This window comes from Garra rufa, chromosome 14 (genome assembly GCF_049309525.1).
Source record: "Garra rufa chromosome 14, GarRuf1.0, whole genome shotgun sequence".
Classification (NCBI taxonomy): Eukaryota; Metazoa; Chordata; class Actinopteri; order Cypriniformes; family Cyprinidae; genus Garra; species Garra rufa.
Window position 1 is genome coordinate 32,155,588 of NC_133374.1, and position 60,665 is coordinate 32,216,252.

At 35.4% G+C, this 60,665-nt stretch overlaps 2 protein-coding genes across 4 annotated transcripts in view; both read right to left on the reverse strand.

The window, feature by feature from the left end:
* rhoub (ras homolog family member Ub) overlaps positions 1-19,602 on the reverse strand; it is a 24,828-nt gene extending 5,226 nt beyond the window's left edge. The window contains exons 1-3 of one of the 2 annotated variants that reach the window (XM_073817262.1): positions 19,201-19,602; positions 15,771-15,829; positions 8,146-12,473 (exon numbers count right to left, since the gene is read on the reverse strand). In XM_073817262.1, coding sequence (XP_073673363.1) covers positions 12,018-12,473; positions 15,771-15,829; positions 19,201-19,399 — 714 coding nt within the window. In that variant the 5' untranslated portion in view covers positions 19,400-19,602 and the 3' untranslated portion in view covers positions 8,146-12,017. Of the gene's footprint in view, positions 1-8,145; positions 12,474-15,770; positions 15,830-19,200 lie in introns of those variants that run through there. The other variant, XM_073817263.1, reaches the window with a different exon arrangement.
* Positions 19,603-27,776: 8,174 nt separating this feature from the next.
* rtn2a (reticulon 2a) lies at positions 27,777-55,035 on the reverse strand. Of its 2 annotated transcripts, XM_073818163.1 has the most exons (10): positions 54,890-55,035; positions 50,740-50,793; positions 47,906-48,394; positions 45,932-46,117; positions 36,038-36,245; positions 34,096-34,234; positions 31,434-31,503; positions 31,014-31,060; positions 28,572-28,630; positions 27,777-28,401 (listed from the first exon to the last, which is right to left on the reverse strand). In XM_073818163.1, exons 1-10 carry the CDS (start codon positions 54,918-54,920, stop codon positions 28,326-28,328), a joined length of 1,359 nt encoding a protein of 452 aa, XP_073674264.1. In that variant the 5' UTR covers positions 54,921-55,035; the 3' UTR covers positions 27,777-28,325. The 2 variants fall into 2 exon arrangements, with proteins under 2 accessions (XP_073674264.1, XP_073674265.1); XM_073818164.1 differs by lacking the exons at positions 45,932-46,117; positions 47,906-48,394; positions 50,740-50,793; positions 54,890-55,035 and adding an exon at positions 40,500-40,615.
* Between the last annotated feature and the right edge of the window lie 5,630 nt (positions 55,036-60,665).

Below are 60,665 nucleotides of genomic sequence, written 5' to 3' on the forward strand. Positions count from 1 at the left end.
CTGTGCAGTAGTCTTACCCCTCAAAACATCAAGTCATTAGCTCATCGTATAAATCATTACCTAAATGCAAAATTTTTGATCTAGTTGTCCTAAACTGACAATCATATATTCTACACATTTCTATTAGACTTTTTGTAAATTTACCTTGAATTATTCAAGTGAATCTTGACTTTCACTAATGAAGATAATATAGATCAACCAATGATAAAGCAGTTCTCTGAAAAAGCTCAAAGGTACATTTCATGAACCTTCAATTGGAAAGCATATATAGACAGAGGACAACGCAGGAGTTACAAATTCTGACAGTGGACTTTCTTATTTTCATTTTCACCTTTGTGCTCATATTTCTTTCTTTTTTTTTTCTTTTTTTCTGTTTCACAATGACGTTGTGTGCTTTTATTTTTTTATTTTTTGTCAGACCACTAGTACAAGTGTAACTGTGAATCCTATCCAGTCTTTTTCAATCAATATCCCACATACAGTAATGTGTAATTTTGAAGAGGAAGAGTAGGAGGTGAAAGAGGAAGAGGAGGAGGAGAAGGAGGACGATGACGACAACAACATGGAAGAGACAGAGGAAGAGCAAGGGCAAGAAGACAAGCAGTCTCATATATTTTAGTTGATGAGTGCCAGGGTTGGATCAGGCATGCAAGAGGATTTGACCCCTGCTGCCTGGCCAGGGCTAATTTAGCCTGTAATGCTGAAGAGGTTCTTTGGCCTGTCCCAGACCAAAGACAGGATGCTGGGCAGAATAATTATTTTGTTGTTTTTTGCTGTTTTGTAGCCTACTGTACTCTACAGTACATTAAATTAAGGAATAAAACACTTGCAAAGGAATAGATTTGTTGTGTTCATCATGTGAAAAGTTTTTTATTTGTATTGTTTTTGTAGTATTGTTTTGAATTTATCTCATCAGTGTGTAAAACTGTGTTGTAGTGTGTTTGTTTTTGAGGATTTGTGTGTCATGTCTGAAAGCAAAGTTTGGTTTTTCAGCAAGATTGAATTGTTTTGAGTGGAGAGCTTCATTTTGACCTCAATATAGGAAGTTTGGGGAAATGAGTTAGGAGTTGTGGATTTGTGTTTAGAGTTTCGCAAATAAGAGGCATAATTTCAAGAAATGTGTTTAAGCAATTGAGAAAAACTGTAATAAGCTTTCCATTGATGTATGGTTTGTTAGGATAGGACAATATTTGGCTGAGATACAACTATTTGAAAATCTGGAATCAGAGGGTGCAAAAAAGCTAAATATTGAGAAAATCGCCTTTAAAGTTGTCCAAGCAGTGCATATTACTAATCAAATATTTAAATATACAAAATATCTTCATTGAAAATTATCTTTACCTCATATTCTAATGATTTTTTTGGCATAAAAGAAAAAACAGATAATTTTGCCCCATACAATGTATTGTTGGCTATTGCTACAAACATACCCCTGCTACTTATGACTAGTTTTGTGGTCCAGGGTTACATATAATATAATATAATATAATATAATATAATATAATATAATATAATATAATATAATATAATATAATATAATATAATATAATATAATATAATATAATGCATAAAACACTGAAGTAACAGCAATGCTCTGGAAACCACCCACAACACCCTAGCATTGTTTTGTTTTGTTTCTTCATAAACAAAAAGGTAATGTTTATATATAGTACAGAGTATATCTTTATAATACAAAATGATTCTTTGAAAAAAAAAAAAAAAAAACTTGCAGAAACGTCATTGAGGTTTCTTCGCTGTGGCGTTGACCATTTGACTATATGCAAGTTAAACGTGTCACTCCCTCAGGCCGTGTCGACAAAAGACAGGAAAACACAGCCTCGTGTGAGACACAAACACATTGTGCCTGCATGTGTGAGTCTGTGTGCCAAAGACTGATGGGTTTTTATGGCCTCTTGTGTATGGCAGGAAGTCAAAAGCTCCTGCCAATGAATCTATGGAGCAGTTTATCAGGGATTATCAAACAGTCATATCAACATTAAGTCACTGCAGAAATGCTCAAGTCTGGCTCAGTTCCAAAAAGCTTCTTCCCAGCAAACACATTTACGTTGTGGCGACGTCTGTGCAACGTTCCATCTACGTGCTTGCAACGTTGTAACAACGTGGAAATGTAAGACGCGAAAAGGCTGTGGCAACGTTGTTGGGCGACATTCATCGGGGAAAATGCGATAGAGTATTACGTATGTAAATATATCAAAGTCATTTAGTTTAAGTATATTAAATCACAAATAAAGCAAAGGCATCTGAGAACCTATTAAACAAAGGTAAAACAACGAAACAGCGGTCACCGGCCGATGAGGCGGACTTTGGACGGAAGAACACGGCGGACAGGTGATCGTAGTCATGCAAGGCGGTAGGGAGAAAACAGTCCAAGAAAGATCAACAAATCCAGATGGCAGAGTCAAATGCAGAATCCAGTAGGCAGGCACAAGTCAACACCAAACACCAGGAATGATACCTGAATACTGAAAGAAATATAGTTCGCATTACACCAAACTCGACCTGAAACTAACACTCGTATGTGAATTATCAGCTATTCTGTTCATCCATTTACAGAAAAAAAATCTCTCATTGGACACGAAAATTAAAGGATTTGTTAGGATATTTACATATTTATCTGAGAGATATCAAAAAGCAATACTCACGTCCTGGCTTGAAGAATAATAACGGCCCAACTGTCTGTTCAAATTTAAAAAGCGCTTCGGAGCAGGGACGAGTAAATGTCGTACAGTGGTTGTCCAGACAGCCTAAGCACAACTTTCAGAGAATGCCCTGAACCGTGGTAGAATGGCAACATTGTGACAACGTAGTAACAACCTGAGGACACAACGTAGAACCAACAACCTTTTAGCCATGTTGTTACAACGTTGCTAAAAGGTTGGCTACGTTGTGGCAACGTTCTGTGTTTGTTGGGTTAAGTGTGATGACAAGTTTAAATAAAAAGATGTTTTACATTTTCTGGGGAAAGTTTGAGGCTGTTACCAGCACACTTTACTTTTGGGATGGTACTCTGCAGGTGATGAGCAGTGCCTGGTTTCCTTCAAACACGATGCTTGGAATTGAGGTTCATCAGACCAGAGAATCTTGTTTCTCACTGTCTGAGGGTCCTTTAGGTGCTTTTTTGCAAATTCCAAGTGTGTTTTTGTTTGTCTTCACTGAGGAGAGGATTGTGTCTTACCACACCACCATAAAGCCCAGATCGGCGAAGTGTTTGTCCTTCTGTCTGTAAGTTTCTCCCATCTGCATATATGATCATGGAGCTCAACTAGAGTGACCATCAGGTTCTTGGTCGCCACTCTAGCCAAGGTCCTTCTCCATCATTTGCTCAGTTTGGCCAGGAGGCCAGCTCAAGGAAGAGTCCTGGTTGTTTCAAAATTAAGGTTAACAGAGACTAAATGCTTCTGTGGACCTTTAATGCAGCAGAATTGCATCAAGATGCGTGGCTTGATGCAAGCTCTGATATGCATTTTCAGCCGTTTTATTAAAAATATAAAGAAGGTGTGTGCCTTTCCAAATCATACCCATTCGATTGAATTTGCCACAGGTTAACTTCACTCAAAGTGTAGTAACCTTTACAAGTGATATAAATGCTCCTGAGCTAAATTCCAACTGTCCTAGATAAGGGTATGAATACTTATGCAATGGAATCATTTAAGTTTTATATTTGTAATAAATTTGCAAATATGTTAGAAACCAGTTTTTTGCTTTGCCATTATGGTGTATGGAGTGTAGATTGATGTGGAAAAAAAATAATAATTTAAAGCAGTTTAACATAACAAATTGCGAACAAAAATGAACAGGCATGAATACTTTCGCAAGGCACTGTACTGTATATATTTAAATTTTGCACATTTCATCTGGTTACAGAACACAAAAATCAACATTTATTGGGATAAAATGTGCACAGTATGGACATATTTGACCACTGTTTGACTGTTGACACTGTTTTCTAAGAATGCTTTGAACTTTTAAAACCATTTAAAACCTTTGGAGACTCAACATTTTGGTCACCATTTACTTTCATTTATTGAAACCAGCAGTTAGATAAGCTTAAGAAAGTTACACAGGTTTGGACCGACATCAAAGTGGGTAAATGACGACCGAAATGTATTATAATTTTTTCCATTGATTTAGCGTTTTTGTTCTAAACCCCTAAACCTAAATATGAGTGATTCTAATAATAATGCTTGCCTTTGCAAACACCACTAATTATGGCAGGAAATGATTTGGCCTTTAGAAACCAACGCTGTGGTATTTAGAAACCATCACTATGTGTGTAATGAGATTTAATTTATCTTAAGCAATGTGCCCTCAAGCCTCCAGACGTACATTAAAAGCAGATTTGTGTCAGTGCTTCAAATGAGACCACACCGCTGTTGGATTTAATCCTATCAGGCTTCCCGCTAAAGGGGCCCGACGTATTGCTTAACACACACTTTACAAAGGACTTCAGGCTGTGCAAAATTACACGCACCTTCCAGAAGAAATCACATCAATAGGCAGAAAGGACTTGATGTGCTGTTAATCTCATGTCATCTCTGGAATCGTATTATTGTCATTATGACCACAGTGACAGAATCCAACCACGACGTCAAGTCACCATAACTCATTATCAAAGTCCATTTCAGGATATGTCAAAGTTCAGGCTTTCAAATACCTAAATGTTCCGAGAATTACATAAGATGTGTGAAACGGGTTCAAAACCCAAATACGATTGGCCAAGCATGCACTGGTCACACCAAGATCACAAGATCACAGCTTGTGTGATTGTTCATTTTAAGACTCTTGCGAAAATGATTTCATCCACAACATGACCTTTTTCACTCAGTGATGATTATGAAATACATTGTTTCTTTCCGACCGCACTCAATATAGACAGTCCCTCAGGGACGTTTATTGAAAATCCTAGTTTCTTTTAGCATGTCTAGAGCGTACTAACTGTGATTTCTTCTTTCGACTACAAGACCGTCTGAGCAGTACCATATCAAATTGGCTATCGCTGTAAAAGTACACATTATGGTTTGAGAGTAACTGTTGTTTATTCCTGAGTGACACAGACTGTGTTCACTGAAACTGTTGTCTGCGCAGTTGGCTTTTCTGAGAGACAAAAAAAAGCCTCCTAATGACGGGTTACTGAGACTGGTGCAGACATAATTATAATCAGAATTTTATCTGGTTGGACTCAACCAGAAAAAGGCTGCAAGTTTCCTTTTAGCATCTTCACATTCTCATGTGGCCCAGTGACCTGCTCTAATAAAGTCTTTTAGCTCAAATAATTCTGTTATGAATTGAGATGCTAACTCTAAAATGATCAATACTCAACCTACTCATTTTAATAATAAAATCCCTGGTGAAAAAAAAACAAACAGTAGAAATGATTACAGAAATTCTAATGGTTTCCACAAATACCATTACAAACCATCAACTTTTAACCAATAAATCCATTCGAAAAATGGTTTTCTGTAGTGTGTTGGGACATTCCATTAGGACTTAGTGGTTTTAACAAGCCACCAATAAAGGTTTCCATTAAAGTTTACAGTTTTCATTAAAAAAGTCCCATTATAACCAATAAAACCACACATTTTGTGATGGTCTATTGTTTTTTTCAGTAGGAATTTTCAACGTAGCACTGAAACCCTATTGTAACTGTTAAATGGTCACGGATCAGTGGTCTCCACGTAAAACTGATTGTGCAGACCAAACCGCAAGTCATAGAGACTTAAAACTTGGAGGGACAGTAGTACTCACATCACCGACAATGTGACCAAGACTCGTCCCAAGCGGCCCCTAACCAAACCAGTGCAGAAAGATTCTTAGAATATCAATAATTATTTTTAAAAAAGCTAGACTTTCGACTCACAGTCGCAAAGGGACGCCAAAACGTTAGAAAGGGGCAGGGTCAGTTTTAGTAAAATGTCTATAACTCCTGAACGGAAAGAGATATCTTTGCCAAACTCAAAACACTTATGTAAGAGCTCAATCTGAGGTCACAGGAAGTTGCGAAGCTTGGTCATTTGGTGACGCTATTAAAGGAAAAAAACATAAAAATGGATACAACAGTGCAACTATTTGTCCTTGCAACATAACAATTGGTGTGCACGGTCTTGGTCCAAAGTCCCACAGGTGTCTATAAGGACATCTGGGTATCTCAAAAAAACCATGGCCACCTTTGTTCGACAAAGTTTCGGAACGAAACTCGGTGGGCCTATTCGACTCACGTCCCTAATAGTCTGAGTAAATTTTAAATGAAATCAGCCACTAGGGGGGCAATATTGCATTTTTCAAGGGTGTAAATGATTGTATGCCACGGTTTTTCCCACATACACACAATATTTGTATTATACGATAGAACTCCTCATTCTGGACATCTTTGCCTCTTGAACCTCTGCTGTCAATCAAACCGTTTGTGATTAAGAAGAAATATTTAAGATGTCAAAAACCTACTTTTGCAAACTAGTCCTAGGTTTTTTGCTCAATCTGAAAAAAAGCACTGAAGTACAATTCTCTGTACTCTCTAAGTCAATAATTATCAAAAAAATCTTGAAATATACCTCTTGGGAGGCTATAACGGGGTCATTTAGGTCTGTCCAAATTGACCTAAAATCCTATAAAGCCTAAAGGAAAACTCAAAACTTCACAAAACCTGGTGAGCAGGTGATTCTAAACAAGCATGCAAAGTTTTAAAGGAGTAGTTCACTTTCAGTACAAAAATGTACAGATAATGTACTCACCCCCTTGTCATCCAAGATGTTCATGTCTTTCTTTCTTCAGTCGATAAGAAATTATGTTTCTTGAGGAAAACATTTCAGGATTTCTCTCCATATAGTGGACTTCAATGGTTCCCCTCAAGTTTGAACTTCCAAAATGCAGTTTAAATGCAACTTCAAAGGGCTCTAAATGATCCCAGCCGAGGAAAAAGGGTCTTATCTAGCAAACCGATCGGTCATTTTCAAAACAAACTCACTACTTATGTATTTACTAACCTCAAACGCTTGTCTTCTCTATGTCTGCATGAACTCTGTTCTTTTCGGCAGAAGTACCGACCCAGTGTTTACAAAGTGAACATGTAAAGAAGATCAAACGCTCAAAAAAAAAAAGGTAAAATGAATGACGCTTCTTAGGTTGAAGAAGAAAACGAGATGGGAGTTTTTCGACATACCCTAACTGTATCCCTGGGATCGTTTAGTGCCATTTGAAACTGCATTTAAATTGCATTTGGGAAGTTTAAACTTGGGGGCACCATTGTAGTGCACTACAGTATATGGAGATAATTCCTGAGATATTTTTTCAAGAAACATAATTTCTTTAGGACTGAAGAAAGAAAGACATGAACTTCTTGGATCGCAAAGCGCTGAGTAAATTATCTGTAAATTTTTGTTCTGAAGTAAACTAATCCTTTAAGGAGATCGGACCACAGCTGGCTCTATAACAGTCATAACCATTAAAAACAATATTTCTATGGTAAATTACCTGGATTTGCCAAAAATGCTTTTTTAAATAATTGATTTAGGTGGTTACAAGCTTGCTAAATAATGTCTTTTTCATATGTGCTTGAATGCCTTAAAGCACTTGAACCCCAGTAATCACTGCTTGCAGCTATATTTCATTTTAAATTTTCTTTTAATAGTGCAAATTACATTACATTTACTTTACAGTATGTATTTGGCGTGTAATTTGGTTATGAGATTTAGCATGAGAGTTACTACTCTGAAAACATCTACTAATAATTGAAATGCTAAAATGTTCCTTCTCAGGTCAACAAAATTAATTTCTCAACTTTACAGTTAAAATGGTTTCCTGTAGTGTGTGCTGGACATACTCCATTAGGATTTGGTGCAACCATTAGGATTTCTATCTGCCACCAATAGAAGATGACCAATTACCAGTAGAGACCAACAGACACCATTACAGTTTCCATTAAAACCAGTACAATTCCCATTATAACCAGTAAAACCATTACAAATTCTGTGATGGTTTCTATTGTTTTTTTTTTTTTTTTCAGGAGTTAGAGTTGTGACTCAATATGGTTATAAATGGTGCTGTTGCAGGTGATTTTATTGAACGTTAACTGTAAAGCAAGTAGCTACAGGCTACACATAAAACACACCTGAAAGAAACACAGTCAGGTTTTAGTTATGTCACATTTATTTTCCATGGAAAACATGGATAGCAGTCAGCAACCAAAACACTCATACACACGGTACCATGAACAGGAGTGTTTATAGAGTAAGATCAATTTAAATGCAATCATAAAATGCACAAATCTAAAAGTAGATTACCCTGATAGTGTTATCGTGGCGACAATAAAGTACATAAAGAACAGAGGCCACTTCCTGATGTGTGGCTGTACGGAGCGCAACAGTGACCAACCGCTCTGTAAGGCCATGGTTTAAGAAGTATCTTCCCAAAGCATTTTCCTACTTGAAGTGTAATTTTTTATTTTTTTTTTTAAATAAAATACTACAAGAAAAAATAAAAATGATTGAACTGCTGATTTGACTATTTAAAACTGATCACCAAAAAGTAATACAAAGTTGCTGTTTCACTGTGAATTGACAGTTTAAATATTGAAATATTGATTACGTTTGATTGAGAAATAGAGAGAAAAATGAATGGGATTTTTACTTCTTGAACCCTATTGTTGCGCTCTGTCGTTTGTGGTGGATCTCTGACTGAATGACTCTGATTGGGCTTCTGAATAATGAGAAGCAAATTCAACATCTCATTGGCTGATCATCTCCATCACTGCTGGTTAAACAGGAGGACACATAGCCAAAGAACTTTGTACAAGCGTTTTTACAACATGGCACGTCAGTGTTGATCAAATCAAATATAAGGAGACTGCAACAGGGATTAGCAAGAGATCACAAGTGCAATGCACTGTATGACATACAAAGTTAAAGCGTTAGGGATAACAGGTCCAACCTTTCTGTGACTAACAGTACAAGAGTTCACTAAACACCATCGATTTCATTTTTCAAAGGCAAGATTGTGATAACCAGGACAGAAGTGTAACATTTACTCTTAATTTTGACCATAAGGTTGACTATAGTACAGACTGAACACTTCAGCAAGATGGGATATAGGACCACTTAGAGTGAGACCTGCTATAAAACGGCCTTTGTGACCTCAGACATGAAGGTTAAACAAACAAAAAGGGGCTTAATCACCAGTGTTAGCATACTAGCATCATTAACATATAGTCACAATGTTCGTACATGCATTAATTAGGTAGAAGACCTAGAGAAAATAAATAGAAACCGTGGCACTGTATTTGGTTATTATAAAAAAAGCAATAGATGATTTTTTTTAAACCATAAACAGAGGGTTTTGGCTGCGGAAGAGGTCAACAGTGATGTTCACTATCCAGTTAAACCGTTTCAAATGTTCATACTGTACAATCAGGGTTGTTCACCACTTTGTGATAAAGAGTCTCAACAGCTATGTTTCCACTCAAAGTTGTGAATTAGACTGGAATATTGCGTAATAAAGTGCGATTCCATTCCATGTGTTCCAGAGAACAAAATAGCCACTTCTTGGGAAACTGGCACAAAGTATCAGTAATAAAATGATAAAAACATGCCATAACTGGAGAAGCCAGTGACTCTTTTTTTCCTACATAATAGGATAATATAACATCTTGCACCTCAGAGAAGGGAGCACAATCATGTGAGTTTCTGGGGGTAATTAAATATCAAATCTTGCTACATGATCTCATGATGAAAACGTACCTGTGGGAACTTTTTTGCAAGACGAAATACAAAATACGTACCAATAAGTACATATCACTGCAGTTTCCAACAGAAATGAACACTAGAGGCGGTAAAACGGTGAGCGCTTGTAATCGTTCTTGTACACGGTTATGATTACAACTCCATAGGTTTCGCTTTCCGGACGTAACAAGCTTGCTCGGTAGCACAGCTGGCATGGAAATTAACTAGGGATGCGGAGTCCTTGGGTAAGAATCCCATGAAAAAAATGACTCATTATGAAAGAGCTGAAAGCAGGGTTTCTACAGATACTGTAAAATGAAATTTAAGCACTGCTTTTTTGATTTTCAAGGACTTCACTTATGTCTTCTGTTTCAAATTCTAAAAAAGAGAAATAGATGCACAGTATTCCTACTGAAGTATTACAAAGTATACTACACTTTTACTAAAACCACAGTTTTAGAATTATACTTTTAAAAACAGTTATAAAAAAAAAATCTTCGCGCTATGAAGATCTAATCTAAAGCACCAAAGTCAAATGATTCACGATCCACTCTCTGAAGTCTCGATCTGAATAATGATTCGCGAACCATCTTTTTATTTCGCAAATCGCGAATCATTTGACTTAGATTGAAATTTTGCGTAACGCGAATCATTTGATTTAAAACGGGACTTCAAATCGCGTTACATTTTAATCTTAATCATTCAATTCGTGAAATGATTCCTGTTCCGATCTGAAACGAATAATTAGCGATCCGTGATCCGATTAGTGGTTTAACTGATTCAGAGTTTCAAAAAGCTTGGTTTTAAAATCTTTACAAGTGATGTTGAAATTCGAAAATGAATGGCTCTTTTAATTTGATCTGGTGTTTGCTAGTGAATCACTTGAAATGAATGATTGAAGTCCTGAGTTTGAATCAGTCGGAGCGGTTCCAGCATAAACGACTCAATTGATTCGATTCATCTGTTCCTCTTTTAGCTGACATCAACTGAAATAAGCAAAAACGGTATGTATTTTGAACTGCGTGAATTTTACGTGAAAAGATATGTACTTATTGACTAAATTAAACACTTGTTTCAATAATTCAAGCACTTTTCAATATTGCTATTTTCAAGGGTTTTCCAGGCCTTACATTTCAAAAAGTTGAATTCAAGTACTTTAAGCGCCTTGTACGAACCCTGTGAAAGATGAGAGATCGAAAAACAAGCTAAAACGGCATGCTTGCAATTGCATATCTATGTCACATTTACTTTTGTTCATACTATAGTGTAGGTTTAGGTGTAGTGCAGATGTTTTTTTTAAAACATCACGGAGCATTTGAGTTTCAAGTCAGAACTGCAGTGGCGCGCACCAAACCAACGTCACATAAAATGTACCATATGTACGTTGATCTGACTAACTGTACATTTCACATCAAATATGTCACAAAATGTACATGGTGCTACGTATTTCGCGTCTTGTGAAAAAGTTCCAACGGGTATGTTTTTGTCATGAGATCTGGTTGAAATTTTGACAGACTTCTACGGTGCTGTGAGTATTTAAGACATACTGCTGCTGCACAAATTGCATAAAATAACCTGTCGCAGATCTAAACAGGTGGAGCTGGGGAAGGTGGAGGGTTTCAGAGGAATTCTGAAAAAGCGCTTTGCAAAATGCCCAAGTTATGCTACCGGCCATTTAAACGTAAGGCTGCAAGCTCATTGGTTGCGTACGCAACGTGAACCAATCAGCTTGTGCCAAGTCGTATAACTCTGTCAATTACGTTAAAGACCCGTCAGCCTGCGCCATCTAGAGTTTCATGGCGGATCTAGGCATTTTAGATGATTTGCAATGAAATTGGTCCGCTGGCTATTCCAGATTTCCAGTCACATGATCTGTTGAGGCACTTGTTAGTTGCGCAACCAGAAATTTATTCGCAACGCATTTCCATTGTAGTCTGTGCATATTTTCTCACTTTATAAGACTTTCTGCACAACTTTTATTCCATTTCCATCTAGTGTTTATGCACTATCCTAAAATTTGCATGAAAATACGTGAATGGAAACATAGCTGATAAGGTCCTCTACACCTACTCGAAGGTCCCAGATTGAAAATCTTTTAGCGACGGCCCTGCATACAGTAAACTTTGGTTACTGGGAAGGTAGCTGCACCTGCTGCAACAATTCACATTGTCCTTTTAGTAGCAACACTGTCTATTCTTGTTTTGTTATCAACTGACCGTCATCCACTTGAGGAGCGTGACGCTAAACAAAGTCAATCACGTTGTTCTTGCCTCAGAAGATTGGTTGCTACTGTATGCAGATATATTTCTTCCACCACGACTTTGAGAGCATTTTCATTTTATCAGCAGTACTGTGGACCTTTCGTTCTCGCCTGGCTCTTCGGTCGGAGTGTCGGAGCCCGACGGAGATGGCGGCGTCAAACACCTCCTTAAGGTTTTTCTGTGTGAGAGAGGAGCATTCTATGTAAGCTACCGCTCCTATTTTGTCCGCCAGGGCACGGGCGTCCTCTTCCAGGACGGGTCGTTCTCGACGCCGTGCTAGGTCGATGAGGACCTTGACGTCTTGCCGTAGGTCGCACTGGGTGCCCACCAGCAGCACGGGTGTGAGGGGACAACGGCGTCGGATTTCCGGCACCCATTTTTCACCGATGTTCTGGAAGGATGCGGGGCTGACGACGCTGAAGCACAGGAGGAGGACGTCAGTCCGCGTGTAGCAGAAGTGACGCAACTTATCGAATTCATCCTGAGGCAGAGAGAGAAAGAGAAAAGTGCATCATTACTGAAGGTTTCGTAACACATGAAGCCTTGTCAAAAATCATTTGCGGGATTCCAAATTGTTATTTGAAATAATAAAACCCTTTAACTAGCTCTCGGGGTGTTTTATAATTCCCTGAAGCAATTAAGTGAAATTATAGGTTGGCGCTTGCAAAGAACATTGCATGTGGAACACGCAGTGCACGCTTTAATCTTTCAGACTCGGCCAAAGTTTTCAACTCTGGCACACCCTGTCCCATTTACGCTGCACAAATGAATTGAAAGTATAAATCTGTTGAGCTTTTGGAAAGCTGGGCCTCTCACAACTTTGAGAACACCAATTAAGCTTGACAGATAAGAAAGCCAAGTTTTCAATGTCTGTGCTACATCTACTTTTCGTTATGAAACGCAAAGAAAAATAGTATTAACAAGTATTTTAAAAATGGAATTCTAAAAATTCTATAGCATTACATAACATTTTATTGAAAAATGAATAGGTCATAAAAGCGGCATACATACAAATATATAAATAAATAAAAAACTGTAAAATGTCAAAAATAGTTTTTAAAACAAGTATAAATATTCTGCAAAAAATTGTGTTATAAAAATTTTATAGCTTTATAGGACATTTTATTTCAAAATTAATAGGTCATAAAAGCTACATACATACTAATAAAAATTGTAAATTGTCAAAAATAACCATTTTATATATAATATCCATTTTTATATATAATAACCATTATATATATATATATATATATAAATCAAACATAATTATTCCAAATTGTAATTAAAAAAAGTATAAAAACATATTTTTAAATGATATTATAAAAATTGTATTATAAAAATTATATAGCAAAAATTTTAAAATAATAAAAGTGCTCTGTCTGTCTCTCTCTCTCTCTCTCTCTCTCTCTCTCTCTCTCTCTCTATCTCATATATATATATACAGTACAGACCAAAAGTTTGGACACACCAAACTTTTGGTCTGAACTGTAGATATGAAATCAACTGAAAAAACTTGTGAAAAAATATCTTTCAGGTGGTCAAATAGCAAATAGCAAATAGTGGAGCTCTGCAGCCACCTACTGGTAAAAGTTACTTGTAGTTGTTTTTTTTTACTTTTAAAACTGGATTTTCCAAAAGATGGGCAAAAATCTTACACTAAACCATGTGAAATTATCCATGTTATCCCCATGAATTAAAGTTAGAAATGTGGGTCTTTTATAAAGTGAATTTTACATAAAAAGCAGTTTTTGTATAAAAACCCATTTAAAAAATATTTATTAATTTATATATATTAAAAAAATATCACTAACCCACTGAACACTGCACAAATGTAGAGTAAAAACTTTAATAAACAGAAAAATATACAGTACAGACCAAAAGTTTGAACACACCTTCTCATTCATTTGAATGAGAAGGTGTGTCCAAACTTTTGGTCTGTACTGTATATATATATATATAAAGTATGTAAACTATAAAAAAAAAGTATTTTAAAAACGAGTTAACTTAAAAAAAATTGTATTATAAAAATATATATAGCATTATATAACATTTTATTTAAAAATGAATAGGTCATAAAAGCTACATAAAAATTACATAGTCAAAATATCAAAAGTAATTCATTCTTAATTTTTGTAAAATGTGCTCTCTCTCTCTCTCTCTCTCTCTCTCTCTCTCTCTCTCTCTATATATATATATATATATATATATATATATATATATATATATATATAAAAGTATTAAAGTATTTTAAAAATGTTAGAACAAAATTGTATTACAAAAATTCTATAGCATTACATAACATTTTATTGAAAAATTAATAGGTCATAAAAGATACATACTAATTAACAAAAATAGTAAAATGTCAAATATTATAAAAAGTATTATAAAATTATATTGCAAAAATTTCACAAATAATTAAATAATAATAAATAATTATTAAAAGTGTAAATTATTAAAATTATTTAAAAAACGAAAAGACTACCAATAAAACAATTTAACATGAATTTTTTGAATGAATGTTAAATAAAAAAATGCAACAGCATTATATACTCATGCTTGATACTGTATAATTTCAGTTTTAACAGTAATATGCTTGAGGCATCAATTACAGTAATCTATAAATTACTGTTAAATAGTCACTGCAGTAGCTAACTGTATGATTTCACAAGATATTATGTAAGATTTTATTATTATCATTAATATAATTATTTCTGCCTGGTATTGGCTCTATGTATGCATGTATGTGTGTGAGTATATTTATACACAGCTTAATCTGGCAATTTTATACAGTATATACAGTCATATCACCCACCCCAACAATTATCACTTAATCATGTCATAAAAAAATCACTTAATGGCACATAGTCGATGACTTACTGGCGCACAGATGTCGCCTGATGGACTTTATCAATATCAAACAATGACTGTTTTCTTTTGTTGACATGGACACCTGCACAACATAATGGAAATGCATCCAAATAGACTGAAAGTAATAGACTTTTGTCATACTAGTCTTTGTTTCTGCACTTTTGTTCTTTCTCTTTGAAATCTGTATGAAAGCCTGCCGTTTTATAACTGGAAAACGGACTTCTTATCTTCCCGTGTTTGCCTGAGCTTGCCTCCGCATGGTTGTGTAAAGGGATTTATAGGTTATGCACTAAGAGGGCAGAGCCATTTATTTGTTAACTCATGTAATGCATGACAAAGGAGTGTCAGTTTCTGAGGTTCAAAGCCTTAAACAAAGGCCTTCAACTAAACAATATAATATTCCAGTGTGGAAATCAGAATGAATGTACAGCCAGAGGCCTTTTCAAATCATTTTCAGTGATATGTGAAGGTAGTTACACAACTGCAGAGTGAAAACAATCAGCGCTGAAAAAGGTTTGGCATCAGAAACATCACTTGGAGGCAAAACTGGTTACACGGTACCCATGTCCAAGCCTGCATGGCTCAGAAAGCGAGAGGGAGATCCAATAACTAAAGTGCCAATAGCTTGAGGATTGTTCTTTTCGCTCTCTTTATGATTTCCTCACAGTGTGGCGTCTCCGCAGAGCTCTTCTAATTGCTACGATTTTGTTGTGCAATCAGTCTGTCTTCCAATTTCCAAATCCTCGTTCCAGAGAGTGACAGAAATGCCAGCTCCAAACAAAAAGATCTAATCTGATCTACTGTTCTTCTTTGGGGTTGATTCGAAATGCATAAAAATCAACGTTATGCAATGAGCATTGAATAGTTGAGCTATGAGACTGGGCTAGAGGTGGTGCAGTGGGGTTTTTACCTGTCCTGCGGTGTCACAAAGCTGCAGTCTCACTGGTTGTCCATCCACTTGTACGACCGCTGAAAAAAAAAAAAAAAAGAGGGAAAGGATGAGTCATTTTACTGCCAACACACACACCTGTTTCCATTTAGTCACCTGACACTGTGAACAACTTCATTGGACTTTACAGACTTAAATTACCAATTTAAGCCTTTATAAAGAGGTTTTAAGATTTTTAAAAGTTTTTTTTTTAAGAGTTTATTTTAATATTTGATTACAGAGCTAAGATATCCACTTTCCCTTATATGTATATGTAAATGGATAATAAACTTTCTCCAAATAAATGAAGTAAACACACACATACACATGAATGAATGAATTCATTCACACATACACATACACATATACATACATATAAACTCTTATACAATCCCTTTATCCAACTGTCAACAAAATTTTATATATATATATATATATATATATATAAAATAATAAAATTCAAAAAAGTCTGTTATAAAATAAATAGTCTTGTAATTACAGTAATAATCAATAACAGCAACAACATTATTCTTATTTTCAAACATATTGTTTTGTAAAAAAATCTTTACTTTTATTTTTCTTATTATTTTTTACTTTCAGTGTGTAATTAAACATATTGGTGTGCAATGAATTGCCAACAAAGTATCTAATAATAATAATAATAATAATAATAATAATAATAATAATAATAATAAAACGTAATTAAAATAACTATATTATTATTATAATTATTATTATAATTATTAATATAATTATTAATAATAATAATGTAAATAATAATAATAATAATAATGTAAATAATAATAATAATAATAATAATAATAATAATAACTATTATACAAATAACCATCATTATTATTACTATTATTATCATTTTTATTTATTATTATTTTATAACCATATAAACATTGTTTTTTTTTTTCAAATAACAGTCTGAAATGAAATATTACAATAACAAAGGCTCTTTAATAATAATAATAATCATAATAATAACAATGATAACAAATATAAAAAATATTAATGATAATAATAATAATTTTTTATATTATTGTAATAAAATAAAAATATTTTATTATCATCATTAATGAATGTAAATTATTATTATTATTATTATTATTAAAAAGTAAATAAAAACTATTATATAAATGACCATTATTATTATTATTATTATTATTATTATTATTAAAAAGTAAATAAAAACTATTATATAAATGACCATTATTATTATTATTATTATTATTATTACATTTTCAAACAACAGTCTGTAATGTAATAATCTTACTATACCAACGGCTCTTTAAGAATAATAATAATAATAATAATAATAATAATAATAATAATAATAATAATAATAACAACAAATACTTATGATCCTTATTTTATAATAATAAATTATAATAATATATTTTTTATATTAGTGTAATAAAATAATCCTAGTATCTTTTATTATTATCATTAATAATAAATGTAAATTATTATTATTATTATTATTATTATTATTATTGTTAATAAAAGTCAATAATAATAATAATAATAATAATAACTACTATTATACAAACTTTATTATTATTATTTTATAACCATATATTATTTTATAACCATTATTATTATTTTCATTCCAAATAACAGTCTGTTATGTAATATTACAAAAACATATTCATTTTAACAATAATACCAATGATAACAACTATTCTTATTATCATGATTTTATAATAATGATATTATATTTTATTTTTATATTTTTGTTATAAAAATATAAATTCGTATTATTACTAATAAAAGTAAATAAAAATGGTTATATAAACAACCATTATTATTATTACTATTATTATTATTATATTTTTAAATAACATTCTGTAATGTAATAATATTACAATAGCAAAGGCCCTTTAATAATAATAACAATAACAAATATTTGTATTCATATAATATCTTTATTTTATAATAATAATATTGTTATAATTAATATATTATTATCACTAATAATGAACAGATTAAAAAAACTAACTAATAATAAAGGTTAATAATAATAATAATAATAAAATCATCATCATTATTATTAGTAGGAGTATTATTTAATACACTCCTATGAACATATTATAGATCAACAGCCCAGATATAATTTGGATTAGTGCAGCTCATTAACACCTCAGCATTTCACGCTTGGCATGTTTGAAGTATTGTGCATGCTGTTAAACCCTATGAGAAAGTTTGTTCCAACACGCCACAGTAAAGTGATCTCATGAAACACAGTAACACTGAGGCCCTGGTGATGGTTTGTCACTTCAAAGTGCTCTGCTCGCCAAGCGTCCATTGTGTAATTGTCTCCAAATCCCCGTCATATGATCTGCCTTTAATTCAGCCCCTTCCCCCCCTCAAAGTGGCACCTGTTGAATTGCGTAACTGCTCTCAAATCAGTGCCGACATTTCTGATCTGCGTCCAGAAGAGAGTGAGTGTGACATCACCACAGGCTTCAGCACACAATATCTGCTTACAGATTCAAACAAGTGGACCCAACGGATTTTAGGGGCCAGACTTTCAGGTCAGCCATTCTTACACAAGGGCTTTCTAATTACAAAGACATGCTTGTGGGAGCTGACCACTGACTGGCTCTTGTTTGAGGTCCATTGAGAAATTATGAAACCCTTCTTTGATTGAAAATTGTTATAGTACTACAAAATGAGATTAAGCCCTGCTTTAGATTCCATTAAAAATGCATTAGGCCTGTACTAAAAATGCACGGCCCAAGTTTGCACAATTGCATCTCTACATTTTGTCAACACAAAACCAAACCACTAATCAAATTCTGTCTTGAATTTCATTCTCAAACATTTATTGTGTCCATGTTTATGCCTTTTATGAGGTATCAAGCTTTATTTGAGTTTATCTGTGGTTTTTAGAGTCAGAAAATGTTCACATTAAAGTTAAAACGCCTGACATATTAGTGATGAACTGCATTTGTGGTTTCTCTGCTAGAACACCTGTGTGAACTTGTGGAGAACTGACCTTACATATCCACCCTGGTGAAAAAAAAAACCAGCTAAAACCAGCCTAGGCTGGTTGGCTGGTTTTAGCTGGTCAACCAGCCTGGTTTAAGCTGGTTATAGCTGGTCAGCAGGCTGGTTTTAGAGGGGTTTTGGCCACAGTCTTAGCTGGTCAGGCTGGGAAACCACCAGTAAAACCAGCCTGGGAGACCAGCTAAAACCAGCTACTTCCATCTTAAACCAGCTAAGACCAAGCCAACCAGCCTAGGCTGGTTTTAGCTGTGTTTTTTTTTTTTTTTTCAGCAGGGCACTGAAATCACTTTAAAATTAAGCTAAAAGCTTTAAAGTCCACAAGTTTATGCAAAAAAGGTAAAAGTTGTTTCTGTGAAAATCTCGCTAACGCACCATTACGAATTCCAAGACTCACCTGAGAAGTCGTCAAACGCTGTCGGGACGTATTTAGTTGGATATCCATTGGTTGTGTAGCTGACAATGAGGCTGGTTTTCCCCACAGCTCCGTCCCCGAGAAACACGCACTTCAGCAGGCGCCCCTGGCAGTCCGAAGGCCGGGGGGATCTGGGTTTGTGTGGCGGCACCGGAGGCGCCATCAGGTTACTGTAATCCATAACGCGCTGCTCGACCGGACCGCAGGTGGATCGCACACTCCTGATGGAGTGACCCAGGAAAAAACCATCAATAAGAGCACTCTATAAACGACTGAGCACTACGAGCACTGCGTGAATGCGTTTGATCCGGTGCAGTGCGCGCAAACCGTCTTACGTTTCGTAAGTTCCAGACACAAGTTCTCCACGAAATACTACAGACTGGCAGAATCTACAACCGCTGGGTGAGGAGTGAGAGAGGCAGCTTTTATAGTCAGCCTTCATTTGACTAGCTCCTCCTTCCTCACATGGCTGCTTCAGCATATTCATGAGGCTTGCCCTACTAGAAACAAGTGTGTGTGTGTGTGTGTGTGTGTGTGTGTGTGTGTGTGTGTGTGTGTGTGTGTGTGTGTGTGTGTGTGTGTGTGTGTGTGTGTATGTGTGTACCTGGTATTCATCACGTTATGGGGACCAAATGTCCCCACAAGGATAGGAATACCAGTAGATTTTGACCTTGTGGGGACATTTCTCAGGTCCCCATGAGGAAACAGGCTTATAAATCATGCACAATGAGTTTTTTTGAGGAAGTAAAGTGTGCACAATCTCCTGTGAGGGCTAGGTTTAGGTGTAGGGTAGGTGTAGGGCGATAGAAAGTACGGTTTGTACAGTATAAAAACCATTACGCCTATGGAATGTCCCCATAAAACATGTAAACCCAACATGTGTGTGTGTGTGTGTGTGTGTGTGTGTGTGTGTGTGTGTGTGTGTGTGTGTGTGTGTGTGTTAAAAACATAAATATGCTATTGGTTCTTCATCTTCAGTCTTCTTCAGTTTTAATATTTGTATGACATCCTTCATTTTGCTATAATGTCATACATTTTTAATATACAGTATGTCTTATTTATTTCGTAGCAGTTAAACTTTGATGAAAGGTGATATTTTATTTTCGTTAAGTGGATATTTTCTTTTTATTTTCACAAAAAATATTTGAGATCAAACATTCTGCACCTGTTCTACTACTTGAAGCAATTTGGAAGCATAGCTCAATTAAAAAGTAATTTGAAATATTAATCTAAGAGAAAAGTTTGCAATTTAGGGGCTTATTAAGACTGATCTATATAATGTTCTCTATTAGTGCTCATTAAGCACATTTATGTTTATGAATGTTAAATGTGGCTAACAAAAAAAAAAACTAAAACACAATGTCGTTAAGAAAACTGTACAATTCATATTAATAGCACGCTATTTAATATAATTTGTATTAAACTGTAGTAGCAAAGTTTAGTAGCATCTGATCCCATTCACCTTCTCCTTTTGGCGACTAGGTAATAAACTGAGCTGTTCTGCCATCTGGTGGTCAATATTTACAACTGAGCTATTTCATATTTATTTGGAGAAATTGATGTACAATATGTATACATATTTTCAAAAGAAGTGATGCCAGTAAATGACAAGCATTATCATTAAGTACTTTTTCACTTGAGTCTATGAGTCTATATTTATATGTTAGTAAAGCAAAGCATATATTACATACACTACCAGCCAAAAGTTTTTGAACAGTAACATGTTTAATGTTTTATTAAAGAAGTCTCTTTTGCTCACCAAGCCTGCATTTATTTGATCTATAAGGTACAGCAAAAACAGTAAGATTTAGAAATATTTTTTACTATTTAAAATAACTGTTTTCTATTTGAATATATTTTAAAATGTAAGTTATTCCTGTGATTTCAAAGCTGAATTTTAGCATCATTACTCCAGTCACATGATCCTTCAGAAATCATTCTAGTATTCTGATTTGCTCCTTAAAAACATTTATTATTATTATTATGTTGAAAACAGCTGAGTATGATTTATCTCAGGTGTAATGAATAGAAAGTTCAGAATAACAGCATTTATCTGAAATAGAAATCTTTTGTAACATTATAAATGTCTTGATCATCTCTTTTGATCAATTTAAAGCATCCTTGCTATGTGAAGGTATTTATTTCTGTCTCCAAGTTTTTGTATGTTTTCATTTTAGATAATTTCTGATCTTTGGATCTTTCTATTCATCAAAGAATCGTGAAAAGATTTACTCACCTGTTTTCAATATTGATAATAATAATAATGATGATAATATGATTTCTGAAGGATCATGTGACACTAAAGACTGGAGTAACGCTGAAATTTATGATGCTTCAAATTTAGCTTAGATAACAGGAATAAATTGCATTTTAAAATATATTCAAATAGAACACAGGCTTTTTAAATAGTAAAAAAGTATTTTTTACCGTTTTTGCAGTACTTTGGATTAAATAAATGCAGGCTTGGTGAGCAGAAGAGACTTCTTTAAGAACATAAAAATCTTACTTTAAAAAAACGTTGACTGGTAGTGTATATATGTAATATAAGATAGCTAATGAGTCACCATTTGTAATGTCGAATGTATCATGGAAATTGATTATTTGTCCAGTTAAGGTTTCATATCTACTGTAATTGGTCTCATCACTTTAAACTCTCAGGTGATAAGGACCAAAAAAGATTTTATGGTCAGACGAAAGGCAGGGGTCAGAGGAAAGTTGCACTTAAAGACAGCACATTTCTGGGTAAAGTACAGCAGTCAGCTATGACCTCATCTGAACAAACTCCAGAAGTGATTACAATACTCTAATCTGATTCTAACTTGTTCAGTTAAGCGATGTAGTGAATTTGAATTAAACTGACTGTATGGGACCAGAGCTACATTCATTCAAAGGACATAGTTTGTATTAAATTGTATGAGAAGGAAGGATACTGTGTAAGTAAATACAAAACTAATAATATGTTTTTCACATTTCACATTTGTCTATAACGCAATGTTGAAGGCTGTAGGTAATGATGACAGTATGTTTCCCTGCAGCAAGCTTGAAACATCGTAGTCTACCAGTATTTTATATTCTGAGTTGTGTTGCGATAAAAATAGAAACAGCTAGCGCCATTAGCTCACAGGAGTGCAGCTATTTTAGATCATCAAAATAATGCTGCCCCCCATATTCCAAAATATTTATAAAATTTATAAAAAAAATTTATAACGTAAATGTTTCATGGGTTTTCTACTACATAATTTACCTTATGCAGTGCCTTGTATTCATACCCATTTTTTCACTTTTTGTTGCGTTGCTGCCTTATTTTAAACTGCTTTAACTACTTTTTCCCCACATCCATCTACACTCCATACCATACACCATGATGACAAAGCAAAAACAGAATCGTCACATACGGTGAAAAAAATAAAGAATAAATTAAGCCAGATTTTTCGTATTTTTTGTTCATTAGTAAAAAGAGAGCTTATGCTTTAATATTTGTGCGTGGGCGGCCCTGAAAAGCCACTTTTCAACTCAGCCTGTCTTTACTGTCTGTCCCATCATGCAGAATAAATGTCTGATTTACCGCTCTGCAAATTAGCCACAATAACGTTTCTTCATAGTGGTTGGCTTTATTTCCTGCAAATACATCTCATATAGCTAAAGTGCAACACTGCACTTCTCGGATCGGCGGCGCCGGCGCGATCCCTTACATCGTGATAACCGAGGAAAGAAATATAAATGTCTGCTTTAATGTATGTACTTCCACAATAACAACGTTATTAAAACGTTACAAATTGCTTTTGTAAGGGGTGCGCTGTCGCACCTTATGTCTTTAGGCAGCTTGAAAGGTCTACTTCAATAAAACAATCAAAAACATAATTGTTTTTATTTAATTTGTATAAATCCAACAAGAGGTAGTGTACAGTCTTTCCGAGTTCATTATCTGTAGCCTACCATTGTGTTTACACCCAGACCCAGCGCAGCCTATTCCCACAGTATAACCCAGAAGAACAACCCGATGCGCGGCATGATTCAGCTAAAGATATAATTTAATAATGTATAAGAAATAGTATATCATTTATATATAATCAGACTAAGTATCAAGGCCGCCCACGCATGTTATTTAAGCAATAAGGTACGAGAGGCCGTGCTGTATCATGAATAAATCACGGCTGAAGGGCGTTGGTAGGCAACCCCTTCAGCCGTGATTTATTCATGATACAGCACGGCCTCAAGTACCTTATTGCTTTTATAAAACAGTTACCACACAATAAAAATATTAAAATCAAAAATATATATTAATTTATATATATTAAGTTGTACGTTTTCATAAAGTAAAATCGTTAACTGCCTTCTGCTGTAAAAAGTAGTCCCTGACTGCTGCAGCTGTGTTTACGTTGCTAAGGGTGGTTGCTAAGGGGGTTCAATGATACACAAAACCGTTGAGTGAAGCGGTCATAGCAGTGCCGTATCATGAATACGACACAGCTGCTGACCAATCAGAATTGAGGAATGGAACTAACCGTTTTATAATTCTGAATAATCGACTCTGGGCTTGGAATATTTATTTGGATGACTTAAATTTGATTTAGCAGCAAATCGAAATACAAGCAGAAACTAATAAAGAGATTTTATAATAAAAAAATAGGCCTAATAATAATAAGAATAATAGCTTATTATTATGATTTCGTTTTGTTTGAGAAACGGAAAAACGAAAATTAATCTTATTATTAACCTTAGATTTTTTTTTTTTTTTTTTTGTGTGTGTTTTTTGTATTTTTTTGTTCATGAAAAGAGTGCTTATGCTTTAATATTTGTGCGTGAGTGGCCCTGAAAAGCAACTTTTCAACTTTTCAATATTTGTTGCAAGTCTCATATATAAACACATGCACTAATCGGGTCGGCGGCGCCAGCGCGATCCCTTACTTTTTGATTACAGAGGAAAGAAATATAAATGTCTGCTTTATTTTATGTATTTCCACAATAGCAAAACGTTACAAATTGCTTCTGTAAAAATACAGGGTGCGCTCTCGCAATTTATGTCTATATGCTGCTTGAAAGGTCTACTTCAATAAAAGAATCGAAAACAAAATTGTGTTTATTTATTTCGTATAAATTCAACTATTATTCTATTAATTCTGAATAATCGACTTTTTGATTGATTTAACAGCAAATCAAAATAGAGCAGAAAGAAAGAAATATAATTCATAATAAAAAATATAATAATAGGCCTAATAATAATAATAATAATAGCTTATTATTATTATTTTGTTTTGTTTGAGAAACGGAAAAACGAAATTAAGCTAGATTTGTTTGTATTTTTGTATTTGTATTTATTCTGCATGATGGGACAGACAGTAAAGACAGGCTGAGTTGAAAAGTGGCTTTTCATTGCCGCCCATACACAAACATTAAAACTCTTTTTACCCATGGACAAAAAATACTAATTGTTCATTTTTCAAACAGAACGAAATTATCATTATCATAATACAATCAAAACTTTTGTCATTTCTCTTTTATTTCTTTATGATCGTATTTCAGTTTTTTGTAAAATCAAACTTTAGTCATCCAAATAATATTTCAAGTCGATTATTCAGAAATAACAGTTTTGATCTGATGATCTTAAATCCTCTGGGTCTGAGGGCAGTTATTGTAGACAGATTGGAGATTAATCCTAATAAACATGCCGCTACAATTGAAACCATTACATTAAAATAATTAAAACAGTGTATTTCTATATAACTTCGGCAGCGTGCAGATCTTCCTTTCAGGACTGTGGCGAAGGCAGCGCGGACAAACGCTTAGCTCTCTCACATAATCATATCATCTATAACAGGAACATCAGATCGTTTTTATGACATAATATGTCGTTATTACGAGAAAAAGATGTAGTTTTAGCGAGAAAAGATCTCGTTTTTACGAGAAAAGATCTCGTTATTATGAGAAAAGATGTCGTAATAACGAGAAAAGATCTCGTTTTTACGAAAAAAGATGTTGTTTTTACGAGAAAAGATCTCGTTATTACGAGAAAAGATGTCGTTTTAACTAGAAAAGATCATGTTTTTACGAGAAAAGATCTCGTTATTACGAGAAAAGATGTCGTTTTAACTAGAAAAGATCTTGTTTTTACGAGAAAAGATCTCGTTATTACGACATAGCTGAGTGGGAAAAAAAATATGTGTGTGGCAGCAATGCGTCACCGTTTTTGGGTATGATGCAACAACCTTTGCACATCAACATTTGTCAGTTATCTGCCATTCTTTGCCTCACCTCTTCACTTCTCAAGCTCTGTCAGCTTGGATGGGGGCAGACGCACATTTTCAGATTTCTCCAGAAATGTTTGATTGGGTTCAAGCCCAGGCTGTGGCTGGGCTACTCAAGGACATTCACAGAGATGTTGCTGTGCATTCACACTCTTGCTGTGTGCTTAGGGTCATTGTCCGGTTGGAAGGTGAACCTTCTGTCCAGTATGAGGTTCTGAATGCTCTCGACTGGGTTTTCATTAAGACTATCGCTATATTTTGGTGCACTGAGCTTTTCTTCTACTCTGATGAGTCCTCAGTCCCAGCTGCTGAAAAAACAGCCCCACATCTTGAGGCCACACTGTCGTAAAGACCAGATTGGTTCTCCTGTCTCCACATATGATCATGGTGCTCAACTAAAGTGACCATCAGGTTCTTGGTCACCAGTCTAACCAAAGCCCTTCTCCATCAGTTGCTCAGTTTGGCCAGGAGGCCAGCTCTAGGAAGAGTCCTGGTTGTTTCAAACCTCTTCCATTAAGGGTAATGGAGACTACATGCTTCTGTGAACCTTCAATGCATCAGAATTTTTTTCTGAACTCTTCCCCAGATGTGTGGCTTGATGCAATTCACTTTCTGAGCTCTACAGGCAGTTTTTATGACCTCAGGGCTTGATTATTGTTCTGATATGCATTTTCACCTGTTAGACCTTTTATTAAAAGTGTGTGCCTTTTCAAATCATACCCATTCAATTGAATTTGCCACAGGTTAACTTCACTCGAAGTGTAGTAACATCTACAAGCAATATAAATGCTCCTGAGCTAAATTTCAGCTGTCCCAGATACAGGTATTAAAACTTACGCAATGGAATTGTTTAAGTTTTGTATTTTTAATAAATTAGCAAATATGTTAGAAACCATTTTTTTTCTTTGTCATCATAGTGTATGTGTTTATGTAGTGTTTATGTATCATAAAAGTAATTTAAAGCAGTTCAACATAAGACTGCAACATAACAAAATGTGAAAATGAAGGGGTATGAATACTGTTGCAAAACACTGTATTAAGGCATACAAGTCTTAACACATGTAAAAACTATTTTCAAATAGTGCAAATGTCACCTGTTCACAAATGCTAGCCTGTTTTAAGTGTTGTTTAGCATGTTAGCATGTTGCTATTCACTTGAAGTCTATTTGAGAGTAACAGTAGCGTTATTCGACATTACATATAAGGTTAATATATCTAACAAATGTCTAATTACAAATATATTTTAAAAAATGACATACAAGTTTTAATAGAAATCACATTCAAGAATATTTGAGTTTACCATCGCTATATCTTTGTCAATACATTCAGCAGTAGGCCTAAACTTTACACTACCCTGGGCTGGTTGGCTGGTTTTAGCTGGTAAACCAGCCTGGTTTTAGCTGGTCATAGCTGGAAGGCAGGCTGGTTTTAGAGGGGTTTTGTCCACTTTTTCAGCCTGGCCAGGCTGGTCTTAGCTGGTCAGGCTGGGAAACCACCAGCTAAAACCAGCCTGACCAGCCTGGGAGACCAGCTAAAACCAGCCACTTCCAGCTTAAACCAGCTAAGACCAGCCAACCAGCCTAGGCTGGTATTAGCTGTTTTTTTTTCAGCAGGGTATATTTGAAGTAGATTATTTCCGTAACAAATACTCTTTTTAAAAGTATGCTACAGTGTACTACTTTTCACAAAGGTTCTGGTCCCTAGAATATGGCTTATATGGAAGAAGATCACCTGCTTTAGCATCTGCTTGGCAAAAGTGACATGTACTGTTCTCTCTGGAGTGGCTAATACATCTCATGCACTATATTCCATGTCTTCTAAAGTGATACAATACTTTTGTGTGCCAAAAGAACTCATTTTAAGCCATTAACCCCCTACTTCCCAGGCTGGTCGGCTGGCTTTAGAGGGGTTCTGGCCACTTCAGGCTGGGAGACCACCAGCTTAAACCAGCCTGACCAGCTTGGCCAGCCTGGGAGACCAGCTAAAATCTGCTACTTCCATCTTAAACCAGCTAAGACCAGCCAACCAGCCTAGGCTGGTTTTAGCTGTTTTTTCAGCAGGGTTTTGAAATGCTATCTACTAGGGATGTTGTGATTCAACAGACATTTGACTGATTCATTCTGCCACATGAGGTCAGAAGTTCACCTGACCTCAGTGATAAGCCACGTGGTGATTCTTCTGACGTGTTTTTGTACAAAGGTCAGCAGTCAAGTATGTGGTGCAGTCAATTTTTAGTACAGGGTGGCAAAAGTGAACCGCTTTGATGGGAAATCAACCTTACACTGAAATAACACCAAGGAAATGAAACATTGGAAAAGAAAATAACATTGTGGTTTTAATAGCTCTTAGGTACGTTAACAGGCTTAAGCTGCCCACGCATACACACACACACACCAACACAATGAGTTATTTTGAGACTGTCAGAAGTAAAAACCCCGTTTGGAAACTGGTCCTGCGTTACGTTTCTGGCAGGCGAACTGTATTCAGAAAGCTCCCTTTCTCATTTTCACTGCTGTTACTTCATTGAAGTCATCCATGTTTATTCAGATAACTCTCAAGGGGCTGTTATTGTAGTGGCGGCTCAAGTTTCTTAGTGGTCTGTGTTTCATTCATACACTCATACTGACACTGAAATGTGGAAATGAAAACGTGTCTTTGACTTCTCAGAATTCCAAAGCCTTTGATTTCCATCCAAGATTGTTCTTTGCATGGTCCTCCTTTAAATCCGTATCTCCTTCTATATAAGGCCCTGTGCCATTAGCCCCTCCCCCACTGCTGCAGAGGCGGGACTCTGAGCACAAACTGCTAATTAAGACATTTTTTGAGTGACAGCATGTAGCTCCTTCTCCTCTGTGAGGTGTCTCAATGGGCTTTGGGTTTAGCTCCACCAGGAGTGGGGTCCGGGGGTGGTCCGCCACCCTGGGCCAGGCGATAAAAGCTGTTCAACAGACAAAAAATGATGAGAGTAAAGTATCATTGGTGCTCTATCATGGTTCGAACTATCTGATAAACTGTTATGATAGTTTATAAATATCATGAGTCATGCTGAAGCTGTGATATGAAAGGAAAATAGAAATCACTGCTCGCAGCAGATGGCGCTATACTCACAAGTCCTTTATGTTGTCAATACGGGCTTGCACTGCTACAAAGCAGCTGTCCACTTTGTCCTGTAAATAAAGAGAATTACATGAGCTGCAATAGATGTGTTAACAACACTTGTTGTAGGGTTGTAAATAAAATGGTAACACTTTACAATAAGGTTTCATTAGTTAACTACTTTAGTTAACATGAACTAAGAATTAACAATACATCTAGCATTCATTAATCTTAGTTAATATTAATTTCAACATTTACTAATGCATTATACCATTAAACCAAAAGTTGTGTTTAACATTACTTAATGAACTGTGGACTAACATGAACAAACAATGAACAACTGTTTTTTTTTTATTAACTAACATTAATAAACATGAACAGATAGTGTAATAAATGTGTTATTCATTGTTTGTTCATGTTAATACATTAATGAGTGTTACCAATAAAACAAATATTATATGAGTATGTTTTACAAGAAAATATTACTTCAGAATTTCTACTTCAGAATTTAATGTTTAAATCAGTGATTCTTTATAACTATTTTTGAAATTTATTAGCAATTTCTGAGTGAAATTGGCTTCAGAGTAATTTTTCAGTCTAGGGCTGTCGATTAAAAACTAAAATGAATGGACTTTACAATATTTGCTGAGAAAAATTACAGCTGAGGTCAAAAGTTACACCTTATCAGAAAAGTCAACATTTTGCAGAATCTTATTTTACTAAAACAAAAGGGATCGTAACAAAATTCATGTTATTTTTATTTAGTAATGACCTGAATAAGATATTCACATAAAAGACGATCCCATATAGTTCACAAGAGAAAATCATAGCTGAATTTATAAAAATGCCACTCCACAGCTGAGTTTTTTGTTTGTTTGTTTGTTTTTTAGTGATAGTTGCTCATGAGTTTCTTGTTTGTCCCTTCTGAAGGAAGCACAATGCATTAAGGGGTGAGGGGTGAAAACTTTTGAAATTAGAAGATATGGGTAAATTTAACTTATTTTGTTTTCTGGTAAACATTAAAGTATCTTCTTTAGCTTCTGAAGGGCAGTACTAAATGAAAAAAAAAATTATATTTAGGCAAAAAAAAAATAAAAAAATAAAAATACACATCTTCATTCGGTTCAAAAGTTTTCACCCTCCGGCTCTTAATGTATAGTTTTTTCCTTCTGGAGCATCAGTGAGCGCTTGAACCTTCTGTAACAGTTGCATATGAGTCCCTCAGTTGTCCTCAGTGTGAAAAGATGGATCTCAAAAACATACAGTCATTGTTTGAAAGGGTCCAAATACACAAAAATGCTGAAAAATCAAAGAATTTGTGGATCCTGAAGGATTTTTCTGAAGAACAGTGGGCAGTTTAACTGTTCAGGACAAACAAGGGACTCATAAACAATCACTAAACAAAACAAAAAACACAGCTGTGAAACATTCAGTATGATCACAGTATTAAGAATAATATGAGTAGTAGTGCTGTCAAACGATTAATCGCGATTAATCGCATCCAAAATAAAAGTTGTTGTTTACATAATATATGTGTGTGTACTGTGCATATTTATTATGTATATATAAATACACACACATACAGTATATACTTAGAATAGAATATTTTTTATATTTATTGTGAAATACATTTTTATTCATATAATTAATATTATATATAAATATATTTAATATATAAACATAACATTTTTCTTAAATACATCCATGCATATGTGTGTATTTATATATACATATTAAATATACACAGCACACACACATATTTTATGTAAACAACAACTTTTTTGGATGCGATTAATCGCGATTAATCAATTGACAGCCCTAATGAGTAGAGTATGAAGAATATGAATAAGAGTATGTAAACTTTTGAACTTTTTCATTTTTATAAATTCAACTATTATTTTCTCGTGTGGACTATATGTAAACATCTTTTAATATGTGAAATATCTTACTCAGGTCAGTACTAAATAAACAATAACATGCATTTTGTATGATCCCTCTTATTTTGATAAAATAATTAACATTTTGCAGATTCTGCAAGGTGTATGTAAAGTGCAGATTAGATATTATAGATACAGATATGGGGAAGACAATCTGTGAAAAACAATTAGCATATGCACTACTTGTATGGCACTGCATTATTATTAGTATGGTATGTGTTATTAGTATCATACTACACATTTTCAGAAAGAGAGATTCAAAATAACGTCATAATAAAAGTATGAGGTGGCAGATCCACGAAAATAGTTTCCAGATTTAATTACAGATGATCCCCAATGCCTATGTCTCGCATTATGGTATTCACATTTTACATTTGTAAACAGTGTTTCTTCTTATATCCAGTCATTATAGGCTTATTTGAATATAAAATATGTCTGACTTAAGTAAACTGAGAAATACATAAAGAATATGGATGAGATGTCACTGTTATTAGACAGACCACAGAGATTGTGTTACCTGGTGCCTTGTGTAAAATAGAGGGACAGAGAAGACAGCAATCACACCTGAACAGCACATGATGAAAAGAGGAGAACAAACTAGTTAAAAAAGTGCCATAAAGCACTCATAAAGCACCATAATATATGTCTAACCTTTTAGGTTTCACATTTTGATTTACAGGGCTAATGATATGCACTGGCCTTAGAACATCTGCAGACACTTCAAATGTGGTCACTGGTCAATTTATGTAAAAACTGTGCCTTTGCATTAAATAACATAAAAATTAAACAGTTAGATAACACAATCTTCAATTTATGTCAAATGTTAGTGGAACATTAATAATAAATGTAATGTAATAGGCACAAAAATGTCAAAATATTTTTAAGACCACTGTACGGTAGATTAATTAAAACAAAAAAATTAAGTTGGACATCATACCGATGATGAGCAAGGTAAGGCCATTGCAGAGGTTTCCCAGGAACGTGACCAGATACATCAGCAACAAGAACTGGGAACAACAAACAAATATTTAATTATTCAATTCCTACAGTAAATGTTTGCGTATACACCTTTTAAAAATAAAGGTGCTTCAGAAGGTTCTTCTAGCAATGCCATAGAAGAACCATTTTTGGTTCCACAAAGAACCATTCAGTCAAAGGTTCTTTAAAGAACCATTTCTTGCTTACCTTTATATAATCTGAAGAACCTTATTTGCCATTAAGAACCTTTTGTGAAACAGAAAGGTTCTTCAGATGTTAAAGGTTCTTTATGGAACCATTTAGACAAAAAGGTTCTTCTATGGCATCGTGAAGCACCTTTATTTTAAAGAGTGTACAAACCAGTGTACAGAAAAGACAAATCTGATTCATCACACCACTTCAGCATTCTGTCAAACCCAACATCCACAGCTGAGATTATCTAACACTGTGCTTCAGGCCCATAGAGAAAACATTCCCTCTTACATCTCTCAGTGTGGACTTTCTAGTCCCCAAGTCTGAAACTGGAAACCGCACTTAGGACAAGACCCTCTTGTAATCCTTCCATCTCATACTACATAAGACCACATGTGTCCCATGTCACATTCCACACAGGTCATAGTGTGACTCTGTGACACCCCGAAACCTGAGGGCTATTAAGAGTTTCAACTGAAGACTTTGCAGTGCTAACTGAAAAAGTTAGGTCACTTTTAAATAACTGCTCCTCCACTATACTAATTCATCACTGTATTTATGACATTATAATTGAAGACATAAAAACAACTTGAGAACTGGATTTATTAGGATTTAGCTCACAGTGGAAATAAAAATGCATTTACAAAATCAGAAAATGTTTAAAAAAAGACACTTAAAGAGATATCTCTATCACTCTATCTTTTAGACATAATTTCAGGACAACTCTTCACAATGCGTTCACAATGTTTATTTTATTGTATTATTTTATTTTATAAAAACTATATTTTTTAAAGCATATAAAGCAGAATTAGACATGCGGAGTTAGGGAGGAGAAGGGCGATTTTTTTTTTATTACCTGAGCAAAAGACCCAAGTCTGCAACCAAACATCAGAGATCTAAGTATAAACTCAAACATTTCTTCAAACACTAAAATATAATAATTATGCAGAATATTACAGATTCTGTAATTTTGTAGCATAGTGCCTAGGGCACACTCCATGTCAAGTCTCATATGGACCACACATGCCTGAAAATACATCTCAAAACACTGTCAGAAGTATTTCATGTGGGAGGCCTTGAGTGTAATTAGAGTGACAGCTGTGAGTGGCATTATTTTAAGTGCACAGCTGAGAGGCCTGAAATAATGAAAATCATTTTTGTCCTTTGTAGAGGACCTTTTTAATTGCCAGTGGTTATGCAAACATCCTTGGATTTATGAATGACATGGAAAGAAATGGAATTATCATTAGTATTTGATGTATACTTAGATTTATTTCCATGTAAACAAACAAGCAAAAAGAAATTAGATGGTTTCTTCCCACTGGGAAAAAAAATAACCACATTCTTATGAAATATGAGTACTTGTTATGAAACATTTCAAGGGTGTTTCTCATTATAATGTGTTTCTAAGGGTTTTCTCAAAATATTATATATACAAATCTTTTTTTGGGTCTCAGGGGGATGATGAACTAAAGCCATAAAAGCCACATTCAAGTGCTGAATATGAGAGGAGACCAAAAAAGATGAGACGAGAATTTAATAACTAGAAGCAGGCTGAAAAAAGAAGAACTGAAAAGAAACTCTTATGACAGGAATGAAATGAAACAAAACTAGAAATGTGAATTTGTGCAAGCAATGTGATGCATCTTGAAAGAGAGAGGTTTTTTCACAGAGAGAGAAGCAATTCTTTTTCATTAGTGTGGAATATATTTAATTGATTTAGCACACAGGTTTAGGATATGAGCTACCTGATCTCATGACAAAACGTACCTGTAGGAACTTTTTCACAAGACGCAAATTACGTACCAATAAGTACAAATCACTGCAGTTTCCAACAGAAATGAACACTATAAAGCGGTTAAACAGTGAGCACTTGTAATCGTTTTCGTACACAGTTATTACAGCTTCATATGTTTCGCTTTCTGGACGAACACGGAATTGGACTTAGGCTGCGGAATCCTTGGGTACGAATCCTGTGAAAAACGTGACTCATGATGAAAGAGCTGGAAGATGAGAGATCGAAAAACAAGCTAAAATGGCATGCTTGCGATTGTGTTTTTACATCACATTCACTTTTGATCATACTATCGGTAGGTTTAGGTGTAGTGCACATGGTACGTTATTTTAAAACGTAACGGAGCATTAAAGTTATAGTGCCACCTAACGGATATTTCAAGTCTGAACTGCGGTGACACATACAAAACCAACATCACATAAAACGTACACTATGTATTTTTAACTGTTCTGAGTTGAAAAATACGAACACTCTTTTAGCGCCACTTTCACATCGAATATTTCACGAAACATACATTGCGGTACGTATTTCGTGTCTTGCGAAAAAGTTTCCACAGTACGTTTTTGTCATGAGATCAGGTTGGATATGAGTGTTAAGATAAATTAATTTTATACAGGATTATCAGTTGCCTCACCTTGAGTGAGTTGAACAGGTTGCCCACAAAGATGAGGTTCCTCAATGTGTCGACAGCAGAGCAGGACAGCACAAAGGCCTTCTGCATGTAGTGCTGAGCCTCTTCCCCACTTAAACTGATGTCCAACTCTAGATATGATCTGCAGTACAATGATGCAATGATGAGACACAGCCTTACACACTGACATTTAATGTACATAGTAGAGTTTTGTGCAGTTTTTGGTATTAAAAAAAAACACATTTATCAATTTACTATCACTTAAAGACAGTTGATATAATGTTTAAAATCATACAGAAAAAATGGAAAATTGAAATGGCACTTGTACAGTGAGGGAAAAAATTTGTTAACCCCCTGCTGATTTTGTACGTTTGCCCACTGACAAAGAAATGATCAGTCTATAATTTTAATGGTATATTTATTTGAACAGTGAGAGACAGAAACACTCAATCAGCAAGATTTCTGGCTCCCAGGTGTCTTTTATGCAGATTAAAAGGAGTGCTCTTAATCTCAGCTTGTTACCTGTATAAAAGACACCTGTCCACAGAAGCAATCAATCAATCAGATTCCAAACTCTCCACCATGGCCAAGAACAAAGAGCTGTCCAAGGATGTCAGGGACAAGATTGTAGACCTACACAAGGCTGGAACAGGCTACTAGACCATCGCCAAGCAGCTTGGTGAGAAGGTGACAACAGTTGGTGTGATTATTCGCATATGGAAGAAACACAAAATAACTGTCCATCTCTCTTGATCTGGGGCTCCATGCAAGATCTCATCTTGTGGAGTTTCAATGATCATGAGAACGGTGAGGAATCAGCCCAGAACTACACGGGAGGATCTTGTCAATGATCTCAAGGCAGCTGGAACAATAGTCACCAAGAAAACAATTGGTAACACACTACGCCGTGAAGGACTGAAATCCTGCAACACCCTCAAGGTCCCCCTGTTCAAGAAAGCACATGCACAGGCCCATCTAAAGTTTGCCAGTGAACATCTGAATGATTCAGAGGAGAACTGGGTGAAAGTGTTGTGGTCAGATGTTACCAAAATCAAGCTTTTTGGCATCAACTCAACTCGCCGTGTTTGGAGGAGGAGGAATGCTGCCTTTGACCCCAAGAACAAGATCCCCACCATCAAAGATGGACGTGAAAACATTATGCTTTGGGGGTGTTTTTCTGCTAAGAGGACAGGACAACTGCACCACATCAAAGGGACGATGGGCAGGGCCATGTACTGTCAAATCTTGGGTGAGAACCTCAGCCAGGGTATTGAAAATGGGTCGTGGATGGGTATTCCAGCAGCATGACAATGACCCAAAACACACGACCAAAGCAACAAAGGAGTGGCTCTAGAAGAAGCACATTAAGGTCCTGGAGTGGCCTAGCCAGTCTCCAGACCTTAATCCTATAGAAAATCTGTGGAGGAAGCTGAAGGTTCAAATTGCCAAACGTCAGCCTCGAAACGTTAATGACTTGGAGAGGATCTGCAAAGAGGAGTGGGACAAAATCCCTCCTGAGATGTGTGCAAACCTGGTGGTCAATTACAAGAAACGTCTGACCTCTGTGATTGCCAACAAGGGGTTTGCCACCAAGTACTAAGTCATGTTTTGTGAAGGGGTCAAATACTTATTTCACTCAATAAAATGCAAATCAATTTATATCTTCTTTGAAATGCGTTTTTCTGGATTTTTTGTTGTTTGTTATTCTGTCTCTCATTGTTCAAATAAACCTACCATTAAAATTATAGACCGATCATTTCTTTGTCAGTGGGCAAATGTACAAAATCAGCAGGGTATCAAATAATTTTTCCCTCACTGTACCAAATGCTCTGCTCATGGTGTGTTATGGTCTGATTGTAGGTGAGAAGGTGAGAATATGTTTAGAAAATATCTGGAATCAGCTACATAAATCTGAAGAAGACTGGAGAAGAGGTTAGATACTCACTGGAAAGGGTTAACTCCATCTCCCAGCTGGAGCACATGCAGCAGTTTGTAGTAGATTCTGACTGAGATGGTGAAGCACATGACGGCCAGGGAGAGTGTGGACACCACAGTGATGATGCTCAGCTGGAACAGGGACAGCAGCCCCACCACCAGCCCTGTGAGCACCATCCCCGTCCGCTCCATATCCTTCCAGTAGATCAGGTCCATTACTGCATGGATCGAGAAACAGAAAAGGTGTTGGGTTTCCTACTCTGAACTGTGGTGGACAAACAAATCTTCAATGGTAAAGGGTTGTGGGTGGTTTCCAGGGTGTTGCTTTGTGGTTGCATAAATAGTCTCTGACATGGTTTTACTCCTTCAATGTTCTCAAAATACTCCAGTGTACTCTCACAATGTTATATAGAAACATAGTAGCAGGTTTCTCCTCAACAAGCTACTTGATTTAAACGGATAGTTCACTCAAAAATGAAAACTGCTCCATGATTTACTCAACCTCAAACCATCTGAGGTGTATATGACTTTCTTCTTTCAGATGAATATAATCGGAGTTATCTTTAAAAATGTCCTGGCTCTTTCAAGCTTTATAGTGGCAGTGAACGGGTGTTGAGATTTTGAAGCAAAATAAAGTGCGTAATTCCATCATAAAAAGTGCTCCACATGGCTCCAGGGTTTAATAAAGGCCTCTTGAGTGGAATCGATGTGTTTGTGTAAGAATAATATCCATATAAAACTTCATAAACAGTAATTTCTAGCTTCCGCTAAACTGTCGTGTTCACGAAAGAGTGGCGTCACACATTAGAAGTACAAAACGAGGATTTGTAAAGAAAAATGTCTTGGAAGGACATTTCTTAATATAACTCAGATTGTATTCGTATGATGTATTGTATACACCTATGATGGCTTGAGGGTGAGTAAATCATGAGGTAGTTTTCATTTATGGGTGAACTATCCCTTTAAGATATTATTTATGCCTAAATCACGAACGTGTGGGATTCGTGCCAAAGTTTAATACTTAGGATTGGGGTTTTGAGAGCACCTCTAATGAAATGGATGAGAAGCTTAATGTGATTTGCTCAAGCGGGACATGCTCTTGAATCAGCATCCGTGATGGACCTGAAACAACATTCAGATCAACCAATCAGATCTTAAGGTTAGGCTTAACTCTGGGGTCTTAAACAACATCCTTATCAACCTATATCATTAAGGTTAAGGATGAGGTAGGGCAAAGAGTGGCTGATAGAAACTAAAGGATGGTGTCCTTGCCCACTGTTTCAGCAGCATTGGTTTCAGAATATTAAAGGTTTTAAAGTATTAAAGTATTAAAAAAACAAATCAGTTACAAATTATGTGAATCGCAACATTACAAACAATGATTTGAAGCAAAAATGTATCGGAAATCGGACAAAAAGGTGCGTACTTACGACTTTAATAATGAAAACAACTCCAATACAATGGAAGAAGCATTGCAAATGACATAATCAAAATAAAAAAATGATGGATAATGTAAAAATATTGATCTGAAGATGTTTAATATGTACAGTTGAGGTCAAAAGTTTATATACACCTTGCAGAATCTGCAAATGTTAATTATTTTACCAAAATAAGAGGGATCATACAAAATGCGTGTTTTTTTTTTTATTTAGTACTGACCTGAATAAGAGATTTTACATAAAAAATGTTCACATATAGTCCACAAGAGAAAATAATAGTTGAATTTATAAAAATAACCCCGTTCAAAAGTTTACATTCGCTTGATTATTAATACTGTTTTGTTATACCTTAATAATACACAGCTGTGTTTTTTATTTTCTGCTGTTCTTCAGCAAAATCCTTTTTCAGCATTTTTGTGTATTTGAACCCTTTCCAACAATTACACAAAAAATGTTGAAAAACCAAAGAATTTGGGGGACCTGAATGATTTTTTCTCCTGAACAGCAGGCAGTTTAACTGTTCAGGACAAAGAAGAGACTCATGAACAACTATTACTAAACAAAACCAAACAAAAAAAACAACATTCAGGTAACAAAACAGTATTAAGAATTAAGGGGACGTAAACTTTTGAACAGGGTCATTTTTATAAATTCAACTATTGTTTTCTCTTGTGGACTATATGTAAATATCTTTTATGTAAAATACTGTATCTTATTCAGGTCAGTACTAAATAAAAAACATGCATTTTGTATAATCCCTCTTGTTTTGGTAAAATAATTAACATTTTGCAGATTCTGCAGGGTGTATATAAACGTTTGACTTCAACTGTGAATAGAAAAATATATTTTAGGTTTATTGCAAAATTTACATATATATACATAACACAAATAGTTGATTGACTATCATGTCATTCCACAGTGCTTGATTAAGTGTTATTTTGGCATGATCTGCTTGATTCTGTTCTCAGACTGGTGGAGATTTGTCTGTGTAATTATGGGTAATGTAGTTTTCCACCAGGAATTCCACTATTAAACATGATTATTTAAAAAAATGTATTGAAAAATTGCAGGTTAAAAGCATATGCTATCAAAGAACAATCTAGTTTACATACACTCGATTCTTAATACTGTGTTGTTACCTGAATGATCCACAGCTGTGTTTTTTATTTTTTTATTTAGTGATAGTTGTTCATGATTCCCTTATTTGCCCTCAGAAAAATCCTTCAGGTCCCACAAATTATTTGGTTTTTCAGCATTTGTGTGTATTTGAACCCTTTCCAACAATTACTGTATGATTTTGAGATCCATCTTTTCACACTGAGGACAACTGAGGGACTCATATGCAACTATTACAGAGGAGATTTGTCTGTGGAATTATGGGTAATGTAGTTTTTCCACAAGGAATTAAACATGATTATTTAAAAAATAAGGTTTTAGAAGTTATCATTAAAAATGAATTTTACTTTGTGAACCAGATTGTTATAGAGAGAGAGAGAGAAAAGATGGAGACAAACCTTTGAACAGAATCTTAAATCTTAAAATATAAAGTTCACAGAAAAGTAAATAGAATTTGATGATAACATAATACAAAAAAATGAATGAACAAATATAAGCAGCAGATGAGGTGACATGCTAGTGATGTAAGCAGCTGTTTATAGGTTATATCCTTGCATAACGATTGGTAAGATTAGATTAACTAGCTCCTCCCACACCTTTGTTTAGAACTCTATTTTTTAACAAATGCCAACATGAAATGTTACAACGAGGAAAACTAAAACAGTGATGCTTTGCAAGCACTGTAAGAATCAAAGTAAATGCAGTAAACGTGAACCCAAACTTTTAAGAAAGGATAGAAACGTTGAGGCTATGGTAGTCAGTAAGTAGTCAGTGGGTTGGTTTAAGCTATCGATGACAGGGAGACAAACTGCAAGGAGTCTTTTGGGCTATTTTTAGTCAGTGTAAGAAGGAAGAGAAACTAAGAATTTAAAGTGGTCTCTTAAAGCACCTGCTGACAGCACTCAACCTGTATCCCATTGCCTATCAATAGTCTCACGACTTCAAGAACTGTACATAACTTACGCTCCTAGACTCTCAGTAACGAAAACAGCTTTACTTCTCAATCACAAGTGCTATAAAGAGTTTTATTCACTACGAAAACATTCTGTACTCCATCTAAAGGGACTCGTATAAGCAAAGCAGTAGCTTACAGGCTAATACCGTGGCTAATCCATTCAGAATTACCTCAGCGCTAATGCCATTCATGCCTGCTGTGCGACTCTGAATGGTGGACCTAGCAGCAGGTGGATGGACTATTTATAACCTAAACGTAATGTATAACAAGGATCTAGCTTTAGACAAAACTGTCTATTGTGAAGCCAGGTGGTTCAGCTGACTTATTTGACGCAGTTAGCTTTAGCAAGCTTGCTCAGCTCAGGCAATATAAACAAATGCAAAGCTAATGACATTTTAAAGTAGTTTCCTAATTTTGTGGTAATGTCTGACCACATTGTCTTATTACACAGCTACCAAATAAAAAGAATAGATAATGAAATATTGATTTTAGCTGAAGAAAGATACTAGAGATAAACAGTTACAAGAGATATATGAAACTAGCACAGCTATGTAACGTTAGTATCTATAATATAATATTTGACTAGCGAATGCTGGATTTAACCAATTTTAGAGATCTAAGAAGCAATCAAATATAAAGTAAATAAAAACTGAATAACACTAGATTATGTGTTATAGAATTACAGCTTCTAGGTTTTCATTCATTCTCCATCTCCTACACAAACTTTGCCTCAGATCATGAGATACTACACATCTCTCGCTTAGTAATTAAAAACAGTAAAAACAATAGACTCAACTCATGTGACAGCATAAGATTAAACTCTCAACTCTTTGCTATGTGGTTTATACAGGAATAAAAGTTCACCTAAGCCACGTCTCTAAGCTTTCTCAGCTAAAATAGTCCTTTTTGCAGATGATCATATTCTGAAAGCCCTAGTTTTGGTGTATTTCCTGCTTCCTCACCTTTACTGGTCATTTTGTAGTCTTCATGGGCCGATCCCTCTCTCGCCTGTGTCTACGTCCCTGATCTTCTCTGAAAACCCCTCAAGCTGTTTTTGGCTGGGTCTGCTCTGTCAGCAGCCCCCCGGCCCAACAACCCAAAAATAAATCTGCACAATTGTGCCCGCCCCATTAAAGAAGACAGAGACAGTTAGACTGACTCATGCACAAATACACTGTACATACTGTACAGCTACCTGTAATAGCAAATATAAACACTATATATGTGACCCTGGACCACAAAACCAGTCATAAGGGTACTTTTTTGGCACAATATTTGGCCAAGACACAACTATTGAAAATCTGGAATCTGAGGGTGCAAAAAAATCTAAACACTGAGAAAATCGCCTTTAAAGTTGTACAAATGAAGCTCTTAGCAATGCATATTACCAATCAAAAATTAGGTTTTGATATATTTACTGTAGAAAAAAATTACAAAAAAAATCTTCATGGAACATTACTTAATATCCTAATGATTTTTGGCATAAAAGAAAAATCGGTCACTTTGACCCATACAATGTATTTTTGGCTATTGCTACAAATATACCCGTGCTACTTATGACTGGTTTTGTAGTCCAGGGTCACATATACTAGACATCACAATTCTACAACTACTGTTATGAAGAAGAGTAATCTAAGGCAATGTACAAACACCCTTTCATTGAAATGATAATCATGCATAATAGACCCCCAGTGTTGGGCAGTAGCGTCGCTACAAGTAGTGACGCTACTAGCTTAACTACATTTCTCAGTAGCGTGGTGGTAGCGTCGCTGTTTTCTGAATCAAATAGCTTTTCAGTAGCTAAGCTATTATTTTGATCAAGTAACGCGGTAGCGTCAACAAAAGCTACAAGCTATATATTGTTCTATACTTTAAGCTCAAATCGGAAATATAACTGCTACGGATCACTGATCCTGGGTCAGTAAGCGACGCCACCGCCACTAAACCTCGTGACGCCATTGGCTCATCAAACTGTCAGTCAAACCGTATTATTCCTCCCGCCTCTCTCGTCAATGAAGCGCGGCGCGCAGTTTGAAGCATCTCAGCGTGTTTGCAGACTTGAGGTAAATAAAGAAGTGTTGATTGAAAGTACATGTTTTCTGTATTTATAACACAGCACTGTATTTATAAAGGCTAATGTTTTTTTTGCATTCGAGGAGATGAGAAAAGAAAAGACAACACTTGTTGTCGAGACTTTTGTTGTCGATATTTTAGCTAAATGTCAGAAAAAAACTGAGCGCCCACATAGCAACAGAAAACTGTATAATCTGCAATGCAAAACGTAGTATTAGAACTAATGATGGGCGCCTTGATTTTAGTCTTTGAAGCAGGCTAGTGCTCTGAGAAGATCTCAAACTCAGAAGTACAAGATGGGCAGAGGGTGGGTGTCAAATTCATGGCGAAAGGCAAAATGTTTCGGTTCGTTAGTAAAAACAAACAAACATAAAACGACCAGGTTCCATAGCAAAATAAGAATGAAACCGTGTTCTAGTCTAAACGAATTATAATAATCTTTGCTAATATTCTTAATACTTCAAACTGCTTTGGACTTTGCAGTAGTGAATTATGCCTTTACTATGACCAACATGACAGAATATGATATTCAGCTGTTTGATCGCGCTGGTGTCTTACGCGCACACATTTGAAAAATAAAACAGTCACCCAAAAGTTACATTAGTCAATTTAAATAGTGTGTATTACGTGCAGTTCAGCGTGACCACCGGTCCCGTGGCACATTTTTGCTCATCGTGATATTTTCCATCGACGTGCATGAAGTACAAAGCTTACCCAATGCATAATAATTTTGCTTCAAATACATTGCAGATATGGAAACATTTGTATTTGTGGCAAGAGAGGTAGTCTACATAAGCCCAACTACTTTCAGTTTCACATTTAATTTGGTTTGGATTGTTTAGGCAAATGTATTTATTTATTTATTTCATCATTGTTCTGTTCTGAATAAGATTAAAGTTAAAGGATTTGTTGTGGAGTGAGGGAAATAATGTCAAAACATTACACTGTAGGCCTGTTTATTTCAGAATATAATAAAATGTGACTTATAGGCCTAGCCGCTGTGACCTGTCGGTTTAATTTTTCCTCTCAAAGACTTACAATTTACATTAATGTGTTTTACCTTCTGCAAACGAAAATAGCCGCTTGACTCGGTTATATATTCTTACTGTCAGTTAACAAATTTACAATAGAATTTAGCTTTGCTTCCCAGATAGTAACAGGCTCTGGGCCAAATCTGGCTTACATTCCACACTTGTCTTTTATTCACAGTCTTGACTGCAAAAGTTTGTGATTTGTTTTTATTTTTGTATTTGTTATGTACTATAGATTCTGACAATTAAAAAAAAAACAGGCTCCTGTGTTCATGAAATCAATCACTATCTTTGTTCAAACAAATTAAAGTGCTGTTTTTGTGCGGTCTGTCATATTTTAGTAGCTATATACAACAAATCTACAGCGCTTCCATTAGGCTATTTTTTTACGAAGCTGTCAACACTGTAAACTCTGACGACATGCAATCAGTTGACGAACACCCATTCATATATAGACTATGTTATTCAATAATATGTATACAATTATTTTATTTACAAATTTTGTGTTTTCCCTGTTTTATTCGTTTAATATTGTGAAACTGGTGCCATTTGCTTTTTTTGTTTTTATTTTTTTCAAGAAAGAATTCAACCCCCCAAAATATGAGATAAATCCAGGCCTGTACATGATACAGATTTTTTTTGCCAAATTGGTTTGGAAGAGTGGTTAAATAAACAATTAAACTGAACTTGTATGCCTGTATGACTGACAATTTAATTGATCACTGAGAGAGCATTGACTTGGTATGATGTTGGTTCAATAGAAAAATGAAATTTTAAAAAATAGCTTAGATGTAGTGAACTACTTTTGCCATGATGCTGTAGCTTAGCTTGCTACATTACCCAAGGCTGTAGCTTTAGTGTAGTTAAGCTTCATTTAATGAAGAGTAACTGTTAGCTTAGCTCACTACATTTTCCAAGTAGCTTGCCCATCACTGTAGACCCCCCTCTATATATAATATAATGTAATTTTTTTACAGAATATTATAATTCTATCCTCTTTTTCTTTTTTTCTTTCCAAATTGCACATTTTCATTGGTTTGTTGTTTAAGCAATGCCTACAACAGGATGCTTCTCAGAATTTCAGATTATGGATTTTAGTTTAAGGCCAAAGATTGGGCACAGGTTTTACGTGTAAATACTTTTGTTGCATGAAAAACAAACAAACAAACAAAAACAATGTGAAACTTTTTTCAAATTCTTAAAAAAAAAATCAAATAAATATACATTGTAATATTTGTGGGGTTATAAAGTTTTGTTTGGTGGTCTTTTTAAATAATTAAATTAAATTAATTAAAACTATTCAAAAGTAAAATACTTTATTTTTATCTTTATTTCTATTTTTTATTTAGTTTAGAATTATTATATATATATATATAGAATTCAATAAATATAATATAATTTCATATTTAATTTCAAATTAAAAAATTAAAATAATAATACAAATTTACATAATTGATAAAAACATTGTAAAACGTTTAAAATATCAAATGTCAAATATTTAAAAAAAATATATCTCAATATTTTCTTTTCTGTGGAGAACAATTAGGAACAATTAATTTATTATATATATTATTATTTTAATTATAAATCAAATTATAAATTAAAATAATATAATCAATTATTAAATTAAAAACTACTAAATAGTAAAATACTTACATACTTCTAAATACACACTTTTTAAATTTAGTTTAGAATTGCTTTTATTTCAAAATAATTGTATTTATTAGTATTTATTAATTAAAACAAAAAATGCATAATTGAAATCTACATAATTGCTAAAACAAATGTAAAACTTTAAAAATATCACATTTCAAATATTTTAAATATATATTTTAATATTTCTGTAGGTTCTAAAGGTTTTTGGGGTTCTAAAAACTACTAAAAAGTAAAGTACCTTATTTTTAATATATATATATATATATATATATATATATATATATAATTTTTTTTAATTTAATTTAGAATTATTCTTATTCAAAATAGTGTTATGAATAATATTAGTATTTAAAACTAAAATTTGCACAACTGAAATTTACAGAATTAAAAAAACACAGTGAAATATTTTGCAATTTTTTTCAAATTTAATTAAATTAAAAAACAGTAAAATACTTTTATACTGATAAATACTTTTTAATTTAGTATAGAATTGGTTTTATTTGAAAAAATAATGTTTTTAATTAATATTTATCAATTAATCCAAAAAATGCAGAATTAAAGAATTGAAATTTACATATTTAATAATAAAAAAAAAAAAAACACTGTGAAACTTTTTTTCAATTATTTCTTTCTTTTTTTTTTTTTTCCTGCCAAAGATTTGTTGGAAGATTTTTAGAGAAGGTTTGGAATGTGTAAACATAACAGAATTTTAATTTTTGGGTGAGCTATTTTTTTTTAAGAAATTCTTTTTGAGATGTATTCCAGTAAAGATACCTAAAAATCCTTGAAACATTTATCTTGAATGTGTGTTACAGTTTGTTTTAACCTTCTTTATATTTATAACCTTCTTTTTTTTTTTAAATATTGTATTTTATTATTACTTTCCTTTTTCCCCACCCCTTCATTGTGTGTTTTTCTGCGAAGAACAATTAAGCTGTTTTCCCTACAATATTTGAGACTACATTGTAGAAACAAAACATGTATGAGGTTACTTGAATAAATACAGTGAATAAATAGATTCATTGTGCAGTTTGTTTTTAATATCCATCTTTTTCTGCTCCTGATTACTGTGATGTGTTATTGATATTGTGAACATCTGTTGCTCTGCCTGATGGCAATTTCTAATACTGCTAACATGAATTTTCTCTGCTTTAGACAAATATGGCTCTCAGTCAATACTCTTCAGTACAACAACATTCTTCAGAATCCATTTTTGCCACCGCCTTTCTAACCTCCACGCTGGAAGCACATGCCAACCATAATGGCTCTGACCCATACAGCACATACAGGCAGCATGACTCTGCTTTTACTGCTCTGTGTTGAATAATGAAGACAGACTGGCCAGGAATTCACTCAGTGGCATCAGCCCATTATAGTTCGGCCCCTGGAGTGTGTTACCATGGCGATGGAAACCGTATTCTCCAATAAAATGCGAACACTTGCGTTAACATGTGGGAAGCCTGTGCTTCTCGTGAACGAGAGAAACCATATCCCTAGGATCTGTTTTACATATTGACATATTGACTGATGAAGTGCTGTCTGAAAACCAGGCTTTAAAGAATATGGCATTCATAGCAGTCCTGGAGAAACAGGGAGCAGATAATTGATTGTAAAGATGGGATGTGATGTCTAACCTGCTATCTGGATGCGAACCGTTGGCCCCTCTGATAAGTTGAGAGTGGAGTACCACTGCTTACAGAGCTGTTCTTCCTGAGTGTTTAGTCCAATGGCAGGAGGCGTTGTTTGTGACGGCTCCACCTTCTGCGGGGTGGCGGTGGTTTCCATGGCAACAGTAGGGTCTGACCCATGAAGCTGTGGTACTGCCGACATAATTCACAATTAATCACATGAGATAATCTCTATGACACTGATTCTATGCAAATGATGAATGAACATTACAGTGTGTCATAAAAGTGAGTACAGGGGCAATACTATAGAAATTAAACTTGGACATATTTTAGAGTAGTCAATGTGCAGCTTGTATAGCAATATAGATTTACTGTCCTCTAAAAATAACGCAACATACAGCCATTATTGTCAAAATAGCTGGCAACAAAAGTGAGTACACCCTAAGTGAACTTGTCCAAAGTGTCGATATATAGTGTCAATACCATTGTTATCTGGCACTGCCTTAATCATCCTGGCCATGGAATTGACCAGAGCTGCACAGGTTGTTGCTGGGATCCTCTTCCACTCCTCACGGAGCTACTGGACGTAAAATACATCTTGCTTCTCCACCTTATGCTTGAGGATGCCCCACAGGTGCTTAATAGGGTTCAGGTCTGGAGACATACTTGGCCGCCCCATCACCTTCACCTTCAGCTTCCTCAGCAAGGCAGTTGTCATCTTGGTGGTGTGTTTAGGATCGTTATCATGTTGAAAAAACTGCCGTTCGGCCTAGTTTCTGGAGGGAGGGCATCATGTTCTGCTTCCGAATGTACAGTACATAATGGAATCCATGTTTCCCTCAATGAACTACAGCTTCCCAGTACCAGCAGCATTTATGCAGCTTGACTGTAGGTACTCCTCACCAGGGCATCGCCACACATGCTGGACACCATCTGAACCAAACAAGTTTATCTTATAGCCTCATCAGACCACAGGACATGGTTCCAGTAATTCATGCTCTTGGACAGGTTGTCTTCAGCAAACTGTTTGCGGGATTTCTTGTGAGCCAGCTTCAGAAGAGGCTTCCTTCTGGGATGACGCCTATGCAAACCAACTTGTTGCAGTGTGCGGCGTATGGTCAGAGCACTGACAAGCTGACCTTCTACTTCTGCAACCTTTAAAGCAATGCTGGCAGCACTCATGCATCTGTTTTTTGAAGCCAGGTTCTGCACCTGATGCACAGAACGAGTGCTCAACTTCGTTGATCGACCTTTGCAAGGCCTGTTCCCAATGGAACCCATCTTGGAAAACCTCTATATGACCCTGACCACTGTAGTGTAACTCGGTTTCAGGATGTTACTGAACCTCTAATAGCCTTGGCCATCTTTGTGGAGAGTAACAATTCTATCCTCCCAGACAGTTTTTTTGCCATGAGATGCCATGTTGAACATCCAGTGGTCAGTATGCTAGAATTGTACTTAAAGCACCTAATTTTAACTGCTCTAATACAAGATACACAACTCTGTATGGTCCTGTCAAGCAGACAAAAACATAAACATGATGAATAGGACATGTGGCTTTGCATACTCCTGTTATCACTTAGGGTGTACTCACTTTTGTTGCCAGCTATTTTGGCAATAATGGCTGTATGTTGAGTTATTTTCAGACAGTTAATCTATACTGCTATACAAGCGGCACATTGACTACTCTAAAATATATCCAAGTTTCATTTCTATAGTATGAAGATATACTAAAGTGGTTGCTGAATGTGAGGTGGGGGTTGTTTTAATGGGGTTTTAGCATGTCTATGGGTTTTCAGTGTGGTTTCTAACTGGCCAAAGACAAAAGACCCGACCTCCAAAGTCTCTATGATTTTCTGGCCATTAGATATGCATCAGGTCAGTGTCTGCTGCTTTCATAGCTATTGTAAAATCCATCATGCACACATGCAAACAAACATATTTGTTTTTATTTGCACACAATAGTAAACACATCAGCACCTGTTATTTGCTCATCTTGATGACTGCATGTTAAGTTGTGTGTTTGGATGCCTGAGATCTCCTCCGTCGCTTCCCATATCCCTGTGTCTTTATCCTGAAACTCCTCCACCCTGTGAGTCTGTGGCTCTAGAGTCCACTGCAGGCTCTCCTCCTCCGCATCTCCCTCCCCTTCTACAGTCAAGAAGGCATGAGGGTCCCACTCCACAGCAGGGGAGTCCGGAGGTCCCTGGGTCTCCAGAGTATCCATGCGGTGCAGTGAACCGCGGCTGCCCCTCCCACCGGTCCTGCGGCGCCCCAAGTCTCTCCGCGATGAGCCATCGCTCTCAGCGAAGGCAATGTAGGAGAAAGTGAGCTCAAAGGAGTTCTGACGTGGCGTGCCCCATATGGAAGAGCTGCTAAGACATGCGTCATCACTCTCCAGGCCTTCATCATCGTCAGACCATTCCCTGGCCGTCTGCAGTTCTGGGAAGTCGGACTCCTCGTTTCCACCTGAGGAAAAATTGTGTATGTTTAGGGTTATGCATATGATGGCATTTAAAGAGATAGTTCACCCAAAAATAAAAATTACCCCATGATTTACTCACCCTCAAGCCATCCCAGTTGTATACGACTTCCTTCTTTCGGACGAAAACAATCAGAGTAGAGTTATATTAAAAAATGTCCTGGCTATTCCAAGCTTTATAATGGCAGTGAATGGGTGTTGAGATTTTGAAGTCCAATAAAGCGTGTCCATCCTTTATAAAAAAAGTTCTCCACATGGCTCAGGGTGGTTAATAAAGGCCTTCTGAGGTAAATTGGTGTGTTTGTGAAATAAAAATATCCATATTTGGTCATAGTTTTCGTCACCGACATTTATTTCACAGACAAAAACGAGATGACAACGAAACAAATATTTATTTTGAACAGTGCTGGGAAAAGTTACTTTTAAAAGTAATGCATTAAAATATTGTGTTAACTAATTACTTTTTATGTAAAGTAATGCGTTACATTACTTTTGCGTTACTTTTTAAATCTGGGCAGGGCTTGCTGTTCGTTTTTAATATAAAACATTCTATTTTTGTCAAAAGTAAAAACCCTTTCACACCAAAAGCCTCAGGCTGAAGGAAAAGTTAATTCACATCTGTACAGTTGAATGCAGAAGAAGAAAGTTCAACACTCTTCAGCAATAAAAAAAGAAGAAGAAATGTTAGTTTATCTTGAGTATGTTTTGCTTATTAGTATGGTTCAGTTGGATCATCAGAGGTCAACAGCAAAGACACTGTTAAATCAAATGGGGTTAAATACATAAAGGATATTTGTATTATTTAACATATCTAATTATAACAGGTTTGCATCATGTTCTGAGTTGCATTTCACTGTCCTTATTCATTTTGAGGAATACTGAATCTGTTTTTGTGAGTGAGATGAATTAATGCATGTTCACATTTATTGTAGAACTGAAGTAACATATTACTCCCAATTTCTCTCAACATGGGGTCAGGAGAGCTTTCAATCAATAAATGAGGGGGAAAAGGTAACTGGCCCTACTTATTTAAAAAAGTAACTCATATATTTTCTCAGATATTATTCATTTAGAATGAATCTGCTAACATTTTTAATAATCTCGGCATAAACTAACATTTATGTGTCATAAAACGTTCAAAAACGTCAATATCTGGGAGTAAGAGAAGGGCAGACATATGGATAAAATTGACGATGCAAAAGAGAACTTAATTCGGGTCGGTTTTCTGAGCACACACGCCGAAGCAGGGTCTCTCACACAGTACACGAGTACTCTTTCGGGTCTCATGAATGATGTTGAATTGTTCATTTTGATGAGTATTTATGCAAACAGTTGAGAATATCGGACGTGTATTAGTACATTGCAACCATGCATTCGGTTTTAAAGGGACAGCAGCCTAATTTCATTGAAAAAAAGAGCATGTTCTTGTTTCTTTATGACAAGTATGTTGCATTTATGTTGCATGTCACCGCAGTTAAATCTGTAAAATAAATAAAACCTTAATATCAAATCAGAAATGAGTTTGTTAATTTTAGAGAAATGCTTAATAAATCCATATACTGTAACTAAACCCATTAGATTTAAATCTACTGTAGATTTAGTTGACGAAAATCTTATGATATTTAGTCGACTAAAATGAGACTAAAACTAAAACAGTTCAGATCTAACTAAATGGCATTTTAGTCAAAAGACTATGACTAAGACTAAATCTGAATTTGTGGCGTTCCAGCAGATGACGTAGGACGATAAGAAGTGACGAACATGAAAGCACAGAGGAGAGAGCAAAACAAAACACCAGTCACAAAAAATGTCGGATTTCGATATAAACTAAATCGAAATAAGGAGACTGGTTTTACTTTGCTGTAAACAAAACTTGGTTCTAGCAAGACTAGCTTATCCTTACCAGAGCTTACGCTGGAAAGCAGTTAGCTGAGACTAGATATTACAGTTTATAAAGAATAAAATGAATATAGATATTTTTTTCGTTCACAAATGCATTTCTATACTTCAGAAGGCCTTTAACATTCAGAGCCATGTGGAGTACTTTTTATGATGGATGGATGCACTTGATTGGACTTCAAAATCTCAACACCCATTCACTGCCATTATAAAGCTTAGAAGAGCCAGGATATTTTTTACCATAACTCTGATGCAATTCGTCTGAAGAAGGAAGTCATATACATCTAGGATGGCTTGAGGGTGATTTTCATTTTTGGGTGAACTGTAGCTTTAAGGGGCTATAATAGATGTGGATATCAGAAAAACATGCAAAGATAACTGAAGGTCTCTTATATTTGAATATGTGTAAACATACTGTATATGAAAATATTACCATCTGAGCAGGGAGGAGTGGAGTCAGGTGTTGAGCTCACTGTTCCGAATTCCTCTGAAACGAGAGAGCAACGAATGACGCTCACTTTAAGGGAATAACTTGAAATTGTTCATATTCCTTATATATTTCCATCAACTGACTGGTCAGCAAAGAACACAGCAAAAATTCTGTAGCAATTTGAAGTGAAATGTTGAAATTGTCCAGTGATCTGACTACAGTCAAACTAAAAATTATTCAAACACCAGATATAATTTTAAATATTTTTTACTAGTGGGTGCAGGAAGCTGTATTTAATTTATGTAAGAGAGGATAGCAAAATAAAGTAAACTGTGACATATTTTAAACAAAAATGGACAACCAGTAAAATTGATAAACATTCGGTACCAAAAATTTGATTTGACACTTTGACCTGACCATGTTTTGTTACATACCTTTCTATCAAAGCTATCTGACATTATCAAAATGAATTTGTTCGGACACAGTTTAACTGTCATATTATATTACCATTTTTTAAATTGTTGAAGCTGTCTGAATACATTTTGGTTTTACTGTATTTCCATGATGCAGAAGTGTATAAAAATGATCAATGTAAAACTAAATACACTTAAATATATGACTGGCCATGTTGTTCTAAAAATATTAAACGCTCTATATAGTTTTGTTATTAAATATTGTGTATATAAAACATTTTCATGCTTTTAGGTTCGCAAGAGGGAAAGTGTTATCTCATGCAATTAATTCAGCTTGTAAACTTTATATGAAACTAATTCTATAGCATAAAATAAGTTAAAGAAATACTACACACAAAAACAGTACAAAATTGCTGACAATTTCTCAGGCCATCCATGATGTAGATACGTTTGTTTCTTTATCAGACCAGATTTGGAGAAATGTGTGGCATTAAGTGGCATTACATCACTTGCGCCTCAATTGATCCTCTGCAGTAAATGGGTGCCGTCAGAACGAGAGTCCAAACAGCTGATAAAACATCACAATAATCCACATACCTACATTAAAGAATTAGTTCACTTCAAGAACAAAAAATGTACAGATAATGTACTCACCCCCTTGTCATCCAAGATACTCATGTCTTTCTTTCTTCAGTCGTAAAGAAATTGTTTTTTGAGGGAAGCATTTCAGGATTTTTTTCAGGAGTTTAAACTTCCAAAATGCAGTTTAAATGCAGCTTCAAAGGGCTCTAAACAACCCGAGCTGAGGAAGAAGGGTCTTATCTAGTGAAACGATCAGTCATTTTCATAAATAAATTATATACACTTTTTAACCGCAAATGCTCGTCTTGTCTAGCTCTGTGAAGCGCATGCATACTCCCCCAACTTCAAAATCATTCTACATGGCTGTTTTACCCTTTTTGTAAAGAGTGTTTGACCTTTTTTTGCTAGTTCACTCTGTAAACATGGGGTCGGTAGTTCTGCAGCGATGTAGGAAGATTTTAAAGTTGGAGGAGAAAATTAGATGGGAGTTGTTTGACCTACCCTAATTGTATTGAACGGGAATGCACACAATAAGCATTCGCAACGCAGAGCTAGACAAGACGAGCATTTGTAGTTAAAACGTGTACAAATATAAATTTATTCATAAAAATGACAGATCGTTTCACTAGATAAGACCCTTCTTCCTTGGCTGGGATCATTTAGAGCCCTTTGAAGCTGCATTAAAACTGCATTTTAGAAGTTCAAACTCATTCAAACTGAAAAATCCTGTAATGGTTTCCTCAGAAAACGACTGATGAAAGAAAGACATAAACATCTTGGATGACAAGGGGGTGAGTAAATTATCTGTAAATTTTAGTTTGTGAAGTGAACTACTCGTTTAACATCTTGAGAGTCGAAAAGATGCATGTTTGTAATACACAAACTCATCATTAAGGCGTTTTAACTTTAAAATCGCTTCTGGTCAAAAGTACTATAGTCTATGATCCATAATAACGCTTCCTCCAGTGAAAAAGTTCATCCCATGTTGTCCACTCACATCAAAATCCACCCTAGTATTTGTTTAGAACAGTTTTTGCTTGTAAATAGCACTTGACCTGTGCATACTTCTCTCCTGATTTAGACGAGACAAACATTTTACTGGAAAATGCAATATTATGGATAGAGAAGTCATAATTTAGCAAAAGCAATGGTTTGAACTTTAAAAGGCCTTATTGTTGGATTTGTTTATTTGTTTCCTACAAGCACGATGCTTTTCACTTCACAAGATGTTAACTGTTGGACTAGAGTGGTGTGGATTATTTGTGGATTATTGTGATGTTTTTATCAGCTGTTTGCACTCTCATTCTGACGGCACCCATTCACTGCAGAGGATCCATTGGTAAGCAAGTGAGGTAATGCGTCTGTAAAGTCTCTCTAAATCAGTTCTGATGAGGAAACAAACTCACCTCATCTTGGATGGCCTGAGGCTGAATGGAACTTTATCTTAGTATTCATAGTTTTCATAGCAAGACACTATTTCCTGTATTCTTTTTACATCATTTTCTCTGTTGTATTGACTATCTCAGAAAGTTGCCTTTAAATTCCACATAAAAACATAACAAAAGGTGTTGTTGGTGATACAGACCTTCCCTTTAAGTGTACAGTTCCTTCTGAGAATAAACTGCAAAGAGGAGCAGGCTTAGACAGCTCATGTCTATTTGAATATTATGGGCATCCATAAAAGAGACCTCTGATAAAAGCTTCTGAGCCTCCATTTCATGTTTTGCTCAATGGGATGAGTTGAACTGAGGAACAAAGCTTTCTTCAGATCTTTAAGTGAGAGGTTTGCTTTTCAGCTCTCTGTTTTTGTACAAAAATGAGTGTTGCATTTTATGTCTGGTATATAAAAATGTGTTTAGTGCTTAAATAAATAACATTTAAAAATAAAGATTCCAAAAGAGGATTTCATAGTAATCTAATAGAAGATGCAATAGAAGTAGTTGCATTATATCCAACAATTTAAATATTTTAAAAATTTAAAATTTAAAAAATATTTATTTAAATATAAATATTAAAAATTTATATATATATATATATATATATATATATGTGTGTGTGTGTGTGTGTGTGTGTGTGTGTGTGTGTGTGTGTGTGTGTGTGTGTGTGATAATAATGGAACTTTTTTTACATGTTTTTTAATCAAATTCACTTATAAAAACATACAAAAATGTTGAAAAAAATTGTGTTTAGTCTACTTTGGTTAAAGTTCACCATAATACAGTTTCTATATTGGCATCATTGCACTGTAAAAAGTGAACAGTTGGATCAACTTAAAAAAATTACTTCAATTGGTAACACCTAAAAAAATTAAGTTAATCACACTTAAATAATCTTAATAATAATCTTAGTTCAATAAACTTAATTTTTTAGGTGTTACCAATTGAAGTAATTTTTTTAAGTTGATCCAACTGTTCACTTTTTACAGTGTGGTTCTATGAAGAATCTTGAGCATTTATGGAACATTTCAAATGCAAAAAAAAGGTTCTTTATATTCCAAAAATGTTCTTAAGATTTTTTAAATGTTCTTTAAACTGGTTCTATTAGGAACTGTTCACTGAAAGGTTCTTTGGGGAACCAAAAATGGTTCTTCTATGGCATCACAGCAAAAACACCCTTTGGAACCATTATTTTTAAGAGTATACTGTATTTTTATTCACAAATACTTTTTTTCCTCCGATTTAAAAGATAGAACCAATTCAATTCACCTTCAAATATCCTCGTCACAAGGAACAGATACTAGAATCTACTAATAACAATAAAAAATACATTGTTTTTCTGTATAAACTAGAATATTTGCTGTAATATTTGCAGTATTTAATGTTTACACTCACATTCTATGGGATAAATTATACAAAAACAATCCAATTGTAGCAACTGTTATACTAAACCATGCCAGATGATTACTAATGAGAATTGTCTTTTTCTCCATTGTTCTCCCCTCAAATACATTTGTAAACAGCACAACCCTCATACAGATGCTGCATTCATAGGTACAGAGCTAGTACACACTGCAACATCAGCAGAATCAAGCAAAACAGAAAAGGGTGAATAAGTACTGGAGCCAGCAAGCAGCCAGGAAGATGCATCAGACACAAAGCAAGAGAATACGAACACGTCGGCGGCACACAGAGAGAAACAGAGACAAAGGAGAGACTTACTGCAGTGGGAGAACCCTAAAACCTGACCCATGCTCCATCAAGGCACTGCTGGGCCCATCCAGTCTGGAGTCCCCCCTCTCCTCCGCGCTGTGGCACTCCTCTGCTGGATCGCTCCCTCTCTTTTCAGCTCCCTCACACTCAGTGCTCTTCATGCACCCCTCCCTCTCTTCCTCCTTTAGTGCACTGCTGTTTCTCTTTCTCTCACCCTCCCCGCTCTCCATCAGACGGCCCCTCCCTGGTTCACTCGCTCACTTATTCTCTGCTGCAGCCAATAGACTCAGAATGCCACTGTGTGTGTGTGTGTGTGTGTGTGTGTGTGTGTGTGTGTGTGTGTGTGTGTGTGTGTGTGTGTGTGTGTGTGTGTGTGTGTGTGTGTGTATGTGTGTACCTGGTATTCATCACGTTGTGGGGACCAAATGTCCCCACAAGGATAGGAATACCAGTAGATTTTGACCTTGTGGGGACATTTCTCAGGTCCCCATGAGGAAACAGGCTTATAAATCATGCACAATGAGTTTTTTTGATGAAGTGAAAGTGTGCATAATCTCCTGTGAGGGCTAGGTTTAGGTGTAGGGTAGGTGTAGGGCGATAGAAAGTACGGTTTGTACAGTATAAAAACCATTACGCCTATGGAATGTCCCCATAAAACATGTAAACCCAACATGTGTGTGTGTGTGTGTGTGTGTGTGTGTGTGTGTGTGTGTGTGTGTGTGTGTGTGTGTGTGTGTGTGTGTGTGTGTGCGTGTCTGTGTTGTCAGTATGAGTGCATTCATGTGTGTGTGCTCATCTCTGCCTGCTCTCTGCCATCTCAGATCAACATCCTCTTTATGTCAGTGTGCTATGGTTTAACAAGGATGAACATGCTGCACCCTTAAAATGACCCAAGAAACATTCATTTTAATTAGAATATTTTAAGACGAATTACTTGGACTGTTTCAACCAAAAATAAACTTTAAAGAATTAAAATTTTAATTAATTATATACATATACATTTCAACTAACATTTATATAAATTATATTATTTTAGATAAATCATATTCAAAATAATTAATTACACTATTTCAAATAATACATTTTAAATACTTTCATTATAATTTTTTTGTCTTATGTGGCTTTTGTTTGTGTCCATTGTGTCCACTCCCTTCAGCAGAGCCAAGGCCTCATGGGTTGTGAGGTACTCTAGCAAATGAGAAACACTCATGTGGTCTATCAGTTATTGTACATCACAATGTAGGAAAAGTACAGCAGCTCAGACAGGTTCACATACAGAGAAATCAATGCAAATCAAACTACAAAGACTTTTTATATTTTATTTAATATAGTGTACTGTTATAGTTTAAAATATTTTTGTTTTCAATTATTTTAATATTGTTTGGTTTTATTTAAAGCTGCAGTCCATAACTGTTTTTTGGTTAAAATGATCTGAAATCAATTATTGAGCAAGTGCATAACCAGCCAGAATTATCTCCTTACCTCAGCCTGATTTACAACGGTAAGCTTGTAATAATATTTTCTGATTTGAGTGGTACTGGTAGGTTTTCACGGGAAATACAAGCATGCTTCTGACTGTCTTTGCATTATTACATCATCTGTGAACATGAAGAAGGAGTCCTGGCTAGTAGTTAGTTGCAATCAAAACTAGTCAAGTCAAGTCAAGTCAAGATTATTTATTATATATTCAGGATCATTAGAGAATAACAGGTAGGTGAGTGTGATCAGGGTTGGAGCTAAACTCTGCAGCGCATTGGCCCTCCAGGGTAAATTTGTGGAACCCTGTTCTAGGTACAGTATTATCAAATTGCCAGAGTTTTGAGAACGCAGCGGATGTGAGGGACTATAATATGATAAGAGCTTGCTCAAGTACTGAGGAGCTAAACCGTTCAGGGCTTTATAAGTAATTAGCAAGATTTTAAAATCTATACAATGTTTAATGGGGAGCCAGTGCAATTTTGACAAAACCGGGCTAATATGGTCATACTTTCTGGTTCTAGTAAGAACTCTAGCTGCTGCAGTTTGGACCAGCTGGAGTTTGTTTACTAAGCGTGCAGAAGAACCGTCCAATAAAGCATTACAATAATCTATCCTTGAGGTCATGAACACATGGATTAATGTTTCTGCATTTGACATCGAAAGCATAGGTCGTAATTTCAATATATTTTTTAGATGAAAAAATGTGGTTTTGCAAATGCTAGAAATGTGGCTTTCGAAGGAAAGATTGCTATCGAATAGGACACCTAGGTTCCTGACTGATGACAAAGATTTGACAGAGCAGTCATCGAGTATTAGACAGTTCAATCCCTTTAACTTGCAAGACATTTTGCTGCAGAGATCACAATCACAAACAAATGCATCAGTACACTATTGGAGAAAGTTTATTAATACACATTTGAATAATTCTGAGAACGCAAATTAATGAATAATGAAAAAAAAAAAAAATCAAATGGGCTCTAAACTATTCAAAATTATTCAACCCCCAAAAGTTACATTTGGTGCAGAATCTTTTTTTTTTTTTTTTTTTTTAAACCACCAATAAAGCTGCCTGTAAGTGCTTAGAAGCTTCTGTCACCTCTCTACTGCAATCTTGGCCCATTCCTCGCCTGAAAAAACTTTCAGAGCAGTGATAATCTTTGGTTTTCACTTTGCCACTGCTTTCTTCGAATTCAACCAAATATTTTCAATGGGAATTAAATCTGGAGACTGAACAGGCCACTCAAGAACATTCTATGACTGATCCTTGAACCAAGTATAAGTAGATTTGGATGTATAGTTTGGAATGATTGTCCTGCAGGAAAGTCCATTGATCATCATCTTCAGTCTTTGCACCAAAGACATCACAATAAAAAAAAAAATGAATAAAAGAGTATATAATAGTGTTGGATGTTCCACGATTACTGACAAGTGTTCATGAGATGGATTGCCTGAGGGAAAAAGCTGTTTCCATGCCTGGTTGTTCTGTTGCTCAGTGCTCTGTAGCACCGACCAGATGGTAACAGTTCAAAAAGCAAGTGTGCTGGATGTGAGGGGTCCAGAGTGATTTTGTCAGCCCTTTTGCGCACTCTGGATGAGTACAGATCTTGAATTAGTAATTATGACATAGCTGTGTTATTTAAAAAATCTATAACTCAAAAAACATTACATTATATATTGACATTATCACTTTTAATATGCCAGTAAGCTGTTATAGATGCAATCTTTATAAAGTTCTGGATCTTCAGAAAAGCTTGTATTTGTAAAGTATTGCAGTCTCACATGTAAGGATTCAAAGAGAGCCAGTTCTAAGGAACATACATTTGCTTTTTGGGTTAAAAGAACAATTTATTTATATGAAATTCGAATGGTATGAAAATTTGAGTTTAGACTGTACAGCAGGGGTGCCCAACCCTGTTCCTGGAGATCTACCTACCTGCAGACTTAATGCTGCCTTCATGTGCTATCGTAATTATGGTAAATACCAAAATCCAACATCGAAATATCACATGAACACCCACTCACGTTGTAATTTCCACTGGAAATCTCAAAATTTTTTATGATACCAGAGCTGCCGAGATGGGATAAACTTTGACCTTTCAACATGGCGGACAGCAACGAAACTATACTGAATGGTAGCATTGCATGATGTTAAAAGTTCTCTGCTGTTTACCCTGCTGAAAAAAACAGCTAAAACCAGCCTAGGCTGGTTGGCTGGTCTTAGCTGGTTTAAGCTGGAAGTAGCTGGTTTAAGCTGGTCTCCCAGGCTGGTCAGGCTGGTTTTAGCTGGTGGTTTCCCAGCCTGGCCAGCTAAGACCAGCCTGACCAGCCTGGCCAGGCTGGAAAAATGGCCAAAACCCCTCTAAAACCAGCCTGCCTCCCAGCTATGACCAGCTAAAACCAGGCTGGTTGATCAGCTAAAACCAGCCAACCAGCCTAGGCTGGTTTTAGCTGTTTTTTTCAGCAGGGTAGTTGGTTAGTTAGTTGGTTGGTTAGTTTGTAGCCCCCATAATGCTGGGGCATAAAGAATTTTAAAATACCGTTAAGAGAAGATGCTAGCTCGTCGTGGCTCGCCTCCAGTAGGGTGCTGTGCGGTACAGTGTTCTGAAGGAGGCAATTTTCTCATGTTATTTTACTGGGTCTGTTTTACCAAAGTAGCATGTGAGGACAAATTCCGAGTCAGCCATGTTTCTCTTCACTACGACAACAAAAGCACCTGAACAAGACACACTGGTAATTTCCACTTCACAAGTGGAAAGCATCATCTTTCCCATATCACATGAAGGCAGCATTAGTTCCAACCCTGCTCCAACACAGCTGTCTATAATTATCAAGTGCTACCTAAGAGATGAGGTAGCTGGTTCAGGTGTGTTTAATCAGGGTTGGAGCTGAACTTTGTAGGATGGTAGATCTCCAGGAACAGGGTTGGGCACCCCTGCTGTACAGAAATTGCAATCCACAGGTAACACTAATACACACTACACATAGTCACTCAATGCTAATGTTATTAACACTGACAATTTGAGAACAAAGTATAACAGCAATGATAATTTGCATGGTTTAATGTGATATGACCTAAGCGATCGTTAGATTTAATCACCATTGGTAGCGCGATTTATTGTAATGCATTTTCCTCAGTTGGTCTGAACAAATATGTGACCCTGGACCACAAAACCAGTCTTAAGTCGCTGGGGTATATTTGTAGCAATAGCCAAAAATACATTGCATGGGTCAAAATTATAGATTTTTCTTTTATGCCAAAAATCATTAGGAAATTAAGTAAAGATCATGTTCCATGAAGATTTTTTGTAAAATTCCTACTGTAAATATATCAAAATGTAATTTTTGATTAGTAATATGCATTGTTAAGAACCTAACTTGGACAACTTTAAAGGTGATTTTCTCAGTATTTTGATTTTTTTCCACCCTCAGATTCCAGATTTTCAAATAGATGTATCTCGGCCAAATATTGTCCTATCCTAACAAACCATACATCAATAGAAAGCTTATTTATTGAGCTTTCATGTGATGTATACATCTCAGTTTTGTAAAATTTAACCTTATGACTGGTTTTGTGGTCCAGGGTCACATATGGCAGACATGTTACTTCAGATGACAACATCAGGTGAAAATTCTTAGTTGGGTCATACTCCAAGATCTGGAATCTGTGATCCAGTATCCTCACCAGTGCAGGGATTGACAGCCACACATAAACTTAAAACCTTTATATTATTATTAGGTCTAACTCTACAATTCAGTGCTACATAGTTCACAGTCTTTGTATTGTGTTTTCATCAATATATTATACTATTTATAATGTGTTTAGAAACAATTCTCTGAATTGCCTTTACACAGACTTTAAACAAATTGTCAGAATACGAGTTGTAATCTTTTACTGTATATAAAAACAGCAATAATTATTTTTTATAACTGTGGAGACGGGCTAGTTGACACATGGTTCAGTTGCACAACTGTGTGTTTTCTTTAGCAGTGGCTTCGTATGTTTGTTTCAAGCACCAGACCCTAAATAGATTTTGTTTCCTTGAATTTTATCAGAAAGTTAACACAATAAAAAAAAAGAACTGGCATACATCCGACAAGAGTCAACTATAAAGATGAAGATTTAAGTATGTTACCCCTTCAGTCGAATCACTTCGACGTTACATTGGGATCTCGCTTGAGAGACCGATCACCTCTGAGCCTTATTAAAAAGGCCAATTGAAAATTGGCGAGTGGACGTGCGCGCCGGCCACGCCCCCGTACATACGGGTATATAAGATGGCTGCGCGCACCACTCAGTCAGACTTTT

Excerpts from the sequence above, each read along its gene's own strand:
- rtn2a (XM_073818163.1), bottom strand. The coding sequence starts at position 54,920 with ATGGGTCAGGTTTTAGGGTTCTCCCACTGCA. Across the intron at positions 50,794-54,889 it reads TTTAGGGTTCTCCCACTGCA|AGGAATTCGGAACAGTGAGC; the intron begins GTAAGTCTCTCC and ends CTCTCGTTTCAG. Across the intron at positions 28,402-28,571 it reads ATTGACAACATAAAGGACTT|CTTTTATCGCCTGGCCCAGG; the intron begins GTGAGTATAGCG and ends TCTGTTGAACAG.